Raw genomic sequence first — 72,089 nt, 5'->3', positions numbered from 1 at the left:
AACAGTGCAAGATTTTGGGGAACAATAAACCATCTTATTTGCCCCACACACAAGGGAATATCATCTATCATACCAGAAGATGTTTGGGTAACTTCCCTCGGAGATCATTTTCATCAAGGACATCACTCATTGGTCACAAGTTCAAGGATCACAGCAATTCAGGAGGAGCATCCACTGCAATCCTACAGGACGAAGAGAGTGCCCTAGAACCCCAAGAAGTGGAGGACAATATGCCAGGAGCCCCATACTCAGCTACATTAAACTGATTAAGTGGCAACTAGGAAAGGGCAGGAGAGAAGTGGCCCCAGGCCCCAACAGAATCCCGCCAGTCCTATACAAGCAAGAAGTAGATCACTATTCCAAAGCACATAGCCCTCTCTTCACTGAAATAAGTCAGTCCGGTATACTACCCCCCTCCTGGAGGGCCTCCATAAATTCTCTGATCTTTAAATCAGGAGACAAATCCCAGCCCAAAAATTACTGCTTAGTAGCCTTCTTGGACAATGAGGCAACATTTTTTACAGGAGTACTCCTAGAAGAGCTTCAATCTTGGGCAGAAGAAAGATCAATTGTTCCCCTAAATCAGACTGGGTTTTCAAAATCTGTTGGAGCAATAACAAACATCATGACCATGGCATTGCTGATGGATAAGGCACAACAAAAATGCCATTACAGCTTTGCTTCATCGACTACAGGGCCAGGTTTGACCATGTAAATCGAAACAGACTGTGAGCAAAACAGGCAAAATGGGGCATACTACAATCACTGCTGAACTAGATAATCAACCTGCACACAGATACAACAATTCAAATAAAGTTGGCTGATGGATCACCCTGTCAAGACGTATAACAACCACAAAGGGGCTCAAGCAAGGTTGTGTATTGGCCCAGACCCTGTTTAATTTGTTCCTAGCTGATCTCGTCCCGACATTAAATGCCATCAACTCACATGCCCCAAGATTAGGGGGTCTAGCACTACCGTGCCTACTCTACGTGGACGACTTAGTCCTAATCAGGCAGACGTAGGTGGGTCTACAACATCTACTTACTACCGCACAGGAATACTCTGAAGCAAATGGCCTAAGTATTAATCTGGAGAAAACTAAGACTATGACATGCAGGAAGAATTCAAGGAAACCACTGGCTTGGTTCTGGGGACCACACGCATTGAATCTGTACCAGAATACAAATACCTAGGTGTGGTCATTGACAAGGGTGGCTGCTTAACTGCCCAGAAGAATTCAATCAGAAGGAAGGACCTCCCCCTGGCAGTTTCATTAAGGAATCTCAACTCCAAACTGAGTGGCCCATTGCTATCCCCCTTAACTCAAGTGGTACGGGCAAAACTCCTACCAATAATAGCCTATGGTAGCGAGCCACAGAGGGGTAGGGACTCCAAAGTACTGGATAGCACAGTCATAGCAGAGCACCAAATAATTTTTGGCCTACCAAAGCACACCTCACCTGCACAGATCAGGCTAGAGTTCGGCATACATAAACAGACTCTGGCACGGCAAGAAGCATATACCATATTCTGGGACAAAGTCTGGAAATTTGCAGCAGGAACTTTCAACCGACATCTGTGGTTAGAACTACAATGGAAAGCTTCATCACCCACTGCAAATTACCTTCAAACTAGTCTGTCCAACACGGGGTTAACTCAGCTCTGGGAAAACCCGACCAATACCTGCACATTTCAAAAAGCTAGTATGGAAATCAGTCAAACTCCTATCATGGTTTGAAGATAAAGCTTCCCTATCAAAAAGAACTCATGGCTGGATGACCCTGAATACATACTCGGCACCTGCTGCTCAAAAATATCTAGCCTGGGGGTATCCTAAATCTTTCAAAACTCAATTTTTGAAATATCGAGTAGGCCTGTTACCCTGCACAAAGCCCTTTCCACAGTGGCTGAAGGTCAAAGTGGACCCCACATGCCGCCTATGTGGCATAGCACCAGAGGACATGTTGCATCTACTTTGCACATGTAAGGATCTCTTGAATAAAAAAATCTACTTTTAAAAGCTAATTTTAATGAATGAGGTATTTGCACCTGGAGACAAGCTGTGTTGGCCTGCTTCGCACCTGATGATCCACAGTTGAATTGCCGCTTAGTGAAGTTCCTGAGACTGGTAAGGAAAAAATGACAGATTAAAGCTGGCGCTCTATCCAACGGGAACTCTGAGATACACCACAGATATCCTGAAGGAAGAGCTGGTTCCGAAACCGTATTATCCTCCATACCGTGACTACACAGCTATAAAATCGGACTAAACAGTTATGCTTTTAATAGAAGTCCAGTGAACGAACTTTAAATTACAAGCTGAAATGAAAACGAACAAGAACTTATTTTAATTAAATTCCTTTATTCATTTTGCTATTATATATGACTTTGAACTTTGATGCAAAGATGTGCATCAGGGCTAGAAAGAGAGCAGGACTGTGGTAGATATGGTTCTGTCCTGATTTATCCCTCTGACTCAGGACTCGTTGTGTGTCACACAGTGCTTAATTTGTGCCAGTGGTTTCTGGTGCTCAGCACCAGCAGTTAGTTGTCAACACCAGCACTTATGGCAGCTGCTTGTGTACATTCGAAAGAACACAACAGAAGTTGTTTATTAATTCAATATAAAAGAACAGTGACTAATACCTACGCCCAAGCCAGTCATATAGCTTTTCGTCCGGAATAGTCTGTACTGTCACACTTGTACGAGTGTGATGGTTAGTAGTTGTGTTGGTACAGTCATGACAGCGTAAGCAGAGACAACGGGTGGTGCATGCCGCAGAGGTCTCCTGACAGGGCCCTGGTACTTTTTATAAATTGAGCACTGGTGTCACCTTTTTGAATCTGCCCCAAGCTTCCCGTTGTGAAAGATATCTTTCAAGCATTTCCTTATACCAAATGTTCTTCCTCCAAAATATGCTGGCTCGTTTACAGTAAACAGGAAGATTTATCTGTGAAAATTCAATCTATCTCAAATGAAGTGATATCTTTGAAGTGTTTGACAGGGTTGTATTACCGACGGAAGCTTTCTACTTGATGGACTATCCTCTTGCAAGACAGCAAGAGCAGGCTTGAACCAGGCTGGCGATGCCATTGAAAGTAAAGCAGTTCATTCCGATTTTACCAGCCTTTCAATTCGATAACAACTATGCTGGTTTGATTTCAAATTCTAACTTCTTTCAAAAACGTCAAAACACTTTGCTTTCTCTAGCTGTCACTGCCATTTCACCAAAAGCAGACCATATTATGGCCAGACGTTGGTGAGTTTTTAGAGTTGCTTTGGACAGAGTAATGCAACACCGGGCTGAGTGGGGCCGTGGGGGGGCCTGAATTCCTAAGTGTGGTTCCCTCTTATTTAAGATATTACCTTTTAATAAAGCACATCCCCTTTTTTTGTTTTATTTAATGTTTTTAAAGAACCTGCATAATCATAGTTTTGCGGTGAAAAAAAGGAAAATGATTCCATCTGCCCTGACCTTGTGTGGGCACTAGCAGAGCTGTGTTCAAATCACACAATAGCTGTCGCTGTTACTGCACTTCCCATTGAAGGCAGTGCTTTAAGAAATTCCCGTTGATGAACAGCAATAATTCTCCAAATTGACTCAAGTGGAAATGAACTTCATGCGAAAGGTTTCATGTAACACATTACGAAAATAATTACATTTTTAAAGTGTTGCAGAATTTCTTGATCACGATTCTCTTTGGTGCTGCCAAGCAAATAGAAAGCACACCAGACAGCTCTTTTAGAGCTGAATAGGCAGTCACCAAGGCAACAGTTTTAACTATGCAGGGATTCCTGCTGACTTACAATGACATTCCTTACCATTCTTGCATGGAAATAAACCCCACGTACCACAATCATTATAAAGTAACAGCATTTCAATGGCTATAAATGAGGGAATTAAAATGGACACAGCTTCGGAACTCGAGCGTGCCCATGAATGTCTGAGTTCTTTCAATTGTTTGCATTTTTTAAAATTAGAAACAGTGATCCACAAGTCGGACAAGGACCTACTAAACATTTCGGGGCAGATTTACAAGCCCCTTGCGCCACCTCTGCGTCACTTTTCCCATGTTAAAAGTGACGCAAAAGTGGCGCAAGGGGCTTTTAAATCTGCCCCTTCTTTGGCCTGCAAACCAACATGTGCATCCATTTTCTGTTTTGCAGTCTTGCAGGTGAGACGCGGCGTATCATTTCACATGAAGGCCTCCATTTATAAGTCAGCAAGACCAGTATCTGTGTTGGATATCGATCTGGACAACCACATTTTGCACCACACCAGTATATTGCTATCCATCAAACAACCGAAGAATAATCATTGTGTGCTAAATCAATGTATATTTCACTAAAGCAATTAGGAAGCCATAAATAAACATATTAGCATAGACTAATTCCATGTGAAACATTTTGGTTAACATATTTTTTACTGTTACTCATTAGCACATACAAAACAATAGATATAATGTGGTTGGCCCTTGGTTAGTGTTAGAGCTGACATTCTTGGCGTGAATTTCCCCCAGACTTTTTTTCTTCACTGCCTGATTTTTGCTGAACTCATTTTGTTAGCAATAGGACTCTGTGCACTTTCGCCCCTGCTAACCAGTGGCAAAATACTTGTGCTCTCTCTCTTTCTAAAACATGGTAAAATTGGCCTACACTTAATTGGAACGTTTAATTTATTAATTAATCCCTAGTAAATGGTACTACATGTTCCCAGGGCCTATAACTCAGATGCTTCTAGTTGGCGTTGGCACTCATTGTGCCACCCTCTAAAGTAGCACTGCAAATATGTCTCAGACCTGCCACTTCAGCTTGTAGTGCAGTTTTAAACTGCCATTTCAACTTGGCAAGATAAACCTTTTTAATACTTATAGGTCGCCACTAGGTTAGGCTGTGAAGGGCCATAGGCAAGACTGCATGGAATTTAAAAAGTCGAAGTAGGACATTTGTGTTTTTCACATTTTTATGTCCTGGCAGTGAAAAACTCCTAAAGTAATTTTTCACTGCTCAAAGGCTTTTTCTCCCATAGACTAACACAAGGTTATGTTATTAAGCTTAATAAGTGATAACTCCACTTTGGGTCCAGATAGAGAAATGCGGTTTACACTAAAATGAACTGTAATTTAAAACCCTCTTAGGGGTCGATTCCGATCCGGGTCGGAAGGGCACCGAACACGATCCGGCCGGAAAAACTACGAGCCGTACACATGTTTTTCACCCGACTTGTACAGCTGTATGAGCGAGCAAGTACGATGCGAGCTACGTGAAGTTCACCGACCGAGTCGTTTCCGGGTCCGAACCGCTCTATACGTCTCGGTCGTAAGCTAACGGTGGCATTCAATGGATGCGATTTACGACTGAGCCAGTACGATGCATGCGTCGGACAGTCCGGCTCGCAAAATGTCCGGGTGGTTGCCTTTGGGGGTCTGCATCACACCCCCTGTCACCCACAGCCCTACGACTCGGACACAGGGGGAGACCCGCGGGTCCCCCCAACACAGGCATGTACGGTGCGGATGGCACTGACGCATACCCACTGTAGGGTGCGCCCTTGCACGAGACATACCCATTCAGCCAATGGGAGCCCATGTACGCGTCGTACAACCGGCTCCCATTGACTTCTATGGGAGTCCGACCGAACCGAGTCTGGCAGCATACGGCCGCATCGTACTCGCTCTGTCGGACTGCAGGACTCCGGCTCGGTCGGAAAACACTACGGATCCGGCTCGGTCGGAGTGCTTTCCGACCCAGATCGGAATCGGCACCTTAGTGTTGAAGTTGGAAATTAAGTTACAATTGTGAAAATGCCCTTCTGGAAAGTTGGCGTTTTCCTGCCCAACTCAAAGTGCCTTTCTGCCAGTGACCTGTGTCACATGACTGTGAATGGCTCTCATGTTGTGGCTTAAGACAAAAGAGACCTACTTGTGAAGGGAGAGGGTCCTACTGACAGGTTAGAGAGGGTGGAGTTGTGCCCTTCCCTGATTACACTTTGAAGGGCCCTTCCCACAGCACACATAAAGTAACCTGACACCTGGCCTGCCCTTGCCAATGTCACCCTAGCCAATTTGCAGCCAGGACCAGGGGAGTGGGCCAAACTGACGAGAACCAGTTTTGTGGAAAGGCCATGGAATTCCCCCACACAGAGGCCAGGTATAAAAGTGGCAACTTGAGACACTCTCATCAGAACACCCCTGGACCTTCTGGGCCTCTGACAGGTGTAGTAGAACTGTCCTGGTGGCTAAGGAAGCAAGATTAGACCTGCTTGCCTTGAACCCAGGCTCTCCAGAGGTGAGTGTTGGCTGCATGCCTGCTTATGCTACTGAGTCACAGCAAGCTTCCAAAGGCCTCCCTGCAACTACCCAGCTGACCAGCACCAAGTGGACCTGCTGGACCTTCCTGAGCCCTGATGCTGGACTCTGCTTGAGTCAGTACTGATCCCTAAGAGGTGCCCCCGGGATCCTATACTTTGGCTGGTACGTTTTTGGAAGAAAAGATGAAGATACAGACGTTTCGGCTCCTTGTGACCATGATTTGACGTCTTTATGCTGAGAATCGACTGTCCATGTCGACCCCCAATGCAAATCTCAAGCAACGACCAGCTCATTGCAACACAATAGCAACGGCCTGTGATGCCTGGCCTGCTCCTCCCCCTGACAATGGCCACCTCATGCCCCCGACAACAACTGCAGCTTGTCGCTTGGACTTGAAAAGGTACCTCTTCAGTGGGACAAATGTAGTCCCTGTATCCAACCAGTGCTCCGTTGCAGTCGGCCTGTACTTGTGACTCTACCCCAACCCAGCGTGACCAGATTAGCACGAATGGATCTTTGTCCTTTTTGGCAGTATTTTCACATAAAACTTGTATCTTCAATTCTATTGATTGGCTGTTATATTTTGGTGCCATTGTAATTATTAAAATGTACCCTATTTATTTAAGCTGGTTTGGGATTTTTTTGCTGTTGTGTTTTCACTTTATTACCGTTTGAGTGCTGTCTAAATACAGCACATATTACCTTTAATTTAAGCCTGACTGTTTTTATGACAGGCTACAAGAGAGGTAAAAAATGTAGTTATTGACTTTTGTGGTTCACCCTGACATGGGTTGCATTTATTTAAATTTCATTTAAATTATTATATATCTGAAAAGGAGATAACCGACATCACCTTAAATCTGGGAGACTGTCTACAAACTTTGAGTCGGCGATACTCAGTTTACTTTGATGTCTATTACTCCAAGGTTTATGTAGTAGAGTCCTCCCCATCTCCCTCTCCAAATATACTACATAGCACTCCAGCCTCTTAGATCTTCATGGAATTCTGTATCTATTCTGACTATTGGCTGACAGATTTTCTCTGAAATCATCTATTCTCTTACCCTTTTACACCATGAGTCAACAGTAGCATCTGTCCTTTTCAAATAATGTATTACCACTCACCTTTTGTCAGCAACATGCCCAGTGGTACAAACTTATATCAAAAGGTGTTCTCCTTAGGTTCATCTAATGCATTACATTCTAAGGAGAATCCAATGCATTAAGGGGAGTGTTAGACCTGGAATCCTTAGTGCGGTCTTCTGCCAATCGTTTTGCTTTACTCCTCCAAATTTTGCTGTGTCTTTTTTTGGGCCTTAGGACGCTGGGTACTTTACCACTGCTAATCAGTCTTAAAGTGCCCAGTGCTTCTTCCCTCGACATGTGTCTAATTGGCAGATACATGTTTGACATATTTAATTCACTTATAAAGTGGTATACTATACACCCAGAGCCTGTAACTTAAATGCAACTAGTGGGCTGCAGCACTGATTGTGCCACCCACTGAAGTAGCCTTTTAAATCTGTCTCATGCCTGTCCCTGCAGGGCCTGTGTACGCAGTTTACTTCCACTTCAACTTGGCATTTAAAACCTACTTGCCAAGCCTTAAACTCCCCTTTTTATTACATGTAAGTCACCCCTAAGGTAGGCCCTAGGTAGCCCGAAGGGCAGGTGCTACAGAAGTAAAAGGTAGGATATGTACCTTTATGTTTTGCACGTCCTCGTAGTGACAAACAGACTATTTCATTTTTCACTACTCTGAGGTCTACCCTTCTCATAGGGTAGCTTTGGGAAATCCCTAATAATCTTTTAAGCTGTAATTCTGCATCAGAGAGGGGTAGCTTCTTCATGTTGCATATATTTGTAATGGTATTGGCAAATCCTACTTACTGGTGAGTTTACATTTAACTTTAATATTATAGAAATGCCCCTTTTAGAAAGTGGCCTTTTCTCTGCCCTTACTGCTCTGTGTGCCTGACAGCCTGTCTCCAATACACATCTGGGCTGGGCTGTGTGACAGCTACATTTGTGAATTCCCTCTGGACAGTCACAGAACAGGACACTCAACTGCATCTGCATACTGATCTGATGGGTCATCCTGTGCAGAGGAGGGGAGATAGCGCTTCACTTGAAAAGGTTGTGAGAGGCTGACCTGGTGTATGATGTTCACTAATGTAAGTGGGAACCTTGCACCAGTCCAGACAATCCTTATGGTGATTTAAGAAGTCTCAGACAACCTTAGAAATCTATCCAAGTGGTAGCTGTGGAGAGCAGCCTTCAGGCTTAATCTTGAAGGAGTGTAAAGCAGCTTGTTTTACCAGAATGCAAACATATAGTATAGATTAAATGAAAAGAGAACCACCTAGTAGTTATAAAAATATGTATTTATTATATAGCACTATCTAGTATATTACAGTATCACCCACATGGATATAGACACAAAGCACACAATACTTTAGCAAAGAAATCACACTCAATAGCACTAATACACAGTGGGCCCCAGGGGGGAACCAAGCCATATACTAAGAAAGTGGTATAAGAACCACGACAATGTCGAGAGGATGTAACATTTCTGGGCCCCTAAGGAACCACCCAAGGCAGGTAGATTGGGACCCCACATAGTGAGTGAGTAGTGTGTGAACACGACTGCGTGCTGCATACAAGTCTATGTGCAAGTCACGTTTGGAATTTTAAAGATTATGAACCCTTCCCAGTGGACCCTGAAGAAACCCTGTGGAAGACAGAAGGTTGGAGAGCCACCCCACCTGTAGATACCAAAGTACCCAAGTTACCTATCCCAGGGAAGCCGGGTGCCTAGGTGTGAAGTGGTGTCGGAAACCGCATTCGAACCCAATGGAGGACTTCAGGAAAGTGCCGCTGTTGGAAGAGGAGAAAGTGTCCAAATGTGGATTCTTGGTGAAGAGTACCTGAAAGCAGAGGGGACAGAGTCTGGGTCACTTAGGAGTGACCAGTGGCTTGGTAGACGAATGCCCACCGATGTCAGGTGCGTCATGATAGTTGACGGTGACCCTGACTCTGAAGCTGAGGGGACCAGGCAATGCTGAGGATAACCTGGAGCCAGACACATCCTGTCCCATGAAGGAAGTCGAGAGCTGAGGGGTAAGTGTCTGCCGGGAGCACCAACAAGCCTTGGCAAAAGCAACCCATGCAGGAAGTCAAGAAAGTGTATGGTTTGGACCAGCAAGGTCCAGGAGACACACCACAAGCAGGGGAGTCAGGGCAGGCCCAGAGTAATCAGGGGAGACCAAGGAAATTGAAGGGGACCCTCAAATGGATCCACAGGTCAACGTCACAGAAGTCGGGAGAGGACCTCGAGCAGCTCACCAAAAGATGCAGGCCAAGATGCAGACGATGTGGTGTGGCTGAAGTTTCTGGCCACAGGAGGTGCTCAGGGTTGGGGCTACTTGGAGCCTGAAGATCTTCTTGCAAAGATGACAACAAGCCTTTGCAACCGCAAAGGTGATGCAGTGCCCAGGGATTCGGTTATTTCAAATCCGCACTCGAGCTGCTGGCCTCAAACTTGGTCAGACGAAGCCCTGCGAAGTCCAGAGAGCCCAGACGGTAGAAGTGCAGTGGTTTCAATTCTTAATCTTTTCCCCAATGAATCTAAAGTCATACAGACTGGTAAGCGCTTAAGTACCCACCGGAGAGGGCTGGAAAGATTCAGGGGACCCTCCCAGGCGAGGGGCTAGATAGAGGAGAGGTTACTTTCATGTGCTTTGTCCTTAATTGCACCAGAGCAGGAGCTAACAGCTCCCTGGACTGGTTTGAACTGGACTATGCACAGTGACACCAAATGTGCCCCTCATGCAGCCATCCAGGCCTAATACACTAAATCCTGTCTGGGAGGTGGTTACCTCTCCCTGTGACAGGATGCCTATTCTCCTGCCTTCCCCTGCTCGAGCTTGACTCAGCAGCAGAAGGGCAGAAATGTGTCTCTGGTCGGCAGCAACCAATTTGTGCTGCCCGGAGCTAGAAGGCTGGTACCGGGAACACCGAGAGCTCCACGAAGGGCCTTCCTGGTGGGTTGAATTATACCTCCTACACCGATTACTGGTGTGGGGGTATGATTCCAAAATGTTTAACACCAAACACAATAGGGTTTGTTGCAGCCATTTTCGAAATGGTCATCACGTGATTGAGTAATGCCCCTCTATATTAGTATGTGGCCGCTTTACTGATAACCCGGGAGAATGGACTCCATAGGCTGCAGGGGTGTCCTGCTCATGCACGGGCACCCTCTCACTTGGAACCAAGCACCCAGCCCTCAGAATTGCAAAGGCCTGCTATAGGGGTGACTTATAGGTTTTTAGTGCAGTGACCCTTAGATATAGTAAACCTAGATCTTAAATAAGTGGTGCATGCACCAACTTACACAGGCTACAATGGCAGGCCTGTAGTTCCATTTTGAATGGTCTCTCATGGGTGGCATAATACATGCTGCAGCCCATGGGAGACCTCTGTGGTACCTATGCCCTGGGTACATGGGTACCATATACTAGGGACAGACAAGGCTACCCCAGTATCCAATCAGGGGTGCAGGGGTGTACCTAAGTACATAACATACAGTTTAGGGAGAAAGCAGATAGGCTGGGGTCCTGATTAGCAGGTTCCCAGTCGGACTAGTCAAAAACAGCATTACATCAAGCTAAAAGTGGGGGTAACCATAAGAAGAAGATCTTATTTAACCCCTTTAGCTAGGCTGACAGACAGAACTGGACTGAAAGGGGACCTGTGAACTTCTGTTGAAGTTGCCCCCAACATCAAAGGCACTTTTGGGTATAAGTACTGAGTCTCTGATCCCATCTATTCAGAAACTTTGTTGAACTTGCAACCAGACACTGTTGGCTCTACATCTGCGCCTTGCCAGAAGGACTGATGTGCTGCCGGGATGGACTGCAACTCCGCTAACTGCTTTGCTGTGTTGGCCTGCTGATTGCTTGTGAAAGGAGGATCTGCCACGTGCCTTGTTGTGCTGGCCTGCTACCTTCTTCTAAAAAGTGTTCTCCAAGGGCTTGTTGGCTTGCCCTCTGTTTGAAGACTCAGGGTCATCAAAGGCTTCACCACTGCCATTGGACTCTGGTCATCATGAGTCCAGCAACTGCAGATTGTGCCTGATTGCTCGCTTGTGCTGTGCTCAAAATGCGCAACTGTTGGGAGAGAGATAGGGTGTCGTTTTTGTGGTTGAAGCATATTGTGCCTGATCACCCGCATGTCCTGTGCTCCAAACACACACTTTGTTGGGAGAGAGATTGGGCGTCTTCCCGAGCCCATGCCTGCTGCAGCCAAGAGATGCAGCAGGCTGATTCTGAGCATCGCCGGGCAATGTTGGGCCCCGCCTACCCTTCGGAAGGAAGACTGCCGCAGCACTGCATGCGCAGCTTAAGGCAGATGTCCGCGACATCAAGAGCCCCCTCTATGAGGCCCCCTCAGTCAATGATTCACATTGCTGGAATTGAGGACCTGGAGAAGGTATTGTGTAAAAAGGACCAGTGGGGTGCCGGGGGACTCACTAAGGATTTCCTGTGCTTGTGCCTGCTGGGCACGACTTGAACCACTAATTGCAAGCTGCAAAACTCCAGGAACTATGTTTTGTGAGGTGAAATGCAATGTAACACGGTTGGGGTGACTGCGCATAACCTACAAAACCACAAGTGTTCTCCCAACACTCAAATTCATAAAACATTGTGATTTGATTGTACTTTCATACACTCTTAACCTAAGAAATGCTTAATTTACCTGAATTTGAAATCTTACATATCTTGCAAAGAATTCACTTTATCCTATCGTTTTGGTCTCATTTTAATCAGACAAATATTCCCTATTTTTCTAAACCCTGTGTGGAGTCTTCATTGTGTTACTGTGTGTTGCGCACATATTTTACACATTGCCTCTTTTGATAAGCCTGCCTGCTCTGTGCAAGCTACCAGAGCTACCAGAGGATGAGCACAGTTTATCTCAATTGTGTATCTAGCTTACTATGACTAGAGTGCTAGTTCCGGCCTGGCCTGGGTGCATACCTCAGCCAACCAGGAACCCCATTTCTAACACTGGTGAGCAGCTGTGAGAATTGGACGTGTGTTTGTGCAATACCACATACTAACTCATGGTTCACTAAAACTCTATACTGAGACAATTTCATTTTTTTTCAATGTTCCTTGTTTCGCCTTTGTGATTTTTCCTGCCATACCCTCGATATCATGTCCCAAACTGGAGTGCTATAATGGGACCCTGCTAAAAGGAGTTCTGTAAAGGATTTCAGTTTCCATCAAGGGACTCACCAGGAAGGTGGATTTTCAGAAATCTATGAGAGGCTGGGCTGAGACCCAGGTTGCAGGTTCTGACAACCCAGGGGAGGAGGAGGATAACCTGATTGTAAATTCCAATGGAGATTTACCACTTATTGTGGAGGCGCCAACAACCTGCAGGAAGCAATTGTGGTTCTCTCAGCCAAGAGCAGTGTCTTCTCCAGAAACCTGTAACTAGAGGAACTGGCAGACAGGAGGCAAGAAAGACTAGATCTTGATAAGGTGGAGTAGGAACAAAAATGTGCTTTGGCTGGGAAAAGGAGGCTCTAGAAGAGAAAAGGCTAGCCATGGAGGAAAGGAAGATGTTTCATGAGCTAAGTCTCAGAGAGCTGGACATAAGAGCCCTACACGTGGGGACCAGCAGCAGTAATGGTGGTAGCATATCTGCAGTGTTTTCAGATAAGTCAAAGTATAGCATACCCAAGGATTTGGTGCCTAGTTATGTGGTGGGGGATTATATGGACAAGTCATTTGCAGCCTATGAGGTGGTTTTAAAAGTGCACAAGGTCCCAGAGGATTTCTTGGGTTGTAGTTTATACGGCTACATTTCCTCAGTGGGGAGGAACAATCTTCTGATACTAGAGGTAGGGGATGAGACATGTTGCACTAAAATGAAGATCATTTTGATCAGTAAATTTGGGCTGACACCTGAGAAATACAGACAATGGTTCATGACCAGTCACAAGCTATCCTCAGAGAGCTGGGTTGATTGCTTAGACTACGCTGGTAAGGCACTGAAGAGATGGATGAGGGGCAGCAAGGTAAATGATTATGGAGGGCTGTGTAACTTATTTCTGTAGAAGCACATGCTTGGAAATAGTTTTATACAGATATACCAATACCTAGTGGATAGTAAGCTTTCTGACCTTAGGAAGCTTTCTGAGGAGGTGGACATCTGGGTCGGCACCAAAGTGTCCAAGAAATCATCTGGGGGAACTCCCAAATGGGTGGCAGGGTTCCAACCAGAAGAAGGAGGGGCATGAAAAGGCTGAGTTCTCTAAAAGCCCCCAAAAGAACTCATAGGCAATATGGTCTGGTTCTCATTCCCAATCTGGCCACCAGATAAAAAACTACCCTGACAAAGGTCAGCAGCCCAAGCCTGTTAAGTGCTATGAGTGCTTCGAGTATGGACACTATAAGAGGGATTCCAGGTGTCCAAAAAGAGTATCACCTCCCACTGGAGGGAAGGTTCCAGCGGTGGCTAGTGTAGTGCTGGGGGAAGAGTTTGTCCCAGTTAATTGGAGAGGGAAATAAGTGGGATTACCCTAGTGTCCCTGGGTGACAGTGAGATGGCTCCCAAGATTCATGTGCCAGCAAATGCTATAAAGTATAGGCGATGGGTCATCATCAGTGGGTAAGGTGTGGAGGCTCTTAGGGTTACTGGATTCAGTATGCTATGGTAAGGAGTCAGATGATTTCCCCAGAGTAGGTAATTCCCAATGTATTCTACCAGGTTGTGGTGTCTGACAACAGAGAGGGTCACTATCCCGTGGCCCTGGTTCCATTTGAGTGGGGGGGCTTTCAGGTTTTCTTAAAGTTGCTCTATGCCTTGCCATACCTGTGGACTGTTTGTTGGGTAATGACCTTGAAAACACTACCTGGAAGAAAGTGGAGCTCAAGGCTCATGTCAAGATGTTAAGATTGCTTGATTGTATCTGTGCTATGACAAAAAGGTCCATGGCTTTCCAGGATTTGAGTCAAAATGGTCTGGTACCTGAAAAAATGGCCCAGCCAGCTGCTAACAGTGGAAAGGCAGGGGGTTTGGGGAACCCGACCCTGAATGTACCACTAGTGAGATGTATTCAACACCTGCAGTGGCCACCCCGGAGTCCACAAAAGATGGCATTGCTCCCCTTGGTTACCTGCCTATCAGTGCTGGATGGAATGTAGAAAGAGGAACAATCATGGAGGAGTTATATAGGGCACAGAGAGAGTGCCCAACCCTTAGAGGTACTGAGGCAGCAGGCTGTAATTCAAACAGCAGGTTGTAGGAGAGTAGGATCTGGTTCACATGGGTACCCCCACTTTTTGCTGGTGTTTCACTGTTATTCGACCTTAGTCTGGCTGTGGCCCTGCTAATCAGGCCCACAGCCTAGCTGCTTCCTCTCTAAAATGGTTTGCATGTACATTAGGTACATATCTAATTGGATTCTGGAGTGCCTTATACACTCCTAGTATATGGTGTACTATGTACCTAGGGCATAGGTACCTCAGAGACCTACCAGGGGCTGCAGCATATATTATGCTACCCCAGGAAGCACTCCAAAATGGCACCACAAGTTTGATACTGCAGCCTGAGTAAGGGTGTGCTTGCACCCCTTACAGTGGTATAGGCTACCTTTATCCACACCTATATACAGACACATATAAACCTATAAGGCACTCCTATGGCAGACCTTGACAATCCTGAAGGCAGAGTGCTTGGTTTTGTGTGAGAGGGTGCCCAAGCATGAGCTGAGCCCCTCTGCAGCTTTCGGAAATATATAGCTGTTCTGTGATGCAGCCATACCATATACTCTTAAGTGCATTATAACCTCGCGGTAAATACTAACTTTGGATGGCTGCATACAAACATGTCGTGTTTGGTGTCAAACACTTTGGAATACTACCCCCCCCGCCAGTTCTGGCAGCGGGGGTAGCATTCCACCCTTCTAGAGGGAGAGGCATGTTTACACTGGCTGAACCCGGTAGGGCTTTCCTGAGCCCTGGCATCACAAAATGGATGCCTCTGCCACAGACACAGGTCTGGCCTCCTGCTGCTGACCGAAACTCCGGCAGGGGAGTCCTGGACAATAGGTTTCCTGTCGAAGGGAGGTGTGACAACCTTCCCAGACAGGCGGATGTGTATTGGGGCTGGGCGGGAGCACTCTCTGGTGCTTTGAAGTCCTGCACTGGGGGCATGTTTGCTGTCCCTGTGCATAGCCCAGTTCAAACCGGTTGCAGGGGCTACCTGCCCCTGCTCTGGCGCGAACTGTTCAAAGTAAATGGGTGTAACCACCCCTCTTTCCAAACCCACCCATAGGTGGGGCCTTAGAGTTAGTCCATCCCCTAAACTTACTATACGTATAGGAATCCAGTCCCTAGGACTTTAGATTATCCTGGACGAAACTCTGCAACATACATCCTGGACCTTTGGCGTTCTACTTTAACTAGAAGACTGAAGAAATCTCCCTTGGGGTGAAGGAGTGACTCCCCAGCTTGGCAGGCACCAAAGAAGCAACTGACCGGTCTGCATCGCTGAAGCTTCTGCCGGACGCCGAAGTCTTTGCATCGCCAGAGGTAGATTTCCCGACTTCCCCGAGGCTACCCTGAGTCCACAGCAAAGCTGAGGCCCATGGCTATCGTGGGTGATGTGGAACCGTGACCCCTGGACACCGTGAACTTTTGCAGCAACACTATCTTCTTGGTCCTCCTCGAAGTTGTGCTTTGTGCTCCAAGTAGCCCCAGCCTTGAGCACCTCCTGCACTAAATATTGTTGGCCTCCACTCCACAAGTGACCCGTGGGCCAGCTTCAAGTGTGACCACTTGAGGCTCCTTTGTGATCACTAGACTGTTGGCTAGCAGGTCCCCACGAAGGCCACTCCTTTTCTGCTTGGGCTTTCCAGGTTGCTCCAGACGTGCCCTGTCTTACCCTCACTGGGTGACTCCCTCAGACCTTGCTGGTCTGCACCGCAGTCCTTTCTCTAAATTCCAGTGACTTGCCGTTGCCAAGGCTTGTTGGGTCCATTCTGGTCGCCGACACCGCAGCACTCAACAGACTTTGTGGGACAGCTCGAATCCGGCTGGTAGACTTCATCGACACTGGACTTCGTGGCTGAAGAGTCAAGACACCCATCAACTCACCTGAAGCACCTGACATCTGTGGGCAGTGGTCCATCCTGCCCTAGGTCACTGGCAAGTTACCCAGACTCTGTCCCCTCTGCTTTCAGGTTCCTTCCATCCTAGATCCGGCCTTTGATCTCTGCGGACACTTCTCCTCTCCACGACAGCAGCAGTTCTTTGCAGGCTCCCATTGAAATCGACGACGCGACCCCACACCAAAAGACACCTATGCAAACGGCTTCCCTGGGTGAGGTAACTTGAGTACTCCGGTGCTACCGTGGGTGCTAGCCCTAGAACTTCTTAAGTCCAAAATGGTTTGGTCCTGACTCGATTAGAAGTGTCCCTAATCTTTAAATTTCCAACTGCGACATTGCTCATAGAAGATAACGGGAACCCACGGTTGTGTTTACACACTGCATACAGTCCCCGTGGGTCCCCTGTGTCACTACCTTGGGTGGTTCCTTGGAGTCCCAGCGATTCTACAGGCTATAGGCCTAGTGTCTATTCCAGTCGTGGTTCTTATACCACTTTTTTGGTATATGGTTTGGTACGCCCCTAGGGCCCAAACGTGTATTTGTGCTATTACTGATAATTGCTGACTTGTAAACTAAGTACTTCGAACTCCAGTCTCATAAAGAGACTAGAGGGGTGTGTTTTATCTTAATTACATTTATTTTGAATATAAACCTGGTGTCGTTGTCTTTTCATTTGATCATTCAAGAGATTATAGACTGGTAAAACAAGCTGCTTTACATTCCTTCAAGACTTAGCCTGAAGGCTGATCTCCATAGCTACCACTAGGATAGCTTTCAATAAAGGTTGTCTTTAACCTATTCACCATAAGGGGTTGTTTGTACTGATACAAGGTGCCCACTAGAACTAGTGGGCACCATATATCAGGCCACCTTCTCACACAAGTGATGCCTCTGGTAGTCACCATATTTACTAGTGCACATGTTCCTGTGCATGAGACATCAAGGGCCCTGGTAGTCCCCCAGTACCACAGAGCCTTCAACTGGAGTTGGCTCACAAACCTCCCCTGGCAGGACACCTGGGCCAAGACAAGACCTTTGATAGTCTTGTCCCACACTTCTATTGGCAAAGGATCAAGACTTCCTCAGATCCATTCTATAGGATTTGTGTGACCTGCCAGGCTAGTGGTAAGCCAGGGCAGAGGCTCAAAGCCCCCTTAAACTGCTACCTGTCATTGACACACCTTTTGAGAGGGTAGGCATTGACATTGTGGGGCCTATGGATTCACAGACTGCTTCTGGCAACAGGTTCCTCCTGGGTCCCATGAAAGGCATGATTAGAAGTCTGCCTAAGGCCTTAAGGAAAAAGTGTGATATCCTCTTGCCATGCCTGTTTGCCTATAGGGAAGTACCGTAGAAGGGAGTTTGAACTTCGGTTTGGACATCCATTCAAAGGACCCCTGGGTTTGGTCATGAAAGGCTGGAGCAATCTCCCATTAAATCCCTCCAGGATGTAGTGAGCTACATGCTGGCCTTGAGGAGCCACTTGGCTAAGTTGTGGAAGTTAGCTTCTAACAGCCTAGAAGCCAGCCAAGCAGTCATGAAGGAGGGGTATGACAAAAATTATACCACTTCGGATTTACAGACTGGTCAGAAAGTGTGGGTAATAGAGCCAGTGGAGCTTTAGAGCTCTCCATGATCCCTGGATGTGATTGATAAAAAGGGGGGGCCCACCTACTCTATGGATCTCAAGACCCCACCGGGTGCTGCAGGTCAATTGCCTCAAACCCCACTTTGAGAGGTCTGAGTTCACTATGCTGCTGGTGACACATGGTGAGGAGGAAGAAGAGAGTAAACCTCTCTCTGATCTCTTAGACTGTGATGAGAAAGATGGGTCTTTGGATGGAATAATCCTTTCCCCCACTCTGAAACCTGACCAACAGAGACACTGCCACCAAGTATTGAGACAGTTCCCCTCTCTGTTTTCTCTGATCCTGTGCAGCCTTGATTTGGAAACTGGGGACAACAAACATTCTGTTAACAAAAAGTCTCACAGGTTGTCAGATAAGGTAAGGTCCAGCATTAAGGACGAAGTGTCCAAATGCTGGAGTTGGGGGTAATAGAACCGTTTGGTTGCCCTTGGTCCAGTCCTGTGGTTCTAGCACCAAAAGCTGCCCACAGGGCACCACACTCGAACTGGGGTTTTTTGTGTGGATTACAGAGGGCTAAATTATGTGATCAAGATGGATGCTTACCCCATTCCCCCAGGCTGACGAGAAGATTGATCAGTTAGGGGCTGCCCAGTATCTCAGTACATTTGACACTACATCAGGGTACTGGCAGATCACCCTAACAGATGGGGCAAAGGAGAGGTCAGCCTTCTCCACTCCAAAGGGCCACTATCACTTTAGGGTGATGCCCTTTGGGTTAATAAACGCCCCTATCACCTGCCGGAGCCTGGTGAACCAGGTCCTTGCTCGTATGTAGGCCTCCTCCGCTGCTTATCTGGATGACATAGCTGTATTCAGTAGCAGAAGAAAAGCGCTTTAGGCCCTGCAGCAGGCAGGCATGACTTCCAGGCCAGTAAGTGCCAGATATGGCAGGGGACTGTGGTGTACTTGGGAAGTGGTATCCTATTTAACCAGGGCCTGTAAGTTAAATGCTACTATTGGGCAGCAGCACTTACTGTGCCACCCACAGAAGTAGTCTTTCCAACCTGTCTCAGGCCTGCCACTGCAGGACCTGTGCGTTCATTTTACTGCCACTTCAACTTGGCATTTAAACTTGCTGTCCAAGCCTTAAACTCCACTTTTTATTACATATATGTCACCCTTAAGGTAGGCCCTAGGTAGCCTCAAAGGGCAGGGTGCTATGGAAGTAAAGTTATATGTCCTGGAAGTGACAAGCAGCCTATTTCATGTTCCACTACTGTGAAGCCTACCTCTCTCATCCAATCCTCCTATCCTTTCAGTGAATTTCTGGTTCCGCGTTGAGCAGATCGAGCGCCGCAACCACAAGCCGCAAAATGCAGAGCGAGCCGCAGGATACTGCCATATCACCCAGCCGGCACTGTCACCGCCCGCAGGTGACCATCAGGGGAAGAGGCGACAAACAGCAGGAGGAGGACTGGTCTGAGGATGGAGGAGGCGAGAGCCTTCAAACTGCCAGCCTGTCCTTCTTAGCCTGTTCTCAGCTCTCTCCCCACGATGCATGCTGACCTCTTATTTGCACTTGTCCGATTGGCCAGAGACCAGAGCAGCGAGAGGCCAGAGGCAGAGGCAGGGAGCAACATTAATAGTACAGCCGTGCAGCAGAACATCAGGTAAGGCTTAGGAGCCGTGAGAACCTCCCTGGAGGAGCGGAGGCAGCCATCACTAGGCTGGTGCAGCTTGTTCTTTCCTGGGGTGGCCTCTGCCCTACTTGCACAGCACAGCAGCACAACCGCACTCCCACGCTACTCACGCTACCTCTACCTGCCTGCTGCCAGCTGCCTTCTGCAACCCCCATCACTTCCCCTAGAACTTCATAGCCAGAGGGGAAGGAAGTGGGGTGGGACTACGGGGACAATAACAAAAGTTCTCCAAGCTCCCCAAATTTGCCCAAGCTACCCCAAGCTTCCCTGACAAACAAAGGAATGAAAGAAGGAATAGAAAAGAAGGCAAAGAAAACCATACAAGAGGTAATAGAAAAGGGAACACCAAAGGAGCACCAAGGGAGGATAGGCTAGGATGGAGTTGGCAAAGGAGTCGCCTCCAAGCAGTCTCCAAGCAGAAACCGTTGGGGGGAGTTGTCAAGTCTACCAGACCATCAGCTGGAAAGACAGTCTTTGCTAAGCAACTAAAGGACCACAAACCAATCAAACATCACACAGCAGGGGCAAAAACCAAGTGGATGTAAGAAGTAGGGAGTAAGATTTGCAGGAGCACTTAGGCTAACCTGCTCCCCTGTCTCTCCCATTAACTAACAACCACAAGAACAGGAACCCAAGTCAAGCATGGTGGGAGAGCCTGGTAGGGTGAATTGGGGCTTCTCGGAAGCCTCGGAAGGTCTTGAAGGATCAGAAGGATCGGACCTAATTGTAATCGCACCTTCAAGGGAAACAAGTGAAGCAAGGAAAACAGATTCCAACCCACATAACAGCTTGCATATAGCTGGCTTCCAATATAGCTGCCTCTGACCTGGGGGTGACACAGACCTTTAGTGGAAAAAACTGCCAAATATCTTGTGCACCAAGGCAACAAAGGACACAAACAACTAGTAACTATCAAAGAACTAGCAAAGAAGCAAGCAAAGAAATGTGCCAGACATGAGGTCGGGAAGAGTGAGAGGATCCATCACAAAGCCATAAAAAAGCAAAAGGGCAATCAGCCCCAAATGCAGCGCAAGAACTAAACCCTCGAATAAAGATAGCAAAGATAATAGTACTTTCTCCATCAAAAGTAGCAAGTATATTAGCAAAGTCAGTAGCCTAGTAGTAATAAAAATTAAAAAAAACATAAGCCCAAACAAGATGGTCACAAAAAACTGCAAGTTAAAAGAACTTATCACCATGGAGGGGACACCTCAGCGAAAGAGCTTAGGCATATATATCAACCGAACATTTACACCAAATTTGCATTCCTGAAAGATGCCAGAAAAGCTACCTAGTCAAAAAGTGAGGGCATAAAGGGTCTCCAATCCCCATTGCAACCATGGATACTTGATTATCACACAGAGACACCAATCCAACCGTCTGCAGGGGATTCCCAACTTGGGGCCACCACCTTAGACAAAAGTACCACAATAGTAAACCAAAGCAAAAGATCTAAAGGAATCAGAGCCCAGGGTGGCCCCCTCGCTGGGAGAGGCAGCAGTCCACCAAGTTGTATTCTGGGAAATAATGATCCCTCCTGTCAAAACAACACCCAATTGGCCCAGGAATCTACAGCTAATCTGATAAAAAGGAGAAAATAAACGACAACAATTAGAATGAGATATTCAAACACAAGAACAACAGTTGGGTAATATGGAGAAGACCATACATAGAACTCCCCAAGCAAGGGGAAACTGGTGCTCCGCCCGGGAGGCTTTATTAGAATCCTGGCGCAGACTGGAAAAGTTCACATCTACGGCATACCAACAAAGACTTCACATGGAGAGGAACAAGACGGGCATGCTCCTTGCGAGACTCAACAAAACAGATACGACTGTAGCGTCAATACTACAACTAAGGAATGACATTGGTGACATAGTATGTAATCAACGGGCGATCATTAACACATTGCCTGGACCCCTAGCTGCGGTATATCGGCAAAAACATTCCCCACCCAAAGAAGCAATAAGAGCTTTTTTAGAAAAGATAGATCTGCCAAGACTGGAACAAGAGACAGCAGATACTCTCGGGGTGCCAATCATAAAGCAAGAAATAATAGATGCCCTCAGAAGTCTTAAACCAGCAGATGCCCCAGAAGTGATGGACTTCTGGCTGAATTTTACCAACGGTTTGCCCCGTTGCTAGCCGACTGCCTATTAGAAGTCTGTAAGGAGGGACTAGGAAGACAGTCCTTGCCAACATCCATGCAGAAGGCAGTGGTGACTATGATCCTGAAGCCGGACAAGAGCCGCTTCTACTGGGCTCCTACAGACCTATCTCACTATTAACTGTAGACGCTAAGCTCCTGATTGGGACATTGGCGGCCCATTTGTTGCCACATGTACCCCAGCTCATACACCCCGACCTAGCCGGGTTTTTACTAAGGGGGCACACTACTCATTATTTACATAGACTGGCACATGTGTGGCACGCCCCCCACCTACTGACTGAGGACTGGGCACTGGCAATGCGTCCGATACAGTGGAATGGGAGTATGCTTGGTCAGTATTAGGGAGCATGGTTGTGGGGCTGGGGTTCATTCAGTGGGTTCAACTACCATATACATATTCAACAGCCCAGATACAACTTTGGGATATGGTGTCGGAACAGTTCACACTAACAAGGGACACCTGACAGGGCTACCTCCTGTCCACGCTTCTATTTGTGATGGCAATGGGGCCTTTGGCAGTCAAGTTAAGAGAAAATGGCAGGTGTGGAATTCATGTGGGGGACACTAACCATGTGAACTCATTACTTGCAGATGATATATTGATATACGGGGGCCAGTGCTTCTCGGGGAGCTGGGGGAATTTGGGGCACTTTCGGGACTTCTAATTAATCCAGGAAAATCCTAACTGATCCCGATGGGAAGATTGGCAGGGGTGGAAGTGGATGACTTGCCGAATGTGGGGCTGCCTTGTGTATCAGAATGTGTAAAATACCTAGGGGTTTGGCTGATAGATACCGCCCCGGTATACCTGCAGAATAACATAGGGAGGGTAATAGAGGGCATCCGTATCTCCATAAGATTTTGGAAAGAGTTATCTCTGTCCCTGATGGGAAGGGTAACAATCATAAAAATGATCATTTTCCCTCGCTGCCTTTACGCCCTTCAACACTCCTTCTACAGTGTCCCAAACCATTACTTCCTAACTTTAGACAGCCTCCTGGTAGAGCTCTTGAGGGGAAACAAAAAAACACAGAAAACAAGACACCCTCCAGAGAAAATAGGAGATAGAGGAATGGAGGTACCTTGCTTAGAGCTATACTATATGGCCTCAAAACTCCAACATGCAGACCACTGGTTAGAGGAAAATGATAACTGGGAGAGACTGCTCTCGGCGGGCACACATGACGACGGGCCACTGTCCCGGAGCTCCTGATGCTTGGAGTGGGAGTCCCTAGGTCCTACCCATACGTTATACAGTACGTGGTGGCTGTCTGGGAGACTGCAGTCAAGAAGGTGATTAAGCATGCACCCTGTGCTCTGGATATGCCACTGTGGGCAATGAAACCCTTTAATAGAATAGCAGACTCAATGCCCACCCGTAAATGGATAGACAGAGAATGACTCACAATGGGAGACCTTTACTGCAGTGAGCAGTTTATAACTCGGGAGGCGGCTGAGGTCACCATTGATCTGGGGACTGGACAGGTCTTACAATACAGGAAGATTGCAGAGTGGCCCGTGAATTATGGCCCTCCTTCCCTCAGGAGCCTCCAGATACTGTGATTCTAAAGACAATGCTCTGCATGGCAGGGGGCCGATGGTCGGTATTCATCTTAAGAGCACGCCAAGATGACCTCCCTACAGGGACCTATTGATACAGAAAAGATGGGAGGAAGCAATAGATGAGGCCATTTCAGGAAGAGAGGGGTCGAAAATAGAAGAAGGAGCAAAGAGGGTAAGCTCCAATGCTCGATTTAAACTGATACAATATATTATACACCAAGCATACCTCACACCGTCAACTCTAAGTAAAATATACCCAGGACGTACAAACACATACCCCAGATGTGGTGAAACAGAGGCAAAATTCATATATATGATGTGGGAATGTCAAGCACTTAATCAGAACTAGGAGGACATACTGGCTCGATTACACACAGCCACTGGGTGGATAATTCACAAGACAATACGGTCTGTAATTTTGGGACTGCTACCCAAGCCGAAATCCCAAAAACTTACTAGGAGATTTGTGCAGTTGGGTCTGGTGTTGGCAAAGAGTCAGATTCCATCTAGTGGTTAAGCCCAGCCCCCTTGTAGATGGAGGGATGGATGAAAGATATCTGTGAATAGGCGCCAGCAGAATTAGTTCACATGAAGTACGTTAGGAAAGACGATAAGATTGGGGAAGATACACGAGCATGGATAGCCATGATAGCGGATGCTTGAGACCTCACATCCCTGTCAGTAGAAGATAATGATAGGAGAGGGCAATGGCAGAGAAAGAGTAGTAATGACAGGGAAGCAATATCATACACAAGTACTATAATGTTGAATAAAACACTCACCGATTATCGAGACCAAGGGAAAGAACAAAGGGGCATATTATCAAGAAACGGCGTTAAAATTATCTCCGCTTTAATTATCTCTGCTTTAGCGGCAGAAAACTGCCACTAAAGCGGCGATAATGGGCTTGATAATATACCCTTGAGAATTCCCATAGAAGCCCATGTTCTGGTGTCAATATGGGCTTCTATTGGAATTCTCTGCGGCATATTATCAAGCCAATTATCGCCGCTTTAGCGGCAGTTTTCTGCCGCTGAAGCAGCGATAATTTTAAAGCCGTGCTTGATAATATGCCCCAAAGGGAGGGGGATAGGAGTTGATATGGTTATGTTGGCAAAATACAAATGGCAAGGAGAAGGGTACTGATAACAATGATGTCAATGGAAGATACCGTAAAGAGAAATGAACAAAGAAAGGGAAAATGGTGGGGGAGGAATATGATGACACTGTGTGAATCTGGTTAATAAACCTTGCTGTGATAATGCAAAATGCCAATAAAGTTGTCGCTCCATTTAATATTGTGGATCTGTAGCAATGATTTTGACAGCCACAATTATGAATTGTTTCATTATGCACATTTCTGCGAACAAGTCTGCATAATTGAAAATCCACCTGTGCATATTTGTAGAAAACTGGCAGTGGTATGGGTAGTTATGGCATATTCTTAATTAAGTAAAAACTCATTCTGCAGTAGTGCAAGTAAATTGTGCATGCACACAGGAGTGAATCTCATTCCGGTGCCATTTAAAGCCTGATAGTGAAGTGCACTCAAGGATCAATACACCAAAATGTAGGAAATGTACGGAGCATACACAATGTAGAACCACAGAGACTATGGAACAGATACCTGTCGAGCCCCAAGGAGCCAGTAATGGCCCTTACAACTTGAAGAAACTCCACGATATGATGACCCAACTAATAACCTAAATATTCTTTCCAGAATACAAATCAAGGGGAAAAGTGGAAACAGGGGAACTTTGGGGCATATCAGCAACAACCGGCGATAATTATCGCTAAGCGCACTTAGCGCTAGGATAATTATCGCCGGCTAGCGTGGATTTTAATCGCTGAGATAGCGTGCTATTAGCAACACTTATCTCAAAAGCGATACAAATCCTAGCGCTAACTTGCAAACATGAGATTATCGCTGGAAACCCAGTGATAATCCCACAAAGTTTGGCGATAGCTTGCTGATAGGGCCTCTCATACTTAGCCATGATATCCACCTTCCATAGGATATCATGGCTAAGTCAGTGTCAAAGCAAGCGTAAGGAAAGTAGCGATAACAGAGGTTATCGCTACTTTTCTTGTCGCTATGCTGCTTTGCGTGAGGCGTGATAATAGGAGAAATGTCGCTTAGCGACATTACTCCCGTTATCCTGGGGAGGAACGCCCACTTTGCATCTCATTAGAGATGCAAAGATGGGCGTTAGGAATACAGGCGCTAAGGCAAGGATTCACGCAATAGCGTGACCTTGCTGATATAGCGATAAAATTATTGCCGCTTTTTGGCCGAAAACGGCCGCAAAAGCGGCGATAATATTTTATCGCCGCCTTGTAGATATGCCCCATATTGTGACTCCTGTGCTCAATTAAAACTGCTTTGCTATGTTGGTGCGCTTGCTTGCTTATTGCTTGTTGCAGTAGCAACTGCCATTCTGCTACCTGCCTTCTTGTGCTGGCCTACTGCCTGCTACTTTCTTCTGAGCTAACTTGAACATGTTCTCCAAGGGCTTGCCTCCTGTTTCGAAGCCTCAGGATCATTAACCCCTTGCGCACTGCGCACATTTTCCTGCTGTGCGGGTGAATTAAAGAGTGGCCGGGGTTCGGACGACCCCGTGGCCGTCCTCTGCACATGCCCACCGTGTTGTCGGTTGGCCGGGGGCCGTCTGAAGCACGCAAGGGGTTAAGGGCTTCACCACTGCCTTGGGACTTTAGTCATCATGAGTCCAGCAACTGCACTTGGCTCGCTGCAGATTGTGCCTGATTGCCCACTTGCGCTGTGCTCAAAATGCACACTTGTTGGAAGAGAGATCAGGCACCCTTTTTGTGCTTGCGGTGGACTGTGCCTGATCACACATGTGTGCTGTAATCCAAACACGCACTTTGTTGGAAGAGAGATTAGGTACGTTCTAGCCTGTGCCTATGCCTGCTGTAGCCGAGAGATGTTGTGTGCTGCTTTGAAGCATTGCTGGGCGATGCTGAGCCCCCCCCATCCATTGGAAGGGAGACTGCTGCAGCGCTGCATGCTACAATTTTATGCAACTCAGAGCAACCCCAGACACGCCCTGTGGCCTTTTTACGTTGGGAGATTAAGTACCCTTGAATCCTGAGGGTCCCTAGGGGCCAATTAGCCCACTAGGTACCTCCAGTAAGCACCACAGAACTGCGTTGCAGAGAGGTGTAAAAAGGGGCACGGCCTGGACCACCTCTCTGCAACGCAGCGCAGTTGCGCTTACTGGAAGCACCTGGTGAGCTAGTTGGCCCCCAGGGGTCCTCAGGATTGAAGAGGAATTATTTCCCCAATTTAAAACGCGCCACAGGGCGTGTTGGCTCACGTCACCTCAGGCCACGTCCCCTCCCTTCACCACTGTGTAAACACGCCCTGTGGCCATTTTAAGTTGGGAGATTAAGTCCCCTTGAATCCTGAGGGTCCCTTGGGTCCAACTAGCCCACTAGGTACCTTCAGTAAGCATCACAGAGCTGCGTTGCAGAGAGGTGTAAAAAAGGGCGTGGCCTCTAAACACCTCTCTGCAACGCAGCTCCCTGGCGCATACTGGAGGTACCTGGTGGGCTAGTTGGCCCTCAAGGACCCTCAGTATTGAAGGGGAATTAATTCCCCAATTTACAACTTGCCAGGGTGCGCGCTTGCACAATGGTGAAGGAAGGGGGGTGGGCCTGAGGTGACATGTCTGCAAACACTCCCTGTGGCGAGTTTTAAGTTGGGGAATTAATTCCTCTTCAATCCTGAGGCTACCTGGGGGCCAACTAGCCTGAGCCTGAAGATAATCATATACAATGTGGGAACGTGATGTCACGTGTGTGGGGGGGGATTAAGGGAGGGAGGGGTTAGTTTTTTAAGATGTATTGATGGAGAGCAGTTGTTATTATTGTAATGGTTTGAGACGACTTACTTACTACATACTTGTCCCAATAAAGCATCACTCGCCAGTGGCCTTTATTGTGTACCATTTCGCGCCAAGGGGGAATGAGAGCAGAAAGGGAAAACAGGAGCAGGGAGGGAGTGCATGGACGGAAGGGAGAGAGCAGGGAGGGAGTGCATGGATGGAAGGGAGAGAGCAGGGGGGAGTGCATAAATGGAAGGGAGAGAGCAGGGAGGAAGTGCATGGATGGAAGGGAGAGAGCAGGGAGGTAGTGCATGGATGGAAAGGAGAATTCAAAGGAGAGTGCAAAAAGACAGGGTGTGTTTGGTGAATGCAAGGAGGAAAAACGTGTAAAATGAGAAATATGTGGAAGAATGGATTGAAGAGGCTGTGCGGCAAGGGTGAGGCTTATTATTTTCCAAAAATTGTAAGAGTATTTGTTCTACGAAAGCTTACTGTTGTTGCCGGGAGGAGGGTTGAAGTTAACATTAAACAATTCCATAAAAAAAAAAAAATTAACATAGGGCCTGAGGCCGGCCTGACACTTAGCAACAGTACTGAGTCACTCGGGGCAAAGCTGGAGACACTGAGGGGTGATGAGTGACAAGAGGCGGGACCTCATTGCCAGCCTTCTCTGCCTGAAAACATGTATTTCCTGCATGTCTGTTCAGAGAAAGGGTTTGTTTTCATCTCTGTGAGAAGCAGCTCTGTGCTGTATCCTGCTAGCCCTTCTATCATCCGCCTCCGCCCCTCCCCCTTGGTCCCCCAGGGGCCCCCGTTTTATTTTCAGGACACATCCACTCGAAGCAAGTCTGGGCTGCACACCACAAAAGAAACTCTCACAACACATGAAAGCATTATCGCCCACTTCCAGCTTTGAGAAAGTGGAAGGGGGGTGTCCAGTTACCCCACCAGAGTCTTGCTTTGAAATTATAATGCACAATTATGAGTGCAATCACAAAAATGAGTATTTCAGTGTCAAGTGGGGAGGCCCACAAATAAAACAGATTAGTGGAGGGGAAATAAATAAATCGAAGTGCATATGGGCTCAACTACATACAAAATCCTTATACTCAAGCAATTCAGAAAGGCACTCCAGACTGTGCGATTTTGTATAACTTGCAGTTTAGCGAACACTGATTTCGACGCCCCTAAATAGAGGGCATTGCCATAGTCTATCCTTGAGAGGATTAAAGCCTGGATCACCAGTTTTTTTGCTTGGAATGGTAGCAAGGAGAGGACTTTGCAGATAGTTCTAAATAGGTCTTAACGTCAAGCAGCCGTCTTCCTAGCCTGTACTTTGAAAGTGAAGTCCTGATCTGGCCAGACTCCCAAACTTTTTATCTCAGTTTTTGGGGCTGGCACTGGGCCCATACACGGCAGCCACATTGTACTTGCTTTAAAATTTAGGGGGTTGCCGAGAATCATAAGCTCAGTTTTTTCAGCCATTGAGCTTTAGGTGAGACAGGCTCAATCATGAAGCAGGTTGCAAACTCTAGCGCCTTGAGACCCTTGCGGGTGATTTCCCACGCTCTATATGATTGATTGGCTTCAGTATGCCACTGTTGATCTGTCGGTTTACACTTCAAAATCTGGGGGATATTGTCCAAAGCCTCCCCACCCCCCAAATCTAAAATCTGGAGTGGAATAAATCTGTGAGTGCCTAAATCAGGTTGGTTTCGCAGTTGTCAGTCTCTCTTCTAGGCACATTTCAGCATCGCAGATCAGGGTGCAGAGGGCCCTGCAACAGCAAACGGAAAGGGTGCCTTTGCCTCCGGGTTGCGTAGTAAGACATCCATCATTAGAATACAATTGGCCCATCACCGCTCTGAACCCCTTTGTTGCAGCGCTGCACCTGCTGCACTATTGGCAACCACACCCCTACATTTCTTCCTGCAGAAGGGACAGATTTTTGTAGATGAACTACTGGTGCGGTTTATTTTCACCGCCTACCGAGTCCTCTACTTGAACGAGATTGTGTACCACGAGCGTTACTTCCATTTGCATGGATAGTAGAAGTTTGTAATCCTTCCACTGGTCGCAGCAACGATTTTATTATGCGCTTGGATATGCTATCGCTGCGGGTCTTTCCGGCCCTGGCATCAGCACCAATCATGTTTATTTCGTCAACATGAAGAGGTATTTTGTACCATAACAGCATCTCTGATCTTCACCTTGCGGGGGAGGGGGCATAGCCCGGCATTCTGCTGGAGCTCGGGTTGTCCTTTCTTACTTCTGCTGTAGTTTCGAGCCTTTACGTCTGCCAGCCCCCAGCAGCTGCTAGTCAGGTGTGCCAAAGCGTCTGGGGTCGATTTCTGTGCAGTGAGGCAGCTGCAGCCGGGTGCGCACCCTCGCCTCACACAGGGCCCGGATCACTGCTAGAATGAGCTTGTGCTACCTTACGGATGGAAGACACGTGGCTGCAGGAGGAAGCTGGCCGGGACAGGCTCCATGGCTCTCTTGACAGTCGCCCACAAAGCCTTTGTCTAGTGCCGCGGACTGTTCCTTGCGGGTGCACCAGGATGACCTGATGCACGGCTCAAGTTATCAGCAGCAGCTGCTGTAAGTCACATGAGCAGGTCACGTTGCTCCAAAAAGCATAATTAAATACAAACAAGCATTGGCAATGCAATAGGACTCAAAGAGACCTATTACATTGCAAAGAGCAATGCGTGCTGGCGACGAGGCATGAGGGGGGGTCAGTAGCGAGAAGGCATCGGACTGCGGGAGGGGGGCCATGGGAAGAAAGTAGTTTGTGCTGTGAAGGGGCCATTAGCCGTGGAAGGACACAAATGACTGACATGGCTGTTATGGGCAGGGACTTACTTGCTTAAAACCAATCGGAAGGAGGCATTTAGAACCTAAGCCAATGAAGAAGATGGGCCAGAGAGTAGGCGGAGCTTCCACAAAGCTTCCACTCTATACTGCAACTACAACGCTAGGCGAGACCTAAAAAGGTGGTGAGGAATCAACAGAACGTTCTGTATAACATAGGAGTGAACCCATCTGGGCCTGTGCTTTACCGGATTGGAGTTGTGCTGATGGGCAAATCTAGCTCTGTAATTGGTCAGATAATAGTGTCTGTAGATGTGAGGAGTCTAGATATTTTGTAATATTCTCCCTGAGCAGATGTGCAGCCTCATACTAGTCATTATAATACAGACTAAACTCCTGTGCAAAGTCAGGGTCTTTTGATTTCAGTCCGATCTTTTATTCCAGTTATTCTGTCACCAGTGTAGAGTAGAGTTTACAAATCAATAACCTACTCACGTTTTTCCTTTTACATAGCAATTTTTTGTTTAGTCCACGAAAATGCATATTCTGCCATACCTACGTCTACTGCTTTTACCTGTGACTTAATCCGTCTTACTTGCCTTCATCCCTTCATAGAACTGGTCTATCCCTATGTGTGCCTCTCTACTTCTTTCAACTGCCTTTCCAGGCGCTCTCTAACCAGAATTTGAGTTGGATTTAGTCTAGATGTAATGGATATAAGCACTCTCCTCAATACTGCCTTTAAGGCTTCCCAGAGCATTTCCTGACTAATAGCACTTATCATTTTCTTCCATTTATATGCAAATGGTATGTTCTATCTGTGCTATCGCTGTGCCATTGTAAAGGAGATTCTTGTTTAATCTCTTTCTCCTATCGGTGAAGACAGACTTAGTGGTTGAAAAGGTCAAGACGATAGGGGTATGATCTCATAGGGCAATGTTCCAGATCTCAGAGTGTTCCACAATCAGTATCAGTGCATCACATATTAAAACGTAGTTTGATCTAGAATAGGATATGTGTGCCCCTGATAAGTAATGTTAATCAATTTCATCCTTGTGCTTCCGCTGCCTCTGCCATTTGACTATCTTAGGGGCATGGATGGTCCCAATGTTGTGTGCAGGGCTAGGCATGCCACTCTTTAGATTGGGCCCTCCCTGACACAACACATCCTCCCCTTGGTGTTGCTCCACCCTGACCTTCGATGATGTCTACTAGCCAGCCACCCTTTGTGCATCACTATGTGTGCACCCATTTTCTTTATGGCTGGCCCCTGTTGTAAGGCCCACCGCTGCAACGTATTTTCTGGCTCTCCAGTTTTGCAGGCCCACAGCAGGTGTCAATAGCTTCTCTCCACCAGAGACTCAATCAATTCTGCCCCTTCATTGTCTTAGGGAAGCAGAGCTCGCCCGCTTTTATAAGGGGCTTGGAGGAGCTCTGGAGAAATATGGCTCCTCCATTCCCTTACTAGGCCATGCCAGCATATAACTACTGTAAATATCTAAACAGACTTCAGTAACACAAATACATAACTCGGATTAGTTCCCTACCAAGTTTTGTTCGCATCAATTTTTCTTGGGCCATTCATCACATAAGTAGTTCTGACACTTAACAGCATTATTCGGACCAATGGAACTATGTTTTCAAAAATGAACATTTTACCTACTAATTTGAGTGTACAAGAACACATTTTGCTAAAGGCAAATGGTATACATCTCACATGAATTGAGAGTTGCATTTGCTGTAGCTATCATCCAAGAGGTGTCATCACAATTTGTATTTGCTCATCTACAAGGACTTGTACACATACAATTTGAGAGCATCACAAAGAATGGGAGCACAAAGCAAGGAAAGTAGCCCCATATTTTCTGCGCCTCTTTCACGTTTACGTCACTGCATGCTGTGCATTAGCGTTTTTTATAGGCCTGGGCAAAATTTCCGTTCCGTTCGCGGAATTTGCGATAATTTGGCATTTCCGCGTTACGCAGAGAGCGCGGAAATGTCAAAATTTCCGCATTCCGCAGCTTTGCGATAATTTGGTTCTTGCTCGCGCTGTAAAATAATACATTCTCGCGCGCGCGCAATCGCCTTACCTGAATCCCCGCGTTCGCCGACAAGTTTTCCCGATCCGGTCGCGTTCTCCATGAGATGTTGTATTGTTTTAGCCATTTGCGCTGTCTCGCGACAGTTCGCGTCCGCAGTGACGTCATGCGTCGCGCGATCACGTCTTTTTTCTCGCGATCATGCACCGCGAGACAACTGAAAACAAGATGGCCGCACCCGCGAGCAACCGCAGGGGTAAGTTACCGACCCGCTACCATGCTAAAAATATCGCGAACGGGCGGGAAAAAAACTTCTGCATCTTCGCGATATTTCCGCTTGTTTGCGGAGATTTTTAACATTTTCGCGATAATTTGCGAAAGTCGCTTTCGCAAATTCCGCCCACCCCTACTATTGTGGCTGGCTCTTCGTAGGAGTATCACCTGGCTGGCCTACGTGTCCTGGATGTATTGCACAGACCAGACTCTGTATTAAGCAGATGTGTATTAGCTGTTGAACATGTGCTCACCTCAGTGACATTGGTGTGGTAATGTACTCACTCTTCGTTATTCCTTCCAAATCTCTGCAGGGCACCGCCTCTCCCCAGACGAATGCCAGACCTGGATACAAGGCGTGAACATGACTGCATACGCAGATACCGCTTCTCGCAAGAGTTGATAGAGGACTTGGCCCGCCGGCTTGAACCACACCTCCAACCACAACACAGGTATCCTACAGCTCTGACCCCCAAGATGAAGGTGATGGCAGCCCTACATTTTTTTGCCACTGGTACGTTTCAATTGACCATAGCTGATGTCGGTGGCATGTCCCAGACAATGTTCAGCCGTGTCCTGCATGATGTTTTAGAAGCCATGTTGGTGCACCTGGATGAATTCATCCATTTTCCCACTCGTGAGCAGTTGACAGGTATCAAGGGTGAGTTCTATGCCCTGGGAGGGATGCCTCACGTAATTGGGGCCATTGATGGGACACATGTGGCTTTGGTACCACCACAGGCACAGGAGGTAGCCTTTCGGAACGGCAAACATTATCACTCTATCAATGCCCTTATGGTGTGTCTTGCTAACATGCTGATTTCCCATGTCTGTGCCCGTTTTCCAGGGTCCGCACACGATGCCTACATCATGAGGCGTAGCAGGGTGGCAGAAATGATGCTGCACGCGGAACGAGCATGTCTTGTTGGTGGGTATACTCTGTTAGTCCTGTGTTGTGCGCTATCTTTGTATCTTACGACATCTCCTGACCCACTTCTTCACATGATGTTTCCATGTAGGGGACTCTGGCTATCCCAACATGCCATGGCTGATGACGCCTCTCCGCAACCCCAGAACAGCCGCAGAACACCGGTACAACGACACCCATGGGCAGACGAGGTGCGTGATTGAGAGGACGTTTGGACTCCTGAAGAGCAGATTCTGGTGCCTCCACAAGACCGGCGGCGCCCTCCCATATGCCCCGGTGAAGGTCTGCAAAATCTTCATTGTGTGCTGCATGCTGCACAACATGGCAGTGGAGAAGGCCGTGCCACTCATCCTTGATCCGGATGAGCAGGATCATCCACCCGTGGAGGATGAAGGGCTTGGGCACGGGGCAAGTGAGGATGAGGATGAGGACATCCAGAGTCAGCTTATCAGCAACTTCTTCTCATACTGGTCAGTGTCTGAGTGTGCACGCTTTGAGCCTTGTGTGGCATGTGTTGCACTGTGTGTGTCCAGCGGACTGTGTGCTAAGTGACTTGGAGGTGTGTTCTGATGTGTCATTCAAGTGATGATGTCATTCCACACCTTTTAGCTGGGACACTAAATGTTTTAAGAGCATTTATTTATTTATTTATTTTATGCAATTTTTAAAGCGCGCAAATACCCGTACGGGTGTCTCGGCGCTATCGTTACAGAACTCACTTCTTGCGATGAGGGGGAATTAGGCAGAGAACAGCCATGTTTTAAGGCTCTTTCTGAACTTGAGCAGCGTAGGGGCCGTTTTGATGTGGAGTGGTAGTGTATTCCACAGCTTGGCAGTAGCGATAGTAAAACATTTATCTCCCCAGCTGGCCTTTCTTGTCCGTGGGACTTTCAACAAGTAGGCTGAGGACGATCGTAAGGTCCTAGGTTGTTCCACTGGGCAGAGGGCTTTTTTTAGGAACTGTGGTCCGGAGTTGTTCAGAGTTTTGTAGGCTATACACAGAGCCTTAAATTTGATTCGGCTCCTAATAGGGAGCCAATGTAGCTCTTTGATGTAAGGACGTGGAGGTGAATTTGGGGATGTGTAGTAGGGTTCTGGCCGCGGCGTTTTGCACCGTCTGGAGTTTATTGAGTACCTTTTCCTGAGCGTTCAGAAGAAGGGAGTTACAATAATCGGTTCTTGAGAACACTAAGGTGCTGATAAGTGTTTTGCCCGCGGACTGTGGTAAGTAAGGAAGTAGTTTTTTTATTTTTTTTAGGGTGTAGAAGGCAGATGATACCACAGCGTTGGCGTGATGGAGGAAAGTCAACTTATTGTCAAAAGTGACTCCCAAATTGCGGACCTTGACTACCGGTTGGGGGGGGGGACCCAACTGAGATGGCCACCACTGTGGGGACCATGCCGGCTGCAAGTTCCCGAATGTCATCACCTCCGTTTTATCAGAGTTTAGTTTGAGGCAATTTGATGACATCCAGGAGCTTATCGCCTTCATTCCCTCTTGGAAGTTGGCTGCGACAGATGTTCCATTATTGTGCACCGATAATACTAGTTGAGTATCGTCGGCGTACGTTGTAAGGGCAATTCCATGCGATTTTATCACCCTCGCTAAGTCCGATACATAGATATTAAAAAGCGTCGGACTTAGCGAGGAGCCTTGTGGGACTCCGCATGGGAGGGAGAAGGTCTGGGAGGTGAAATTACCCATCTTGACTGTCTGAGGGCGATTGGCCAAGAATGAAGCAATAAGATCTTTGGCCTTGCCTCTTATTCCTAAAGCCGAGACACGGTCGATCAGAGTGACATGATCGACCGTGTCAAATGCAGCGGAAAGGTCCAGAAGTATTAGGACCGCCGCTCCTCCCTTGTCCATCGTTGCTCTGATTTCATCTGCAGCTTTAAGCAGTGCTGTCTCCGTTCCGTGCCCCTGTCTGAAGCCAAACTGGGTGTCATCAAGTAGATCGTTGTCATTAATGAATTTCGAAAGCTGGATGTTCATTGTTTTTTCGAAAATCTTGGCTGGGAAGGGGAGACAGGCGATAGGTCTATAACTGGCGGGGAGAAGAGGGTCCAGAGTTGGCTTTTTTAGAAGTGGCTTAATAATAGCCTCCTTCCAAACCGATGGATAGATGCCTGTTGAAAACATGGCATTGCAGATAGTAGACAACACGGGAGAAATCGCTTCTGGGATGAGATTCAGGATAGCAGGGGGACATGGGTCGAGGGGGGATCCAGATTTGGTGCTGGCTAACAGATGTTGAATGTGTTCCTGGTTGATGGTGTTGAAAGATGAAAAGATGGGAGGAGTATTGATGGGAAGTGCCACAGGGGAGGGGGAAGGGGAGGAATGAGAGACGGTGAGGAAAATGGAACTAACCTTCTCCTCAAAGAAGCTGGCCAGAGCGTCCGATGGAGACTGAGAGCCTTCTAGGCGCGCGGCGGGGGGATTGGACAAAGTTGTAACCACCTGAAATAGTTCTCCTACCGAGTTTTTCGCCTGGTTGATTTGTGACGTATAGTAGCGACTTTTTCAGAAACTATAAGTCTTTTGTAGATGGAAAGGGCGTTTTTATAGGTCATTTTGTCTGCAGGGCTATAGTGGCGGCGCCACTGCCTTTCAAGGTTCCTGCAATACTGTCTCTGAATCCGAAGGGGCTCTGTAAACCACTGAGCTGATGGTATTTTCCTGTTGCGGTGGGAAATTTTGATCGGGGCTAGTTTGTTACAGGCCGTGTTTAGGTTTGTCAAGTAATTAGAAGACGCTATAGTGGGGTCCTGTTCGTTGGGGATATGACCTTCCTGCATCATCTCTGTTAAATGAGCTAGATTGATGTTTTTCCAGTCTCTGTAAGAAAATTGAGAGGAGGTTGTAGTAGGAGGTTTAGTAGGGTTAATTTCAACAGAGAAACAGATCGCTGCATGGTCTGTCCAGATCAGGGGGATTACTTGGGTAACGGTTATAAAGGGACTGTTGGTGAATAGACCATCTAGTGTGTGGCCTGCTTGGTGCGTGGGAGATTTTATCAATTGCAGCAGGCCGGCAGCTGCTAAGTCTGTAGTTAGCTGCGTAGTATCGTGGTCGTTGAAGGCTTCTAGGTGAAAGTTAAAGTCACCTAGTATGGTGAAGTGAGGGGAACCTGCAGCTGCTTCAATCATATTGCCTATGTTGGCTAGAAACTTGGATCTTGACCCAGGAGGGCGATAGATTAGCATGCCCTTAAACGATGACTTGGCCGAGAGGCCTAGTGTGAAAAAGAAAGCCTCGTATTCAGGACAATTAGATTGCGTCGTTGTGAGCTTAAACTCGTTTTTATAGATTATTGCTATGCCTCCACCTTTTTTATTTTTAGGCCTGTCTAGTCTGCATACATTGTAGTTGATAGGGGTGGCAGCTCTGAAGTCTGGGCCGGAGGCTTCATCCCCCCCATGTCTCTGTAATGAATAAGAGATCCAGTTTATGCGTGTCAATCAAGTCGGCAATTTCTAGCTTGTGTTTGGGGAGGGATCTGGCATTTATTAGCGCTGCTTGAACCAGAAGTGGGACAGTTGTTGCGGGTTTAAGGGTTTCCTTTCTGCAAATAGGACATTGGTATGGGCCTAGGATGGGATTGGTATACCCTAGATGTGGTAGAGCATGAGGAAAATCAGCTAAGTGCCTGAGGTCAAGTAGTTCGGCAGAGGTGTAGATGAGTCTCACCGAATTGGTAGCTGATCGTGGGACTGGAGCAGCAGGGGGGGTAGCCCTTGGCCCGTCCTCGGCGCGGACGAGCGCAGACGAGCTTGCCTTATGCACGCCTTCGGCGCGCAATCGTCGCGCCCGCTGCGCTCGTCCGCTGCGCTTCCGGTGGGGACACATGCTTTATGGCAGAGAGGAGGGTCCAGGGTCCAGGGGAGGCGTGAGGGAGCGTGGCTACGGAGGTGGGCGTGGCCTAGCAACCGGCCAATCCCGCCGCTTCTGCAGGGAAGTTGAACCTACGTCAGCAAACACTCTGCTGAGTAGGAGGGGTTCAAATACGGCGCAAATTAAAACAATTCAGTACAGTTTTTAACTCAAGTAGCTTAAAAAATGAGCTCTCAGTGCCCTGCTCCCGGCTGTGCCTCAAGAGCTGTGCATAGTGCAATCAGACGCGGCGCTCGTGATCAGCGCGCGTTTTATGTCCGAGGGGGCGTGGCTACGGAGGTGGCCGTGGCCTAGCAACCGGCCAATCCCGCCGCTTCTGCAGGGAAGTTGAACCTACGTCAGCAAACACTCTGCTGAGTAGGAGGGGGTCAAATACGGCGCAAATTAAAACAATTCAGTACAGTTTTTAACTCAAGTAGCTTAAAAAATGAGCTCTCAGTGCCCTGCTCCCGGCTGTGCCTCAAGAGCTGTGCATAGTGCAATCAGACGCGGCGCTCGTGATCAGCGCGCGTTTTATGTCCGAGGGGGCGTGGCTACAGAGGTGGGCGTGGCCTAGCAACCGGCCAATCCCGCCGCTTCTGCAGGGAAGTTGAACCTACGTCAGCAAACACTCTGCTGAGTAGGAGGGGTTCAAATACGGCGCAAATTAAAACAATTAGTACAGTTTTTAACTCAAGTAGCTTAAAAAATGAGCTCTCAGTGCCCTGCTCCCGGCTGTGCCTCAAGAGCTGTGCATAGTGCAATCAGACGCGGCGCTCGTGATCAGCGCGCGTTTTATGTCCGAGGGGGCGTGGCTACGGAGGTGGGCGTGGCCTAGCAACCGGCCAATCCCGCCGCTTCTGCAGGGAAGTTGAACCTACGTCAGCAAACACTCTGCTGAGTAGGAGGGGGTCAAATACGGCGCAAATTAAAACAATTCAGTACAGTTTTTAACTCAAGTAGCTTAAAAAATGAGCTCTCAGTGCCCTGCTCCCGGCTGTGCCTCAAGAGCTGTGCATAGTGCAATCAGACAACATCATTCCTGTAGAGTACATGTACATGTCTGCGGATTACTAGATCTTTGCTGACTTGTTGTGTGTCTGTCCTCCCCAGGTTCTTGCGGCTGTCGTCTGCTTATGTCATCATTGCCCTCCTGCTATTCCTCATGTGTATTGCAACGTGTGCTGGATCAGAGTTACATGCACAGACATGGTGAAAAGTCATTTTGGGTAAGGAGTGCAGCAAGGCATTTTGTGGGTGGTATGTGTTTGTGATATGTGGGGACTGCTCCTGTGCATGTTGTGTTACCATGCATACATGTCGACTCACCATGGGGCACGTGACGTGTTGCATGGCTCCCATGAATTGATAGTCACCCTTCCTGACAGTCATCTGTAATGGTTTGTGGATTCTGATGAAGGCATCAGTGTGTGTATAACGTCCCTCAGGAACATACGGGATGCTAATGGTGGACATAGTGTGGAACATCCCCATATGATGCTCAATGGGGAATTGCAGACTCTCCGTGTGCAGCAAGGGGTGTTAGGCTCAACCCCTTCACTTGTGTGCCAGCTCAGTAGGATTTACCACATCTGTGTGTTGAAGGGGGTGTCCAGTGTAGGTCACACATGGTCAGCCAAATGATCTGTGAGTCTGTTCCAATTGATGCATTTGCCTTAGTGTGAGGCTGAGTAATAAAGGTGTTTGTCACACTCCAAGGTGCCTCATCTCTGTCAATGCAGGTCTCTTGCCACTTTGCATGAGGCATATCTGGCATAGTTGTGGAAGATTATGCATAGGAGTCCATGTGTAGTTTAGCAACATGCATTCAGTTGCTCATGGATTAGGCTCCCTATTGGGCATGAAGTACATGGTCGTGTATGTTTTTTGGCATGTTGGTCCACACAATGGGCCATCAACACCTGCTGAGGGTGTGTCTCCTGTGCGCAGGTCGGCCTTCAGTTTCCTGATCCGGTGTCATGCTTCTTTGGTGATTGTGCATGCATTGTCTCTGGGTGTGCCATGTGACACTGGACACTCCTTATTTTACACAAGCGCCTGTTGCAGTTGTCCTGCTGACATCCTAGTCTTTGTGTGCAAATTCTGGCATTTGGCAAGGAGATGCCACCTGCTGCTGCGGCCCCTGCAGCAAGGGCCCACAGAGTATCCAGATTTGGCAACACACACACCTCCAAGATGCTCCTCACTTCCTCCCTCCACCCATTCATTTGACTGTCCTCAGCTTGTCTATGCCACTGTTGCCGCTACGCGGTGCCAAAGGCTGGACCATCAGTACATGCAAGGTGCACATTGCACCACCATCCTGTCCTTGCATAACCCACATCACACTACAGTCTGATGTAGCAGCCACACTCCGAGCTATGTCCATCCGCACATCTAACGCCTGCTGTCAGACATACCCTGGGCACACACACGATACCTTTGCATGCTGAGTGTGAAACTCCAACTGCCTACACTGCGCTGCCCCGCCTTCCAGGCCCTGTCACACCAACCAGGTCACGTCCATAATACTCCCCACCGGCTCTGTAGCCCAGCAAGGGCATGGGAGTGGGACTCAAGGCTTCAGCATGTAGTATGGTGTCATCGTCTGGGACATGGCACAGGTATCATCTCTCAGCATATCAATCTACAGAGTGTCCAGGACCCCCCTCTCCACCATCACATGCGCACAGCACCTCATCATCAGCTCGTATGCCATTGACAGCCAGGTGCTCCTCACCCTCAACAAAGACACAGACATTGGCAGTTCCATCATTCAAGTATGCATGAGATCCATTGATGAATGACTGAACACGAGCCACCCGAGGCTGGACTGAGGTGATCATCTGAGGATTGTCCCCTTCCAGCTGGGTCAAGTGCCTGTGTCCCACCCGCAAGAGCCCTGCACCAGCACCCAGTGGCCACACACACAAGATGGTGTGCCTCATGTTTGGCTCGCTCACATTTGCCATGCTAGTCCACAGCATCTGTACCTCATGCTGCAACACCCTCTTCATTATGCACATGATCCACAGATAGATCCAATCCAAGAAAAGACAGACCATCCCCCAGGTCCATGACAACATCCGTGTCAAATACTGCCCTGCCCTCTACGGAGCAAGTACATCCAAACTCCCAGGAAACTTGTCCACATCCAGGGTGCATCTGCACACCTCATCTTCAACAGCCTGCGCCCCAGCCACCTCACCGTCCACCATAGATGGCTGCAATGGATCACTGTCTGCTGCAGGATGACCTCCACACTCCCCACCCACACAAGGAGGCAGTCCACAACCCCAACCCCAAACCAACCTTGTACGTCTGTCATCCTAGATCCTGTTGGGCCATCTCCGTGCATCCAATCTTGCCCTGGCCACCGTTCTTCACATCCACCATACTCCAGCATACAGGACATTGGTCTCCCACCTGGCCACACATACCTGGGACTCCCTCCCCGGGAACCTCCACATGAGCCATGACCTCTACGCCTTGATGATAATCTCCCAAATAGGTCTGTCCGCACAGTTTAGCAAGCCCCCCCTCAGCAGCCAGAGGCCATCACAGGTGAGTGTTGTGCTCCATGCCTACATTGAATGATACCTTGTGACCCATGTGTGTCCTGTACCAGACTCTGATCCCAGGGTATGATGGCCGGAGTTAGTTCAACACTCAGGCATAGTTTGACATTTCCACACACATATGTTGTTGAATAATGCAAAATGACAGGAACGTCTCATGACCAAAGTAATATATTTATTTGCGGTGGGGTACGTGTTTTGGTAGATGGAATTTGGTGCTCTACCAGGGGAATAGAATCCAAAGTTCACAGGGGGAGTTGGTATCCTTGGCATTGGAAGTCATCAGAGTCCAGGGCACAGTGTTGGTCATCATTGGTCAGACTGTGACCAGCAAGGCCATGTGGCAGAGAATGTCATTGGATGAGGTGCTGCTGTTGCGCCAGAGGGCCAGGTGCCAGGCCAGGTGACCTGGGAGATGTGGATGGTCCTCTGACCATCACGGTCTTTTCCGTGGACGACCCACCTTCCTCCGGGGACCCTCAGATGCAGGCCTTGACGATGTTTGGGACGCTCCGTCAGACGAATCCTCCTCCTCCTCCTCCCTCCCTGTATCTGGTGCTGGTCTACGCCTGGTGGCACAGGGAGGGTTGGCCATGCTTTGGGCGATCTGACGGAGTGATTGGCTCATGTCCCTGTGCACCGCCAGGAGCTCAGCCAGTCTTGCCTCATCCATCCTTGGTGTTGTTGATGACTGGCATGATGCTCGACCTGCAGGTTCTTTATCTCATCGAGGGTCCCCTGCATCTCTGAGAGTCTCGACACGACCTGGTTGATGCCTCTGGTGTCACGCCGGTATGTGTCCAGGATGTTGCGTATGTGTGACATACCGGTGTCCTGAGCTGGCTGGTCAGGTTCGTGCCTCCGCCTGCCTCCACTCCCACCACCCCTGCCCACTTGTGCCTGGCCTGCCGTTGTGGGCACATCGGGTCTACGGGACCCCTGAGGGATGGCATTTGCAGGGTTGCCTGCCTCCTCCTGGGTGCCCGGAGAACCTTGTCCCTCCTGGCCAGACTGGCTCTGTTGTTCAGTGCGAGCAGGGCTCCTGGGTGTTACCTGTAGATTGTTGGCTATGATGCTTCGTTGGCTATGGATTGGTCTTGTTGTGTCACATGTCCATTGTGGGAGTGTGTAAATCCGTTGCCTGCCCCGGGGGTGTGTGCTTGTGTTGGGGGGTGTGACCGGGCATGCTGTTGTGTGTAGTGTGAGTTGTCATTGGGTCTCCCAGGTGATGTGTCTGTCCCCTCATGGTGCATGCTGGCATGACAGTGAGTGTTAGTTCCCGTGCTAGATACCTGTGTTTGTGGAGTTGGTGTTTGAGTGTACAGTGGTCCCAGGAGGGCCTAGTGCTGCATACAGCAGGGCCAAGTGTCAGCTACCTTGTCAGTACTTTGCCAGTCCCTGTGCATTGTGCATGGGTATGTACCTATGCCATATGGGCTGAGGGCGTTGGTGTCTGCGTCTCATTTTCACAATGTGTTGTGTGGGGCCCACCCTCCCAGCCTCCCAAACATCCAGTCTTGTGTTTGTGGTTGTTGTAGCCTTGGACATGGCCTTGCCTTGATTTGTGAAGGGTGCATGGAGACGTTAGTGGCATGAGCGTGGTTTTTGAGTGTGGTTGTGTGCGGTGAGTGCTTGGGGGAAGTTGCGTGCATTTGGTGTATATGTGGTGTGGACCCCATTGCCCCCATGTTACTTAAGTTGTTTGTGTACTCACCAGGCTCTGCGACTCCTTCGACTCCATGTACTCCCACCGGCGGTAGCAGGGCCATCACCTTCTCCTCCCAGGGATGGTAGTGTATGGGTCTGCGGGGCGTCCCACCTCCAGTGATGTTACTCTGGTCATATTCTTCGTTCATTTTCCTCTTGACCGCCCTGCGCAGATCGTACCACCTGGCTTGGCATTCATGCCTGGTCCTTCGGATGGGCGCAACAGCATTCACCTTATCGACAATCATCTGCCACATGGCAGATTTTTCAGCTATGCTGGTCTGTCTGACCAATGTTCCAAACAGCTGTGGCTCGACTCTGATGACTTCGTTGACAAGGAGGTCCAGCTCCGCCGTTGTGAACTTTGGATTCTTGTCTGTGGGCATGGTGTGGGGTGTGGGTGTGGATGGTTGTGGGTGTGTGGGTGTGAATGTGATGGTGTGTGTGTGAATGTGAAGAGGGGGATGTTTGTGAAGGAGGTTGTGTGAAGGTGTGTGAGTGAAGGTGTAGTGAAGGTATCAGTAATGTAGAGTTGTTTCTCTGTGGGGTCTGGCAGCAGTGGGTCTGTTGCAAAGGCTCATGGGTTGTGTGTGTGGGCCCTTTTTATTGGTCCATTTTTGGGTGTGGCTGTGTTTGAATTTTGGTGGGTGTGTTATAAGAGGTGGTTGTGATTTTGTCCTCTGTTTGCCTGTTTGGATGTGCCAGGTCAGTCATTGAGATGTATTTTGTCATGTAGACGTGTTTTGTGGTGTTGTGCGAGTCGAATTGACCCTCCTTGTGCTGTTTTACAGTGTACTGGTTCTGCAAGAGTCTTTTTCGCGTAGGTACGGTCCGTACATACGCGATGCTGGGTGAGGGTGCTGGGGTACGGTGTTGGAGTGCGGCGCGTACATGCGGTGGGGGTACGGTGCGTACACGTGCGGGCCTGAGGTACTGCGCGTACATGCGGAGGTATGGCGCGTACATGCAGGGGGTAAGGCGCGTACATGTGGGGGTACGGCGCGTACATGAAGGGAAGGCGCGTACATGGGGGTACGGCGCGTACATGGGGGTACGGCGCGTACATGCGGGGGTACGGCGCGTACATGGGGGGGTATGGTGCGTACAGTTGCGGGGCTGGGGTACAGTGCGGACAGGGGGGGTAAGGCGCGTACATGCGGGGGTATGGCACGTACATGCAGAGGAATGGCATGTACATGGGGGGGTACGGCACGTACATGGGGGTACGGTGCGTACAGTTGCGGGGCTGGGGTACAGTGTGGACAGGGGGTAAGATGCGTACATGGAGGGGCACGGCACGTACATGCGGGGGGACGGCACGTACATGTGGAGGTACGGCACGTACATGGGGGGGTACGGCACGTACATGGGGGTACGGCACGTACAGTTGCGGGGCTGGGGTACAGTGCGGACAGGGTGGTGTACGGTGCTGACATATTGGGGGTGGGGGGCTGTACGGCTCGTACACAGGCATAAGTTTACCCGTGTACATGTGTGCTAATACGTTGGCTCCGTACGGGCCATTTTACGTGCGATTGTGTATTTGGACGGACGGTCGGGATCGTACTTGCGCGCTCGGACTTGTGTTTTACGATTTGCATGTAAAAATGTCCGGCTCACTCTCGTACACTTTTCCCGACGATATTCGTAGTTATTTTTCACGTACGAATCGTACTTGGCCGTTTGTACGGTACTTGTACGACTCGTACGTAAAAAAATACGGATACGGGTCGTACGCAAATTATTTTTAACGGATCACAATCGCCACCTTAATGTCAAAAGGTGTTAGCCAGAATGCTCATCAGCAAAAGCTATTAAAACCTGCAATTTTGCAACTCACAGATACACCATACCATAAGACTGTTTATAAATAGTCACAGTACCACTACACCACCTCAACACCCACCCTTGCTTAACTTTACGCAATAAAAGAAAGAGCCCCACAAACGTAGAAGTGCCACTATAGCCATACAGAGGCTTAATTTCAACAGATGTCTCCCGAAAAGCTCATCAGCAAAACGTATTAAAACATGCACATTTGCGTGTAAAACATATACCATGCCATATGGCACTTTATTAGGGCTTCCAGTGGTACTACATCACCTTTAGTACCTCCACATCTCCACGTTACTAAATTCTGTGTTTCAAACAGCAACATAACTACCCCCTCCACACCCACCCCGCCCTTGTTTAACCATACGAAATCAAACAGAAACCCCCACCATTCCCAGTAGTGCCACTATACCCATATACGACGTTAAGTTTTAACAGGTATCTGCCGGAACACTTATCAGCAAAAAGTATTCAAACATGCAAATTGGCGGGTAAAACATAAACAATCCCATAGCACAGTTTATAAATGGGCCCAGTCAAACTACACCACCTTTACTAGCTAGACATCTATAAGTTACGAAAGTCGTTTAAACACTCTGTAGAGTGTAAAGCAGGGCCTGGGGAGAGTAAACAAAGTTCTAATTCCCAAACTTTTGATATACAGTCCCTTTACTGTATCTATATTAAAGATATTAAATGGAATGAATAAATTGACGAGTGTCTCAAAAGGGATAGTGAAGCTCAGCATCAGTAAAACACAAACCACTTCAACACCTACATATATCCGCCATAGCGACACAGCCTGACAAATAGTATCACTTATAATCACATGTAGTTCTCTAATGTCAACAAAGTCATACAGAAAATATACCGCACATTTACATTTTTTTTATCTCTCACACATTTACAAAACATCTCTTCTAAAGAAGCACTCCCCAACTACTTCTATTCCATAAGAGCAGACAATAATTAATATGTTTACTACCATATATTTTAGTATACTTTTTTATTATTCACTAGTCAGAAACTACAAAAACTATTCACTATACCCAAATGCAAACCGGAAACCATATTCATATTTAGCTCAACTTAGGATCACATGATTCAAACTATGCGTACATATAAAAGGAACGTATCCTCTCCATGTAATCTCCAAACACTGTACACGGCCCCACTGTACAACAACCTACCCTGACTTACATTCAAACCTACCTCTCACTGTCAAAAATAAGACCACAACCTGCCCACATAACATTTCTGCATTTCGTTTTATCGCTTTTAACTTAATAACACATACGTCTCCTACCACCACCCCCACCCCACTATTTCCACAAAAAGTATCAGTTGCAAACGTGCGACATTTTCTTTATCTCCCCAAATACATTACAAACTCAAATTAAGGCTGTACCTCATTTTCAGTCCTATAAAGATGACAAACTACACTTCTTCTCTGTGAAAAATTCCTAAACATATATAAAATACTTATATAACAACAGCTCAAATGTTATGCATATTTCATAACCAATATCAAACACCACACTTTACTAACACTATAATACTTTGAAATAAAAAATACTTCAAAATTAAAAACATCACCTCAAATACTTAATCAATACTACAAAACACATAACACACCTTGTTCATTTTTAACTCACCTTTGTAGTTGTTATCTAGATTTCAAATGACACACGCATACAATTCTCTCTTTCTCACATAGTACATGTAAAGCTCTGACTTCATCAAGAATGAAACCAGGAATGGCACAATTTCTCGGTTGCTCCACACATAAATACAAGTAAAGAACAAATCAGAATACTTCATTCCTTCAACAACATTCCAAAACTTACCTCCATTGGTTAATTTGGAATTTTCCTTCCGAAAAGCTACTTATTATTCCGCGCCACATACAGGTCACAAGTTCAACCTATTTTATCACCACACTTTCTGGAACCTTCTACGACACCTGCAGGTTAAAAGTTTATCTTTTTTTTTTACCTAACTGTATACTTTTGCAACATTTTATGGAGCATTCAACGGCACGTGCACATTAAAACTTCATAATAGGGGTCAGTAGGTCATCAGCTTTATTCCCAACTCCAGCAGCACCTCACCTTATGCCCCCAGCGCCATCAGAGCCGTAGGAGTCAGTGCTTTCCACTTTTCAAATACCAAATTAATTTCATACACACAAATTTACCTTTGCACTCCCTATATAACACCCCCTAAGCACCATACACAAGTTACAATGTTCAAAACAAAAGTTTCTCCAAGTAGCTATAACTACATCCTGACACTACTTGCACAGATGTGGCCCAGCGGCCAGAGCACATGACTTCACAGCATTTGACACACAGTTTGGGCTCATGCTTTCATCCCCGAGTCCGGCAGCAGCTCAGCTTAGAAGCATCAGACTCTATACTCTACCTCACATATTTTCCATACCCCAGAACTTCAAGACCAGTACGGGTCAGTAGTTTGTCCTAGTAGTTATAAACACATGCTGACACTACTTCCACAACTGTACTGCAGCGGCCATGACACATGACTTCACAGCATAAGACACACAATTTAGACTCATGCTCTAATCCCCGAGTCCCGCACCACCTCACCTTAGCAGCATCACAATCTAGGCAATACGTCACTTAATTTTCATAGCCCAGTAAGTTCACTTCGCACCCCCTCTATAGCACACCCTAAACATCCCACAGAGTTTACAGTGCTCCTACCCTCCTATGTCCCACTTTTTTCACCCTTTTTCCCCCTTACTCGCTTCATGGGAATCACAAAATGGCGGCCAACTTCCTCCTTCCATGAGACTCTAGACAATACCTCACATATTTTCCATACCCAGGACTTTCACACCACTACGGGTCAGTAGTTCATCCTAGTAGGTATAAACACATGCTGACACTACTTCCACAACTGTACTTCAGCGGCCAGGGCACATAACTTCACAGCCTAAGACACACAGTGTGGGCTCACACTTTAATCCTCGAGTCGCGCACTAGCTCACCTTAGAAACATCACACACTAGCCAATACCTCACTTAATTTTCGTAGCCTAGAACTTTCACACCGGTAGGTATGATTAGTTCACTTTGCACCCCCTCTTTGGCACACCCTAAACACCCCACAAAGGTTCCAATGCTCCTACCCTCCTCTTTCCCACATTTTTCACCCTTCTTCCCCCTTACTCGCTTCAACGGAATCACAAAATGGCAGCCAACACTTCCTAATTGCAAACTCTTGCAGCGCTCGCAGCCAATGAGCAGCAAGCTTGTGCTCGTAATGCCTCAGCCAATCAGATGGCAGAATTCCCAAATATTGATATCTGTAAATTTTGATATTTCTCAAAAACTACTGAACGGATTTACACCAAATAAACAAAAGCATGCTTTCTAGACCAAGACCCTTCTCCCTGCCAAATTTGGGGTAATTCCGTTCACCCGTTCGACCTGTAGCCTTGTCTAAAGTTTCCTATGGAAATTAACATTGAAAAACACGTTTTGGGACCCCCTTTTTTCTCGGCCCCCCCTTGACGAATCACCCCCAAACTTTCAACATAGGAGCTGATCTCAGCAAAGAATTAGTTTAGAAAAATTTCACGAAGATTCATCAAACGGCGCCAAAGTTATTGTGAATAGAATGTTGCCATTTTCCTATAGTAACTAGGTCCTAACTATAACTACCTACTGGCGACCGGAGGAACTTTTGTTTTGTACATTGTAACTTGTGTATGGTGCTTAGGGGGTGTTATACAGGGAGTGCAAAGGTAAATTTGCACGTATCAAATCAATATGGTATTTGTAAAGCGCATACTACTCACCCCTGTGGGTCTGAATGCCCTCGAGGCTGGGGTGGAAATTATGAGACCTATTAAGTGAGCTATTGCCCAGAGTCACATGGTGCTGAGCTGAGGTGTCCAAAGGTGTCCTTCATAAGCATTTCCAAACCTACCCCAGTCAATGTGCCTAGGTCATTTCCACAACAATGCACAATCATGAGGTCAGGGTGTGGAAGATGCAAAAAGGTTTTTACCAAAGATAGCAATTGGTGCAACTTCAATCTTCTCTGTGTAAACCATATAATGTCCACATTTTGTAAAGCTAGGTCTAAGTCAATACATCTGTGTCCTGCATACCTCTTGCACCTGGAAATATAGCTATGTCCTACGATCCACACTAGCATTTTTGATGGTATGGTTGGAAGGTAAGGAAAGATGTCTGTAGCTCGTGCAGTTCCTTTGTAGAATAAGAGATATGTTTAAAGATAGGGAAGTACTTTTTTTTGCCATACAAAACGATACGTGATTGGGAGTTGAAAAACATTTTTTTTTAAAAGTAGGGTGCACATTCGTTTTGTGGACAAGCATCTTTGTGATTGGCTAAGAAAAAGCAGTTTCAATGTGGAGTACATATCATAGGATAAAATTTGCTCAACTAACTCACAGCTGCTACTTGCATTTGGAAGGCACTGTTCGAACTTAAAACAATCGTGAACTTTTAACCTGCACGTGCTGTTAAATGTTCGAGACAATGTTGCAAAAAAATATCGTTACGTTTCAAAAATTGATGAACTTTTAACCTGCACGTGTTGTAGAATGTTCTAGAAAGTGTGTTGATCAAATACGTTGCACTTCTGACTTCTATATGTTGTTGAATATTTAAAAAAGGTTTATATGGAAAATTAAAAAGAAACCAATCGAGAGACATTTTGAAACCTAAAAAAATCAAGGAATTATTCTAATTTGTTTTTTACATGTGTTTATGTGTGGAGCAACAAAATTATAGACGCAACAGCACCAGGAAGAGGAAGAAGCAGGGAGTGGGTGGACGGGGTGAGATGGGCAGAATGGCACACATGCACAATTAAGTACAGCACAAGTATAGACAAACAATGGCCAAAATGAAACACACCAACAAGGAGCACAAATCACACAACCCACCAACATCACACCACTGAACGAGCATAGAAGTGAAAACCACGCTGCATTCATACAGGATGTGTACAAAGGCTGGTCGTTGGTGTTGTGGGATGTCTGCGCCTGTGGTTATCATGGATGAGATGCCCAGCACGTAGCACATGGGCGAGTTCACTGTGTGTTACATTGCCAAACAGCTGCTTCTCCCTCCCACGAGCCCCCACACATTTCTACGGTGCGCTGTTGTATCTCATGCACTCGTGCGGCACACCATTGTAATGCCTATTTGCGCATGTCCTGCTACATTCAAACTACACCATCACAGTGCCGTTTGGAGGTGGTGCACGGCACTTTACAACATCGAGTGCTGAGGCCTTTGTGGCAGGCCGCACCAGAACACAGACACACTTACCGCACTTCCTGTACATGGACATGTTGGAGACACCCTGTTCCCCTTGCCGGATAGGCATACCCCTGCGCTGACCTGTGTACTCCGGACCAGCACATGCCGGTTGTGCATGCAGGAGGATGCGTGCATAGCTACATGTCCAGGCTCACTGCTAACACTGAGGTGACAGCACACTGTGATGTTGCAGGGCTCGTGCCTATCATGCTAAGACAATGACCACAGGGACGCACTTGCTTAGATGCGGGTTTTGGGGGGCGTTGGCGGTCCTGGAGTTGTTGCGATGAGTCTTGTGGCCCTCATGGGTATCCCTGCATCATGCTCATTGATTCTATGGCACCTGTGGGTGTTCTGGTGTGGCTCTTGGCTGTGTTCCATTTCATGGTGCAGGTAGTCGTCCTGCTTAACACCAGCAGAAAGCAGGTGTAAAATACCTGGTGCTAACATGGCTTATCACCGGAATTTGTTTCGCATTGCAGTTGGTATGAAAGTTGTGATGTGATTTTTTTCATGTACAGAACAATATACAGAACTGAGCAGTGTATCTCGTCAAGATCCAGCACTTGACACACTATTCCCAATTATTATAAATACAATGAGAGTTCTTAATTGATTTTGTGTGTACACTGTAAGTGCAGCCACTACCTCAGTGCAATTCAATACAGGATTTAGTATTTAGAATAAATCACAAAGGTGCACCTCGCGTCTTTTTGTACGGGAACGGCTAGTCTGGATTTCATTATTAGCACTTTAATGGAAGTAAAGTTGAGATAAATCTAACACACTATTCAGAAGTTGGTGTAAACTGCAGACATCACCAGTATTTCCACGATAAGTGCCCCAAGATTTAACACCATGGTGGACTCCATCAAATAAAAGTAATAAGAACAAGAAAGAGTCACACAGCAGTGAAAAGAACAACCAAAAACGTTATTAATTTTTTTTAACTTTCTTTTTTTATAAATATATATGTAAAAGATAAATGAAAAACTATTTGCAAAATGTATTTTTTTATTAACATATATGTAAATGATAAACTAATAAACAAAATGTAACAAAAATAATAGGAAACAAGAAGGCAGAACACTCCTGTGGGGACCATGGATGTCGACGACAGAGCCTGGAAAATAAAGTACAAAATAAGGACGTGTGTAATGGGCATATCAAAGGAGAGAGGCACAGAGAAACAGAGAAGGAAAAAAAAGCCAGAGAGAAAAAGTGAGGGAAAGAAAGAAAGGGAGTGAGAAAGGGAGAAGGAAGAGAGAGAGTTAGAGAGATAGAAGGAAGAGAGAGAGAGAGAGAGAGAGAGACACTGCCACCTCTGCACATCCATGAGCAAATAATTACCTGTTGCCACTGGAGCGTGCAGCAGTGGGCACTCCATGTGCCCATCAAAAGTCATCCCACATATGTCTCTGAGTCCTGAGTAATGAATGGCAGAGACCACATCAGGTGCTTGGCGGATCGCACAGATGTCGCTGAGTCCTGAGTCATGAATGGCAGAGACCACATCATCTTCTCCACGGTCCGGCAGATTTCAAACATGTCACTGAGATCTGAGTCATCAATGGCGGAGACCACATCAGGTTTTGGGGCCAGTAAGCGTGTGGAAGTTCAGTTCGTGCCACGTGGTGGTAGGCCCCAGATGGCCATATGAGCTTTGGGTGGCACTAACCCTGTGCATCTGAAGTCCGTGCCAAGGGGGTGGTAGGCCCCGATGGCTATACAGATCACAGTGCGACTAACCTTCTGCGCAACTTTTCAAAGACTCTTTATGGTTGAGACATGTAGAGCGTCCCCCATCTAGTCAGCACCGGCAATAAAGGATGTGACGTTGTCGATCTATTATATTATCGGGGTCACATGGCCTGGGACGCATGTGCCGGATGGTGTGGTGTGTGTGTAAACCTGCCCTGAGGGAGTGGCCGTGAGATGTTGAGAACTAGACCACTGACCTGCACACCAACAGCGAGTACGCCTGCGACAGGTATCTATGTGGGGCCAACGTCAGAGCGTAATCGCAGTGGCGTGGCGTGGCATACGATGGTAAACACTGTAACAACCCGGGTCTCAAGCTGAGTCAAAAATAACTAACAAGCGAAAGTATTTCTATCCTTACTCCGACATCTCTTTGAGAGAGAACCCTTCTAAGACAGGACCCATCAATCACTTAAGGTGGTGAGTTTGTCATCATTTGGGTCTGTGCATCTCAATATGACGAACCAGTTCATGGAATAGCGATCTGGTAACGTACAGAGAAAATGCAACCAAAGAGGGTTATTGTCAGATCTCAAAGAGATTTCGTCAAAGATGACATTATACCCATAAATTAGTGAAGGGGATCCTAAGGTCAGCAGTACTAAATAATAAGAGTGTAAGTAAAAATGGCTAGCGGCACTCAAATGTTCTTTATTCGGTAGAGTACCCCTGTCATGTTTAAAAAGCAATATGGCAATCTAGCACAAATAAGTTGTCATTATGCTAATGTCCATAGCAATGTGGTCGACATGTTTCTGCCCTTTTCTGATCAAAAAGTATCAGGGCTTTCATCAGGACCTATGATACTGCTGTGGTTCAGTGACAAAATGTGACAAAGAAATTTAAAAAAGTTTTATGTGAATCAAATAATCCTACCGCACCGGTCATTTCAAGAGATATCAGAACCGGGTACCTAGGGACAAAAAAAGTAGTTGAGAAATACAAGCAACCTGATGTATAGAAAAGACTCTGCAATATGTCATCACTCTTGAATGACACTCAAAAACGCATATAATAATGCTGTTTAAGCATTTAATTTAATAAATCAAAATGCACTTACCCATAAGAATTGGGTGTTGCCCTCACCTCAACCTGGTCCTAACTCAGGGAAAGGGGCCCCGCTCTGGTTAAAAAATGAAGAGAAAAACGCAACAGGTCGCTGGTTGTCATACCTGAATGATGCCTCCTCATAAAGCATAGCTTAAAACCAAGGAAAAGCCCATGTACTGTGAAACAAGTGAACCGCAAAATGGTCATGGTCTGAGCATTAAATATACCATGGCTCAGTGATAGTCTAGAGGTACGGTATGCTCGATTTAAAAAGAAATCACTGGCTGTCCAATAAATGCAAAAAAGAAGAAGCAGCGTGCAAAGAGGTAGACTCGCTAATATGTGGAGACTACTACATTTCTAAGACTTAATTTATAAGACTCCTAATATTAGGAAAAGTAAAGAGACTAGTGATAGTAAACAAACAAAGAAAAAATACTAGTCTTATTGTAAAGCTTGCTCCGTATACTGGTAGCAGTATATTTAGATCAAGGTAAATATTCGAAACAGGGAAGCGAGAGCAGCTGTAGCACCTACCTATCCGTCGGTACCCCGGGGCGGTCTTTGAGTAAAGACGGTGAGGTCTTCGCTCTCTTTATAGTCAGAGGAATCAAAGTGGCTGCAGGTGAGAGGATAATCAAAGGGGGCTAGGTCAGTGCCTGTCCCGTTTCCAATTTCAAGTGCGCATGTGTAGAGGGACCAATACTGATACAGGAACGCCTCAATCTTTTTTTTTGTTTAAATATTTTTATTCTTACATTTTTCCATATACATACATCCCTTCCTTATCCACCCCCCACCCTATCCTGAGCATTATTATTCTTTGTACATGCATGAATCAGGTAAACTTATAATAACATAAGTATTACATTATACTTCCACCGTCAAACAATTATATTATAGTATTTCAATTGTTCGCCTTACCGGAGACTATTTTGGCCGTGTATTATTACAGCCTTTCCTTTACATTTCATATTTTGGATAGTTTAAAATCTCTCATGACTCAAGGTTTTGCATCCACTGCATCAAGGGATCCCAGATTCCTAGCCCTAGTTTCTTTTTATTCCACCCCTTCCTTCTATAGATAGCTATCTCGAGACTATAAGAAGCCAATAATTGGGCCCGCCACTGTTGAAAAACGGGTGGGTTTGGGTCCAACCAGACCGACGCCAGACATATTCTAAGGATTGCCATAGATATAAATATCAACCCTTGCATGTTATTTGGTCGAATATTGCCATCTATACCTAGCATTATTTCTCCTGTTGTAATTTCAATTCCTACATTGAAGATTTCGGATAAAAAGCCAGAAATATCCCTAATCAGGCCTTGTAATGTGTCACAGGTTGCAAATATATGTACAATGTCGGCCTCATACAATGAGCATCGTGGGCATTCTGTACCTTTACCCAAACCCCATTTGGCTATCTTATTTGGTGTATAGTATAATTGAAAAAACGTTTTATAATATTGGGCTTGCAATCTTGCTGACATTAGAATAGATTGAAATAATTTGTACGATCTCACACATGACTCTGTTGTTGTCCCCAGTTTTTCCTGCCATTTTGCGACAAATTTATTCATATCATCGGGGAATACGGTAACCAAGCTATCATAAATTTCACCGATCTTTATTGCTTTATTTCCCTTTATTATTTCAACGGTCTGTATTCTCTGAAATTTTGAACGTCCGCCCCCTTTCTTTATCAAAAAATCTCTAACCTGAAGAAATTTAAAGAAGTCTCTATGTTCTAGCATGTACTCATTTCTTAAATCTTCGAATGATTTGATCCCCGATCATGAATAGAAGCAACCAATTTGAGTGATCCCAGCATTTAGCCAGTTATTCATATAGCTATCATTAAAGATCTCTGGGAGATTACTGTTTTCCAATAAAGGAGTATAATAGGAAAACCTTCCGATTCCGAGCAATTTACGCATATTATTCCAGGCGATATGTATACCTGCTAAGGTTTTGAATCGTACTCTTTTAAAGTAGCAGTTGTGTATATGTCGCCATAAGTACCCGCTAGCCTCATTGCCCAAGATTAGCTCTTGTGGTGTTGGTATATCCCTGTTTGGTCTGTTGTCCCTATTAGAGATTAATAGTACTTTACAGTATTTCAGGATTGTGGCCCACCAATATACTCTGAGGTTGGGCAGGGCGAGGCCGCCTCTTTCTTTCGGAAGAAAGATGTATCTAAGCGCCCTGCGAGGTCTTCTATATCCCCATATGAAGCGTGAAAACATGTTGTCTATGATTTTAAATGTTTGTGGTCTAAACTCCAAGCATATTGTCCTGAGAAAATATAGAAATTTTGGGAAGAAGAGCATCTTTATCGCATTGCATCTACCTCCAATCGTTAAGTGCAGGTTATTTAATCTATTTAGATCTTTTTCGGTTTGTTTTAGAAGCGGATGAAGATTAATCTTCACCAGATTTTCCAGATTAGCCGTTATATTTACCCCCAGATAGATAGCACTCTCTACCACCCTATCGTCGTTGCTCACGGATTTATCATTAAGAACTATCTGGGTTTTATCCTGATTCAACTTATAACCGGATACCTTCCCAAAGTTTTTAGCCTCCTCTTCCATTGCATTCATTGCTGTGCCTGGGTCACTTGTAACCAGCGCAATATCATCTGCATAGGCTAAGGTCTTTGTATCGCCATTTGTGGTCTTTATTGGTGCGATTGCCTGATTATTTTCAAGTCTATGGATAAAGGAATCAATAAAATTTGCGAATAATAGGGGGGAGCATGGGCATCCCTGCCTTGTCCCTCTGGTTATATCTATTTTTCCAGATACTGCCCCATTCACCATTACTACTGCTTCTGGATTTATATATAACATTTGAATAGCTTGAATAAACGATTCCCCTATACCGCACTTCGACATTGCTGGCCAAAGATATCGCCAGGAGACCCTATCAAAGGCTTTCTCTGCGTCTAATAATATAAGTGCCATAGGGTCCCCTGCTATCTCGGTAATGTCAAACAGTGTGATCACTCTCTGTACATGGTCGGTGGTAGATCTTCCCGGGATAAATCCATGTTGTCGGTTTGATACGATTTTGTGAATGATTGGTGCCAATCTGCTGGCGAGTAATTTTGCATATATTTTAGAGTCGCAATTTATTAGAGTAATGGGGCGATAGGATCCAAGTTCTGCCGCGTCTTTATTTTTCTTAAAAAAAACTACAATTTTGGCACGAGCCCAGGATCCCGGGGGATGTCCTCCCTGAAAAATGTGTTTGAAGAAGTCACTTAAGATCCCTTTTAATGATTTATGGAATTTGACATAAAACTCTGCTGGTATACCATCCAACCCGGCTGCCTTCCCTATAGCTAAGCTGTTTATTGACAGTAATATTTCCTCCCATAGTGGTGTTACATCTAGACTGGCTCGATCTTCTTGTGACAACTTTGGTTTTGATGTCTGATCGAGATATTCCTCAATCTCTTTCTGTTGAACATAGCTTTCCTCATATAATTCTTGGTAATAGCTCTGGAATGCGGATCTTATCTCTTTAGGGTCAGTTCTAAGGCCATATTTTGGGTCTCTGATCTCCCTAATCGTATTGGCTGTATTTTGTTGTCTTGTACGCAATGCTAGTTGATGCCCCACTTGTTCGCTCAGCTCATACATATTCTCCCTATTCATTGCAGCCTTACACATCGCCTATTCCATAAATATGTCGATGATGTTATTTTTAGCCAACGCTACCCTACTCAGTGCCCCCTCGATATTCTGGAGTGTATTCTGGCCTTCTTGTACCACCCTTATCAGTCCCTCCTCTACTTCAGCCAGCTTTTTTTGTAGCATCCCCATTTTTAATTTAGCCTCCTGGTTATGTTTTAAAGAAAACCGTAGAGTTTCTCCTCTAATTCCTGCCTTGAGAGTATCCCAAACTATCGTTATTGAGGTACTACCCAGGTTATCCACCAAAAATTCAGGTATCCACTTATTTATATGTTGACAATACTCCTTATTTAAAAGTAACGCCCTTTCGAATGTCCACATATTCTGTTCATCATTCCTTTTTCCGGTGTCAAAACTCATGATTAGGGGATTCTGATCGAATAAAACTCGTGGTAATTTATCTATTATACAGTCTGAGATTATGGCGTTAGTTACAAACACATAGTCTAATCTGGCAAATTTAGTATGTGGATTGGAGAAAAAGGTATAACCTGGATCTTTGGGGTGTTTTACCTGCCAACAGTCCCTCAAACCGTGTGTGTTACATAGTTCTTTAAGGGCCTGATATACCTTAGGTTTCCTCCCTTTATATATAAATCCAGGCTCTAATGACCAATCACATGGCAAATTCAAATTAAAATCTCCACACACAATCAGTGGAAGTGGCCAGTGAGTCAGTTCATTAGTAATATATTCAAATACAGCTGGGTCATCTATAACATTACCATATATAGAGCATATAGTTAATTTTTTCCCATTGTTGAGTTGACATTCCGCGATTGTCCATCTACCATATTTATCGGCTGCAGATCTGACAAATTGCATTCCCCTCCCTGTAGCGAGAATGGCTACACCCCGTGTTTTTGTCGCTTGCGTAGTGGCAATAACCACCCTATATCCTAGAGTTTTAAGAAGATGTTGTTGCGACCCTTCCATGTGTGTCTCTTGGAGACAGATAATATCAGCCCCTGTTGCACTTATCCCCACCGCCACTCTTTGTCTTTTTTTCGGGTCATTAAGGCCACAAATATTAATAGACAGAATTTTTAATTTAGCCATTTAAGATTCTATGCCCCCCTTCCTTGATCTTCCTTGATCTTCTCTTCCCTTTGTACCATTCATACTCAGCTTGACCTTTATACTGTTTAATGCCCCACATTCTGTTTATCCTGATTACATGCTTTATATCTGTTGAATACTTATACCCCTGACACCCCCCCCACCACCGAACTGTGAATGCATTCCCTCCACCCACCCCCCCACCCCTCTTGAGGCAGTCAAGCTCAATCCTGAGCTTGTGTGATAGCGTCTGAATTGCCCCCCACTCCCTCCATCTTCCCGCTACTCTACCATATGCTCAATCCAGTTTATATGTAAAGGAGGGAAATTAGTTACTGTTCAATTCTCTCATTTAGTCTCAGTAGATTTCTTCTCTCCTGCTATAATTTCATCTAACATTTTCTGTGCCTGTATTTCGGATGTAAAAAAAAAGTTCCGTCCTTGATGAATAATTTTTAATTTTGCCGGGTTTTGTAGAAAAGCCGATGCACCGATTTTTTGAAAAGGGGTTATGAGCTGCCTGAGTCTCCATCTCCTTTCCACAGTGGCATGTGCAAAGTCTGGTTTAGCAAAATAGGAGAAATTTTCCCCCTTCCTTTTCATGTTAGGTCTGGCCAGATCATAAACGGCCTGTCGGAGTAAAAAGTTTCCAAAGTATATTAGAATCACACGTGGATATCCTTGTGTATTTGCAGTGCGCTTGGGGGCTGACAGGGGAAACCTATGCACCCGTTGACCTTCCTTATCCCAGTCCCAATGCGTTAGTTCTGGTAATGAATTTTTCAATAAGCTAATTGTGAACCCCCTGATATCCTCTCCTTCAATATTTTCCGGAATTCCCAACAGTCTCAGGTTATTCCGGCGCTGGCGATTTTCTGCTTCCTCCAGCTTCCACATTATATCTTTTAGCATACTGTCTTGTGAGGACGTCTGTTTTTTTAGTGTATCCACTGTGTTTTCTAGATCTTCTGTACGTTTCTCCACCATGCCCAACCTCTCTGCGATCTCTGTGCAGGTTTTCCCGACCTTGCGCATAGTGCCTTGTAGTTTCTTTGAGGCAAGCCGTGCTTGACGATTTTCGGTCTTTATCTCATCCTGAAAGGACTTTAATGACTGCAGAATCATTGACAAGGAGGGTTCTGGGATTTCATCTCGGACCGTTTGTATCCTTTGATCGGGCTGCTGTTTTTTTGGATATTTTTCGGCCCCTTTAGGGCTATTAAGGAGTAGCATTTGAGTTGCTGAATAATCCCATCCAAGCGCCCCTTCTTCATCTGGGTTTTTCTTGTGGCTACGTCTCTTCCCTTCTGACCCCCGTTTGGTTCTCTTCTGTATCTTTTTTTCTTCCGGTTGACTAGGGTTACTTGCAGAGGTATCCTCTTCCATCTCATCACTGCTGCCGGAGAGCCCAGATTCTGAGTCTACTGATTCTGCCGATTCTGCCGATTCCTCATTTAAGGAATACAAATTTTCCATGGAGTCTGGGGAGAGATAGCCTGCCTCATGAAACTTTTTTTTTGGGGGAATAGCCCCCTCTTACTTGGCAGTCCGGTGAAGCTGCTCAAGTCCAATTTCCTTTGGCATATCAATTTCGAGATTCTCTCTCTGAGGATCCCCCGTAGGTGACCCCAGGACCGTATTTTCGTCGCATGACCCCCAAGATGGCCGCCCCTCCTCCATATGCTCTTGAGGGTGGTTTTGGGGATTTTCAGTGAGGATTACTTCCTGGGTATCCGAATCTCTATCCATCGATGGCGCACAGGATGGCACACCTGGCGTTCCCACCCCCTTGTTACTAACAATAGGGGGAAACATGGAAGTTATTGCAGTTTGTTTTTTCTCTGCCATCCCTCCAGGCAACATATTCTGCAAATCTGCAACTTTTGAATCTTTAATAGCCTCCGTTTTATCTTTGCTCCTTTCTTGTTTGGCTCCTTTGCTGGGACGAATATCTGTCTTCTTTGCCTCCATCTCAATCTTGGGGGCATTCTCTCTACGGGATGTGCCTATCGTGTTCAACCTCACCCTGCCGCGACCCCCTCTCACAGCCATGAGCTCTATGGAGTAACTGCCACAGCCTTTCTCTGTCTCTGTCTCTGTGCTCCCTAGCAGCCTTAGCCAACAGCTGGAACAGAGCCTTGCTCTAGCCCGTAGTAACAGAAACCGAGTGATGGATTCCCGCGCTGTCATGTACTGATGGCTCTGGATTTCATTAAATCTTCGAACCTGGCATGAATAGGAAGGGTCCAGCCGTCTTCGCATTTCTTGTAGCCTGATCTCCCCCAAGCCCGGTATCCACTACTCACGTTCCGTCGGGTATAAAGATAGAATATCGACGGGAAAATATCGACTAGCATTAATATCGTGGTAAGAATATCGACTGTGAAAAATATCGTAATAGAAAATATCTTTGTAAAAAATATCGTTTCTTGAGAATGACAAAAATATCGTCAAGAAAAAATATCGATGAACAGAATATCGTTGATCAAAATGTCGTTTCATATAATATCGACAGAAAAATATAAGTTGTTATAAAATTTATAAAAAAATATGTATTATGTTTTTAAAAAACTTACAAAACTCCTACTAGTAATAATATGTGTTAAAAAATATTTTCTACAAAAGAATTGTTAAAATTTTAGTAGCGGGTTATTGGTATTATAGGGGATAAGGGTGGGTAGTAATTTAAAATTTGGTTTTTACAAAATTTGTAAAATATAAAAATATTAGAAAATAATTAAGAAATCGAAATTTTAATTAGAAATTTCGATTTGTTCACGAAATTAAATATGTAATTAAATTTTAAAATTCCCCAAAAATTTTTTAGGAGCGGGTTATTGGTATTATAGGGGATAAGGGTGGGTAGTAATTTAATTGGTTTTTACAAAATTTCTAAAATATAAAAATATTAGAAAATAATTAAGAAATCGAAATTTTAATTAGAAATTTCGAATTGTTCACCAAATTAAATTTGTAATTAAATTTTAAACTTCCCCAAAAAATTTTTAGGAGCGGGTTTTTGGTATTATAGGGGATTAGGGTGGCTACTAATTTAAAAATGTCGTGTTTTAAAAGTGTAGAAAATATTAATAAATTAGAAATTTATCATGAAATCAAAATTTAACTTCGAAATTTTAAATTTTACATGAAATTTATTTTTTAATATTAATAAAAAATATTAAATTAATATTGAAGAAGCGTTATTTTGGTATTATAGGGTAATAGGGTATAAAAAATAATTTAGATTGAAAAATTTATATTGTTTACTAACCTGCACATTTCCTGACTTATGTTGGATTGGAGTTAGAATAGTAATTTGTTATGGTTTACTATCCAGCACTTTCCCTGACATGTTGGATTGGAATTAGAATAGTAATTTATTATGGTTTACTATCCAGCACTCTCCCTGACTTATGTTATGTTTGGAGTTAGAATAGTAATTTATTATGGTTTACTATCCAGCACTCTCCCTGACTTATGTTATGTTTGGAGTTAGAATAGTAATTTTTTATGGTTTACTATCCAGCACTTTCCCTGACTTATGTTGGATTGGAGTTAGAATAGTAATTTATTATGGTTTACTATCCAGCACTCTCCCTGACTTATGTTATGTTTGGAGTTAGAATAGTAATTTATTATGGTTTACTATCCAGCACTTTCTCTGACTTATGTTGGATTGGAGTTTGAATAGTAATTTATTATGGTTTACTATCCAGCACTCTCTCTGACTTATGTTATGTTTGGAGTTAGAATAGAAATTTATTATGGTTTACTATCCAGCACTTTCCCTGACTTATGTTATGTTTGGAGTTAGAATAGTAATTTATTATGGTTTACTATCCAGCACTTTCCCTGACTTATGTTGGATTGGACTTTGAATAGTAAATTATTATGGTTTACAATCCAGCACTTTCCCTGATTTATGTTGGATTGGAGTTAGAATAGTAAATTATTATGGTTTACAATCCAGCACTTTCCCTGATTTATGTTGGATTGGAGTTAGAATAGTAATTTATTATGGTTTACTATCCAGCACTCTCCCTGACTTATGTTATGTTTGGAGTTAGAATAGTAATTTATTATGGTTTACTATCCAGCACTTTCCCTGACTTATGTTGGATTGGAGTTAGAATAGTAATTTATTATGGTTTACTATCCAGCACTTTCCCTGAGTTATGTTATGTTTGGAGTTAGAATAGTAATTTATTATGGTTTACTATCCAGCATTTTCCCTGACTTATGTTGGATTGGAGTTAGAATAGTAAATTATTATGGTTTACAATCCAGCACTTTCCCTGACTTATGTTGGATTGGAGTTAGATTAGTAAATTATTATGGTTTACAATCCAGCACTTTCCTTGACTTATGTTTTGTTTGGAGTTAGAATAGTTAATTATAATGGTTTACTATCCACCATTTACCCTGACTTACGTAGGATTGGAGTTAGAATAGTTAATTATTATGGTTTATTATCCAGCATTATCTATTTACTATTTTTAATAAGAATAATATATGTCATGTTGTAATATTCATTTCAACAATATAAATTAAAAACATTTTTATAACATTTTTACATACATATGACAAGTTTCTAAATTAAGAAATAACAATTTTTAGATCTTTTTTTTTATTCATAGTTTAAATTGTTACTGCAAAGATTTTGAACATTTTATAAAACATTTAATATAATTTTTGTTAACAAATTATATTGCAGTTTTGTACATAAATACAGTTTCAATTATGCATACATTAGTATATTAAATTTTTATATTTTTTATAAAAATTTAATATATTACATATTTTTTATGACATTGATTTTATCACGATATGTACATAACATAAATTTACATTTTTTAACATCTGAGAAAAATATTTAACAATGAAAAACATTTTTTAATATACAATAAAGAATTAATATATAATTCTATTGAACATATTAATGTATATTTTGCAATATTCATTTGTTTTTTAAGAATAAAAAGTACATTATTACTAAACATGGGAAATTTATATTTAAAGGATGGATTTAGCTATTAGGTCTAAGTATGCTAGACCTTCTATACTTGGGTACAGTCTAGTTTTTTGCTGGAGATATTCGTACATATTTAATGTTTGTTTACTCAGTTTAGGGCCAATTTTAGAAAGGGATTGCTCTATTCTGAGTTCTTGGTAGCTTTGTTCTTTTTTAATGCTTTGGATTAGTTTGTGAAGTGTTGGTTGACTTCTTCCTAAAGTGGCTTGGAAGGCATTATGCCATCCTTCAACTGCGTTGTTAGTTTTAGCTTTCTGTGCTATTGTACTAGCATACACATTCCACCATGGAATTTGAAATTTAGGTTGTCTACGGTGGCCTGAACGATGTAATCTTCCAACCCAGGTATCTTCAAAATAGTCCAAGAAGGGAGTTAGTATTTTCTCATTGGTGCGGTAGAAAGGGCTGTCAATTAATAAATTGTAGTAGTTAGCTACTTCTGTTGTTGGTACATATGCCAATGCAATCAACTTTTTTATTTGATAAGCAAAGTGACTGTTTGTACAATATTCAATGCTTAAGGTAGATTTTTGTAAGTGCCTCCATATACTTTGGTTGTAGTGATAATAACAACCTTGTATTGAGGTATGGGGATATATCTTAAGGATAGCTTGAATCATGGCTATTTCAAAGTCAATTATAATTCTTAGAGTATAGTAATTATCTGTTAATTCGTTGATCTTTGTTAAAAGTTCAACGTAGGTAGTATTTGTTTTGTTTGGCAGCAGAGTATAAATTAGAGGGATATTTGTATCTTGGTATTCCCCATGGATGGTGTAAAGTTGATAGAAAGGTTTGGGCAAACTTTAAAAGTCCTGTCCATCATCCATGTTTCACATGATTTAAGTTTTTGCAAATTACTATTAGTAGCAAAAAGTAAAACTCGTTTGTCATGACTCTGGTTGTCATACATTAGGAATTTATCCTCATTATGTGTAATGGTATATTCAGGATTTATTTTTATATCCTTAAAACTTTCTGGCGTTGGTGGAGTTGGATCTGAAGCACGTTTAGTTTTTGAAATTAATCTTTTTAAGTTGGGAATAGAAGGTAGCTGTCCTGTCACATGTTCTGGCACTTTGCTTAAAACATTTTTCAAAATACTAGTGCTTGTTTCTTGTGATCCTTTACTAGAATCTTTCAATGTTTCCAGTGCTTCTCTAACTTCCACTTCTGTTACATTTGGTGGGTGGTTATGCTCACGTACATTTACCACATTGTTATCAACAGTTGTTGCTCTACCATAGCATGCACTTGAGTAATATTTGCTACATTTCCAATGGGTCTTATTCGCTTTTACTCTTTCTTGGGTGTAGGTGTAACCCATGTAGTTCAGCATTAGTTTCCCTTTTTGCGAAGTAATGAAAGTAGCTCCAGTTGCCATGTCTAAGGTAGATCTGTGGAAAATATATATATGTATTTTTAAGAACATTAAAGACGATTTACAGAGATGTGTATAAGAGCAGGAAAAAGCGTGAACATATACTTACTATGTGGCTTCACTGGTAATTCTTTTATTCTTATTTCTCTTTCTGAATTTTCTTATTTTTAAGTTCTGTAGTAGTGTTAAAGAATAATTGAAAGACATGATTTAGTGTTATAGGTGTTTGATTTTACTTTCAGAATTGTTATACATACAGTGACTATACTTACTTGATGTAGTAGAAGATGTTGGTAGTGTAGTTGTAGATAGGTAAATAATTTTGTAGAGTCTGTGGAAAAAATAATCATTGTGTTACTTATAGTATTTGGATGATAGTAGTTGTTAACATATGAAGTAAATAGTACATTTACTTAGCAAGTTTAAATAATTTTTATCAGCTATCTAAGTAGACATGGATAAGGTAGTTTATAAATGTTTTTACATCTAATTTTTTGGTCGTTGTTGATAAGTTCAACATGTTTTGTTTTCACTCTAAAGAAGAACAGTTTTTAAATTAGGGAGTTTATCTACTTTTTGCTAAGTTCGAATGAAAAAAGCAATGGGATTTTACTTACTTGAAGTGTAGTATGACGTTTTGTAGTTGTAGTCGTAGGTTTGTATTCTCTTCTCTCAGCAAGGTAACCGTTTTTCTCCAAGTTTGTGCCAAAAATGGTAAATTACGTTAAGTGTGTAATTGTTTTTATATTAGTGAGTTAATTAATGGTAGGTTTTGATTGGTTCAATTAGTGAAATTTCAAAATCATTGGTCGAGAACGTAATTTCGAATTAGAAAACCGTTATTTTCGTAAGAGTTTGTTGCATCACTATTTGTTTGTTAAAGTACATTGTAAAAAGTTTTATATGTGCTTTTTTGTTTTATATGTAAATAGTTTATATGTAGAAAATAATGAAATGTGTTTCACATTTAGGCCATCGGAGTGTATGATAGTATCAGTAAATGTAATTTTTTTTAACATATATTATATATTTTTATATCAATAAGTATTAGGAAAACTAAATAATTATATGTGTGAATAGTTTTGTAAAGTAAAATAGTAAAAACAAGTGAGTAAAATAAAAGAATCGTGCATATCGAGTTGGTAATAAAAAGACGATATTTTTTGTATATTTCTATAAGCAGATAGGTCGTCGATGTTAGTGTAGTCGATATAAATGTCTAAGGTAATGATATTTAAAATAAAGTCGATAATGTAGTAGTCGATATTTATGTTGTAGATATTAGTGTGAACGATATTAGGGTTGTCGATAAAAAAAATCGATATTTGTGTGAATTCTTGTTTAAGTATAGGATGACGATATTAATGTAAGCGATATTTTAGTGACGATATTTATTTCTGACGATATTTATGTTAACGATATTCCATCATGGAAACGTTCCGTCATACCGTGCAACCAGGTCGGGGATCAGCAACCAGCAGTCGGCGGTCGGCAGTTAGCCGTCGGCGGATGAAAATCTCCTGTCACCGAAGCCGCGCTATAGGAACGCCTCAATCTTATGCGCATGTGCGGCATCCAGCCATTAACCGGCAGCCGCGAGCAAGTCTTCATGCTTGCACAGAAAGTGAAATCTCGACGCATCTCTCGAAGAGAGAGAACAAAAGCAACAGAAATACACTGTCTCTGTGACATAAACACAAATAAAAGGCAGAGAAGGCCTGGTTAAAATGTCAGAATAGCTATGGATGTTAAAAAGGTTCTGGATGAGGCTACGACAGTGCCTGTTCAGTTTTACGAGTGTAAAATACATAAGGTGGCAGACAGAGTCTGATGCAGAGATGCCTAGTTTCTGTGCACATGTGTGATATATAGCCCTATAAGAACCTTCATGTTTAGACAACAGGTACCAATTAAACGCTATCTCTTGTGATAGAAATAACAATTCTACAGTACAAAATTGTAGAGTTATATCTCTTTGGTAAACATCCAAGCGATAAGCTATAGCATCATTATCTTACAACAACAGCCAAGGAATATCATCATTAAGCCTACGATGGAACACGGCAGGGATAGCTACAATAACGTGGATGGCTCACGTCTGCGAGCCTGGGTTCAAACTGTTTATAACTCACACTACATAAGCATTGAAAAACCGTTTTGTGATTCAGTCCGTCAGCTGGCATTGGTCCGAGGCATTTGTAAAAACATATCGGAGTTCTTTCTGTGATAGATACCCCTTTGACGCTGCCTCTCCCCACATAAGCAGGTAACGCACCCTCTTCCCACTTTACCATCATACCCCCACCAACCTTCTTGGTCCTGGAAGTGTACCTGTGCGATTAGACAAAGAAGAATCTTAGTCATGTATAGATTTACGTATAAAAAATTTTTTTTAAAGAAAAGAACAACAAATAAGACTGAAGGGAGTCTGGTGCTGCGGTCGCTGCCACGAATTTGGGGTCACTGCCATTCAGGACTCAGGACACAGTTACACATGTGGGATCAGCTTGTGTTAAAGAGGGTTAGTGGGACTACGTGTCCCCGGCCTTGCATATCGAAATATATGTCACTGATTGAAGGGAGTGTGGTGCTGTGGTTGGTGCCACGGACTTGGGGTGACTGTCATTCAGGACTCAGGACACAGTTACACATGTGGGATCGGCTTGTGTTGGACAGTGCTAGTTGGCACCACGTGTCCAAAATTCAAATTGGGAGGTCTGCTGCCCGCAGTGTAGACTCAGTTACACATGTGGGATCGGCTTGTGTTAAAGAGAGTTAGTGGCAGCAGAAGTATTGAGACTGTATGAGCCTGTGATGATGCTTGGTGTGGACGGGTTTCACTGGGAGCAATGTGTCTTTGCTACTGCACTGCGTCATGTGGAATCAGGACTCTATCTGAACTGTGAGGCGTGCTGACCGTAGTGTAGGCCCGAGGTAGCGGTGAGCAAGGGCCCACAGCCACATGCATACGTTGGTGGCCTCACCGGCCGGCGAAGTGGAGGTTCAGTGGCACCACTTGTCGCCGGCCTTCCATATGCAGATACCCCTCACTAATCGAAGGGAGTGTGGTGCTGTGGTCGCTGTTACAAAGTTTGGGTCACTGACGTTCAGGACTCAGGACACAGTTACACATGTGGGATCGGTTTGTGTTGAACAGGGTTAGTGACACCACATGCTGTTGTCCTTGCATATGGAAGTATGCCTCACTGATGACAGGGAGTCTGGTACTGTGGTCACTGCCATGGACTTGGGTGTCACTGCCATTCAGGACTCAGGACACAGTTACACATGTGGGATCGGCTTGTGTTAAAGAGGGTTAGTGGGACCACGTGTCGCCGGCCTTGCATATGGAAATATGTCTAACTGATCAAAGAGTATGCTGCTGTGGTCGCTGCCACGGACTTGGGGTCACTGCCATTCAGGACTCAGGACACAGTTACACATGTGGGATCAGCGTGTGTTAAAGAGGGTTAGTGGGACTACGTGTCGCCGGCCTTGCATATCGAAATATGCCTCACTGATCGAAGGGAGTCTGGTGCTGTGGTCGCTGCCATGGACTTGAGGTCACTGCCATTCAGGACTCAGGACACAGTTACACATGTGGGATCGGCTTGTGTTGGACAGTGCTAGTTGGCACCATGTGTCCAAAATTCAAATTGGGAGGTCTGCTGCCCGCAGTGTAGACTGCTGAGTATTCATTTGTACTTGAAAATAAATGTGGTCATTGTTCTAAAGCTATAACTGAAAGGATACTAAAAGGATATTATGTAGATTTGAGGCCTGTAATAGTTACTTGCCTAGTGGACTCTGTAGTTAATGAATGAAGAAATAATTTTCATTGTGAGCTCTACTGAGTGCAGTGTAGGCGTATGGTGAAAAGATTAAATAAGTATAGAATACATTGACGAAGTGTTGTATTTTCTGAGTACAATCTTGTTAGAAATTAGCATTTAAAATTGGAATTGCGAGCTGTACTGCCTGTAGTGTAGACTGCTATTCCATGTTAGTTTGCATTTGAAGAATAATTTGGTCATTGTAGTAAAGCTATAACTGATATAATAAAATTATTCTTCATGCGAGGAGACTAAAAGGATAATATTTTAGGTGTAGGACTGTGATAGTTAGTTGCCTACTGGAGTCTGTAGTTGCACATGGAAATACCCCTCATTGATCAAAGGGAGTGTGGTGCTGTGGTCGCTGCCACGGGCTTGGGGTGACTGCCATTCAGGACTCAGGACACAGTTACACATGTGGGATTGGCTTGTGTTGAACAGAGTTATTGGCACCATGTGTCGCCACCGTTGCATATGGAAATATGCCTAACTAATCAGAGGGAGCATGCTGCTGTGGTCGCCGCCATGGACTTGGGGTCACTGCCATTCAGGACTCAGGAAACAGTTCCACATGTGGGATTGTTCGGCTTGTGTTGAACATGAGTTATTGGCACCACGTATCGCCACCGTTGCATATGGAAATATACCAAACTAATCAGAGGGAGTATGCTGCTGTGGTCGCTGCCATGGACTTGGGGTCACTGCCATTCAGGACTCAGGACACAGTTCCACATGTGGGATTGTTCGGCTTGTGTTGAACAGAGTTATTGGCACCACGTGTCGCCGCTGTTGCATATGGAAATATGCCTCACTTATCGAAGGGAGTCTGGTGCTGTGGTTGTGTCACGGAGTTAGGGTCACTACCATTCAGGACTTAGGACACAGTTCCACATGTGGGATCCGCTTGTGTTGAAGACGGTTAGTGGCACCATTTGTCGCCGGTCTTCCACAGTGTAGGCCAGAGGTAGTGTTGAGCAAGGGCCCACAGACACTTGCATTTGTTGGTGGCCCCACCGGCCTACGTAATGCAAGTTCAGTGGCACCACGTGTCGCCAGCCTTCCATATGGAAATACCCCTCACTGATCAAAGGGAGTCTGGTGATGTGGTAGCTGCAATTCAGGACTCAGGACACACTTACACATGTGGGATCGGCTTGTGTTGAAGATGGTTAGTGGTACCATTTGTCACCGGTGGCCCACAGTGTAGGGCAGAGGTAGCGGTGAGCTAGGGTCCACAGCCACGTGCATACGTTTGGTGACCCAAACAAACCTTGCATAGTACAGGTTCAGTGGCACCACGTGTCGCCGGTCTTCCATGTGGAAATACCCCTCGGTGAATGACGGGAGTGTGGTGCTGTGGTCGCTGCCATTGAGGACTCAGGACACAGTTACACATGTGGGATTGGCTTGTGTTGAACAGGGTTAGTTGGCACCACGTGTCGCCGGTCTTCCACAGTGTAGGCCGGAGGCAGTGGTCAGCAAAGGCCCACAGGCAGGTGACGTTGACTTGAGCTGCACAGATTGGGAGCATGTGGTCTTCTTAACCCATTATACTGTCTTACACAATTTGCATTGCTACTAATCTTGAATTGTGAACCGTGTAACCCCAGTGTAGGGCGGAGGCAGTGGTCAGGATTGGCGCATAGCTACGTGGTGATGATTTATGGTGCAGTGAGTTAGTAGCACCTGAAGCACACAGCGTGTGCGCACCGTGTGATGATGCGTGGTCTGGGCGGGCCGCACTGGAAGAAAAGTGTCTTGCGAACTGGACTGCAACATCTGCAATCGCCACTGCATCGGAATTGTGAGCGCTGCTGTCTGCAGTGTAGATCGAAGGCAGTAGTCGGTGCAGACAAAAGTCTGCGGTGCTGTGCCACTGGGTTCACAGGGGGCCTGTGTCGAGGAGGCCCGCGGTTATGGCGGCAGCCACGTGCCAGGATGAGGGCTGCTGCTGTGATAGACTCGTTGGTCTTCCCTCAAGAGAACCACAGCTTGGGCCTGGCCTATTTATTCATACTGCTACGCTGGAGTGGCGTACGTTGGAGCAGCCCACTTCGCTTCCGCTTCCAGGGGGGGACAACACAGCTATATGACCGAGATCTTCCCCACTGCCTGAGGTAACATGATTGCGTCCACTGTGCACTACACTACAAGTATCAACAGTATATATCCACATGGAGAGGTTTGTGTTTTGCATAGGTGTGTGCAGCACATCAGCGCTACACTTAGCATTGTGTGCTTTATTGTTGAAGGGTGACTTGTCTCCTTCATATATAGTTGGTTGCCACATCTCTCAACATTCAGCTATTGTGTGGCTGATGGGCATGGTGTTTTGGGAAGGTCCGTTGTCCTGTTTTGCGCTGCCTTGGTGATAGTTGGGGGGTTGGTGCGGGGGGAGGTTCTGGTGGTGGTGGTGGCGCTAGGTGTTGTGGTCTTGTTGCGTGTCGGACCTGCATGATCAGTAGCTCTATCACGTGTTGGTCTTTAGATGTGGCTGTGAGTTGGGTCCAATTCACGGAGTAGATAGTCGACTTCCTTACACCAGTTAAAGGTTGATGTTACTTTGTTACTGCTAACTCGGCTTATCGCCTGCTTTTTGGATCGCATTGCAGATTTGGCTGTTCGTTGAAAATATGGGGAAGTGGTGTTTTCGTGTTTTTTTTGCACGGGAACGCCTACTTTGCATTTTATTAGCGTTAGTTGTGGGTCTCGTTTGTGGCGATTTTGTTGGTGTAAGGCATTGATGGAAGAGAGTTAAAATTTGCAGTTTTCACCAAGTTGAGAATGGGTTGATAATTAAAAAAACACAGAAAAAAAGATAGGTTTAGTGAACATTATAATTAGAAATTAGCATTTAAAAAACCTTTGAAATTCACAGAAAAAAACCATAGGTTTTAGGCACGTTAAAGTCAGAAATTAGCATTTAAAAAAACCTTTGAAATTCACAGAAAAAAACATAGGTTTCAGGCACGTTATAGTTAGAAATTAGCATTTAAAAAACCTTAGAAATTCATAGAAAAAAACATAGGTTTCAGGGACGTTATAGTTAGGAATTAGCATTTAAAAAACCTTAGAAATTCTCTGAAAAAAACATAGGTTTCAGGGATGTTATAGTTAGTTGGACATTTCACTCATAGAAAACCATAGAAATTCCCTGGTTATAGTTAGTTGAGCTAACTATAACTCGCGCCCCCGGAATACATTGCTGATGACGTCACATATTACATCATTCATGACATGGTCAGTGACATCACTGATAACATCACTGATGACATCTCAAATGACATCACTGAACCGGTCCCCTGAAAGTCCTGTATGTACATCAAAACCATGTGCGACTGATGACATACTGACATGAATGCCTAGTAAAGTAAAGGAAAAAGTCATGTCACCTGAATTGAAATGTGGTAAACATGAACAGCTAAGTTGTGCTGTGTGCAGAAGATGCTGACAAAAGTGACCTAACTCTAAAAGGTGACTCGATAGCAATAGCAGGTGAGCGTGCCATGGACGAGCCCAGCCAGCCCCCAGCCCGGAAGATGAAGCTTCGGATGCAGATTCCCTAGTCTGTTCAGGGGAGGAGAACCTACATGGCCCCTCCTGTGTGCACAGGCCAGGCATTATGTACATGGAAACAGTTGCACAACGTGGCCTTTTTGTGCCAATGTACTGCTGACTCCCCCATAAGTGATTGTGTATAGTCAATCATGGCCTCACATTCCCACAGCGAAAGCATACTTCAATGAGTGTGCAGGCACAATGAGCCTCTCTGTAGACAAGTAGTCACTCCCACACCAGCCCAATGACCTTCGGATACCAGGTGTCTTGACCGTCTCGAGCAATACAGTCAGTGCTGAACACGACTCGCCCACTATTGTCGTGGTGAACTGACACATAGAGTATTGATAGTGTCTGATACTGAAGGCCTTTACATACTTTTTATCAGACTTGTGGGCTCTGGCCTTTTCCCTTCCGTCCATGCATTTCCGGAGGTACCGCCGGGTGTCAGTCCTCCAATTTGCATCCTGCATTTCGCACTTTCTGACCATTACTTTGGCTGTACAGCTGAGTGTTGGGTCTGAGATTGCTATCACACCATGTCTGACCGTCCAGTGGGCCAGACCGAGCCCGGTTTGTTGCAACTGTACCGTGCCCACATGCAGCTTCTCTTTGGATGTGTCCCACTGGCTGTGCTGGGCATCAGTTACTGGCTAACATTCCGTTATTCCTACTTCACCTGCGTGCAACCCGTCTTGTCTGTTTCAGTGGGCCATGGATGTCTGCCTATCAAACACATCCCTTGCTGACCCGGATCATGAGCTGTGGGTGACTCCTTTGTTGGTCCACGTGAAAGACTGCTTTGGTGAGACACGTTTATGGGATGCATTTCAATGTGTCGGGCAGGCTGACAGCTGCGCCTATGAGTTTGCACAATGGCTCCTATTGCATGCCTACATCGAACCTCTCCCAGGTTGAGATGGGATGCTACTTGCAACCTTGTGCTGCTAGGAGCACATCTCTTCCTCAT

The sequence above is a fragment of the Triturus cristatus genome, chromosome 1_2 (genome assembly GCF_964204655.1).
Source record: "Triturus cristatus chromosome 1_2, aTriCri1.1, whole genome shotgun sequence".
NCBI lineage: Eukaryota > Metazoa > Chordata > Amphibia > Caudata > Salamandridae > Triturus > Triturus cristatus.
This window is presented reverse-complemented; position numbering follows the sequence as displayed.